Here is a 54,300-nt window from a genome sequence, read left to right as displayed (position 1 = left end):
ATCATCGCAAAATACAATGATGAAAATATTAGAATTATCTCGAAAATGGAAAAAGAAATATGAAAAATCACCAAAACCCATTATTTCTCTTGATATTTGCTTTGGATTTACCATGGTAGATCATCTAGTTATCTGTGTATTTATCCTCATCTCTATTATTATTATCACTACAATAAAGTTTGAAATTTATTTACTAAACACTTGGAAAAGGGGATAAAAATACCATAAGTGCCATAATTCTGTATATCTCGCACTTGAGTGCCAATTCGGTAAAAAGATTGATCACTTCATTGTTACAGACGGCCTGAATAGTTGAAAAATCCAAAGTGACATTTTTTTTTTATAGAATAGATTGTCAGATATGACTTAATGGCAAAGTAAAATCAGCAAAATTAAAGCTAAATAGTATTGTTTCATCCAAACAACAATTTCTCACATTTCATTGTAAGACTAATAAATATAGATTTTTTTTTTTTTGCAATATATCTCCAATCAATAATTTACATTTAATAAAAAAGTTAGGATAAATAAATCGAGCAATTTATAATGTAAACATTAAAAAATATGGAAGAAGACATAACCTCTTCGTTATTAAAATTTACTTTGTTTAACTCATTATCATTTTGTTCTAGTGTGTATATATATATAAATTGATTTTGAAGGGTATTATTTATTTAGGTAAAAAGCAGAAGTAAATTAATAATAGAATCATGTAGAGCGTGCAAATGAATAGAGAATTGCTTAGAACTGGACTGGACTGGCCTCGAATTGGCGGTTTCCATGGGAATGGGTTTGGTTCCGGTTCTAGGTGTAGAATCTCTCACCCACCCATCTGGATTGGATTAGTGCATATATATTTTCTATTTTTAAGTTTTAACTTTTCAAATTTAAACTGTAGTCTCTCACCCCATTCATATTTCAGCTTCACCTCAATGATCTCTCTCTCATTCTCGCTCTAGATCGTCTCTCTCTCTCTCTCTCTCTCTCTCTCTCTCATAGTATCGGTGGCCTTTAGCCTCATTGATCCCTCCCTCATTCTTTCTCTAGATTGCATCTGGCCTTGTCATTACCTTTGTTACTCGCGCTCCCGGTTGTCCCTAGCTCATTGGGGTCTAGAACTGCCCACCCTAAAATCGATCATCCCTAGAATGATGCGTGAGAGAGATGGTAGGACAAAAAAACTAAACATCTATCGCTCCTTTATTATTCCTACCTCCATTTCCTATTACATGCTATGCTCCTGCTTCAAATAAGTTTCTTTTTTCCTAGCTACGATGATTTCAAATATCTTAACTTTACTTTTTTAAATTATATCGATTAGCATGCCTGACTGTTTGGAATCCACTCGACTAATCTCGTTCAACGGCCCTAAATCGGTGAACATAATTTTAAAGTGTTATTTCAATTATGGAATATGTCATTAGAATGTGAAATTTATTCCGTCCTAATTAATTGCTTGATCATTTAATCAAAGTAATTGGACTTAGAGCATCGTGCCGACCCACTGAATTTCAATGTCGACCTCATCATCAACGGTTTAGATGAATTTTTTCATCTGCTCGACGACCCTGCAGAATAATTTAGATGTGTTCTTGGCACTTCTTTCTGTCACTTTATGTTGTAAGATCATGAAAAGACTCCCAACTTCCGGAGTCATACTACCAAAGGGAATGCCGATCGCAACCGAAGCCCTGTTGTGTACCTGCTGGTCGGTATCAGCCGACTGCGAGCCCGTCCACAACTCAGGCCTTGGTCGCCCGCGACCCTTGGACTGCCTTTATCCCCGTGAACCGCTACTCAGGCAAGTCACGGTGGGACGGACTCTCAGACCTCCAAAACCATGACGAAAACTGTTGCCTTAGCCCGCCTGCCCCCCCGCCCGACCTAAGTTCACGTGCCCCCCGGGCTGGTAAAGGATTGCAGTAGCTCCATTGCCGTGCGTCAAACTTCGATAAGTCCGAGGTTTGAGAACGTGGGTATCCTGCAATGGCCTGCTCATGTCCCATGTCCGTACCTGCTTCGTCCAAAGATCTGACCATTTCCAACATCACGCCACTGCCTCGTTAGTGCCGCGCCACGTCGCGCCATGCTGTAGCTACGTGAACGCAAACTCACATCTCCTCACTTCGGCAGACAAAAGCTCTCACCTCGATGGATCAAACTAGATTGGATTGAACCGAACTAAACTGGAGAAACTGTTAATTTACATCTTGAGTTTGAATTTTTACATAATTCAATTCGTAGGATAAATTTGGATAAATATCCAAAGTGTGATTGCACATATTAATTGAAGTTATGAATATCTTGTGCCGTGGTTTATGGATAATGGAGAAATCATCATTCAATCGAAGATAAAGATAAATAAACAAGATTTATTTCCTCTTTATCCAAGTTTGACGAAGAAGTGGACTTTATTTGTGAATATATAAGTCAGATAAGAAACACAAAATAAGATAGAGCTCTTCAAAAGCCGCATGTCCAGAGAGCGCCGCTTGAGAGAGAAGAGCCACCGGAGAAGTATTGGAGAGGCAGTTGTGATATACCTTTATTTAGGCTGTTTACTTAGGAAGTTTTGTGTGCATACCTTTATTTCGGCCATTTACTTAGGAAGTTTTGTGTGCATACCTTTTATTTATTTATTGTGTGATCATTATATTTTTGGTAGTTTAGCCTAATTAGGAGTTTGTTTGATAGCTGTATCTTCTTGTATATATGTTGCGTTTCTGTGGCAACGAAGGACATAATTTTCATTACAAAATTCCTTAGTTCTTTTACATGGTATCAGGGTCAAGAAGAAATATGGTTTTATTGATGGATCTATCAAGCAACCAGCAGATGATTCGCTGGAACTTGAAGATTGGTGGACGGTTAATTCCATGTTGGTTTCTTGGGTGTTTAATATCATTGAACCGACACTTCGCTCAACTATCTCTCACATGGAGAATGTGGAAGATCTGTGGGAGGATATCAAACAAAGATTCTCAATTGGGAATGGTCCACGGATGTAGCAATTGAGATCGGATTTGGTTAATTGTAGGTAGGATGGTCAACCCATTGTGTCCTATTTCGATAAACTCAAAATCTTGTGGGATGAAATAAATAACTATGATCAAATACTGGTGTGTGTTTGTACAGGTTGTAGATGCAATTTTACCATTGAATTGGAAAGAAAACATGAAGAAGAGAGAGTTCATTAGTTTTTGATGGGCTTAGATGAAGAAGGATATGGAACAGTGCGCGCTAATATTTTGAGCATTGAACCTTTGCCAAATTTGAATTGTGTCTATGCTATGGTTGTTCTGCAAGAGCGAGTGCGAACTATGACACGAACCAAGGATGAAAGAGGCAATCCCATGAGTTTTGCAATCTAGGCAGGTGGTCAAAATTCAAGGGGGGATAAAGATAAAATCCTATTTTGTTCTAATTGCAACCAAGTGGGACATGATGCTGAAAGTTGTTTTCAGCCGATAGGATATCCAGAATGGTGGGGTAATAGACCACGTGGAACCTTTGTTGGACAAGGGAGTGGTCAAAAGTGTAGTAATAGAGGTGGACGAAACAAGGGAGGAGGTGCTCGTGCCAACGTCTCACAGGCAACTGGAGTTGATGGTGGGTGAGGAGTTGTGATGGATTCAGATCGAAATGGTCTTAGTGGATTGAATGATGAGCAGTGGATGACTTTATTGGGAATGTTAAGTTCTCATCAGAATGGTGCCCATGAGAGGTTGACAGGTAAACATAGTATTTTTCCACAGGAGTTTCTCACCATACGACAGGAACGTTGGCATTTTTGAGAGAATTGTGTAACATTGTGCCATGCTCAGGAATTGTGTTGCTTGGAGGAGACTTGAAATTGCGACGAGTTCTTTTTGTGCCCAATTTGAAATGCAATTTGATTTCTATATCACAACTTCTTAATGATTCAAATTTGGTTATCCAACTCACTAACAAAATATGTGCTATACAGGACCTAAATTCAAGAAACCTGATTGGAGCAGGTGAGCAATGCGAGGGGCTTTACTTTCTCAAGGGAGTGACTTCGGTACATGCTTGCACGGTGGCTGATATGGAATCCTTTGAGCTTTAGCATAAAATAATGGGTCATCCTTCTTCTAAGGTGGTGGAGTTAATTCCGAAGCTGACAAAATGGTTAGGAAAACCAATAAAACTTGTGAGGTTTGTTTTAGAGCAAAACAAACAAAGAGATCTTCTTTTTAGTGACAATAAAGCTAAAGATTGTTTTGAATTGATGCATTGTGATTTGTGGGGACCTTATAGAGTTCCAGCTTCATGTGGAGCAATTTATTTCTTGATAATTGTTGATGATTACTCTCGTGCTATGTGGATATATTTGTTGAATGGAAAAATGAAGTGGCTTGTGTTCTTACGAAGTTTATTGCAATGGTTAGATGCCAATTTTGAGAAAAATGTGAAAATCGTTAGAAGTGATAACGGAAGTGAATTTTGTGTTTGAAAGAATATTTTGATGAACATGGGATATTGCATTAGACTTCTTATGTTGGAACACCTCAACAAAATGGCCAAGTGGAAAGAAAGCATCGCCATATCCGTAATGTTGCAAGAGCTTTGTGTTTCCAAGCAAATTTACCCATAGAGCTGAGTATTTGATTAACATGACTCCATTTATATTATTGAATAGTAAAACCCTATATGAGAATATCTTTGGCCAACCTCCTTCTTACAAACATATTCGGATTTTTGGTTGTTTGTGCTATACGCATAATCAGAATCGACATAAAGATAAATTTGCTAGTAGAAGTCATCGGTGTGTTTTTGTTGGTTATCCGTTGGGAAAGAAGGGGTGGAGATTGTATGTTTTAGAAGCTGGTGAAAACTTTGTATCAAGAGATGTGGTGTTTGCTGAAATAGAATTTCCATATGCTGATGACAATAAGTGATGGACTCATTAAAAATGGAGTTATGGAGTTGGGTGATGAAGTTGATGATTTAAAAAGTGACTTGAGAGAGGAGCACGCCAAAAGTGTAGATAGAGAAAATGAGGTGAATCACGAAATGGAGGAATTGATCCACACAAACAATGAGGACGTGAAAAGAAGTGAAGTTGTCGAAGAGCAGCTAGGCAAGGGACAAAGGGTCAAGCAACCGTTCGTTCGTTTGAAAGATTATGTGACAAACGCCATCGGAATACGCCTCGCGACATGCTCATCTGCCCGATCCAATTCCTCAGGTACACCTTATTCTATAGCACGTTATGTGAGTTATGAAAAATTTTCTACGCAATACCGGTGTTTCTTGGCAACAATTACTACAGCACATGAACCAAACTCTTATGCGGAATCAATTATAGATGAACGGTGGAGAGAGGCCATGAGTAAAGAAATTCAGGCTTTAGAAGATAATGGCACATGGATAGTTGAAGATTTGCTGCCTGGGAAGAAAGCAATTGGGAGCAAGTGGGTATATAAAATTAAGTACAATTTTGATGGAAGCGTTGAATGATACAAGGTGCGGTTGGTGATACTGGGAAATAATCAAGTTGAAGCCATAGATTATCAGGAGACTTTTGCTCCTACGGCAAAAATGTGCATTGTACGCACCTTTCTTGTCATTACGGTTGCAAAGAATTGGGAACTTCATCAGATGGACGTTCAAAATACTTTCTTACATGGCGATTTAGAGAAAGAGGTTTACATGAAGATGCCACCTAGATTTGTCTCTCAATCATCAGGGAAGGTATGTAGACTTTGAAAATCTTTATACGGTTTGCGGCAAGCACCTAAATGTTGGTTTGCGAAATTGGCTGCAACTTTGAAAACTTATGGATTTCAGCAATTATATTTAGATTACTCCTTGTTCACTTTTCGAGTCGGGACTGCTCAATTGAATGTGCTTAGTTATGTTGATGCTCTCATTATCTTTGTCAATCATAATTCCGTTGTGCAAAAGTTCAAGAACTATTTGCGTTGTTGTTTTCATATGAAAGACTTGGGATTGGGAAGCTGAAATTTTTCTTGGGGATTGAAGTGGCGAGAAACTCATATGGTATTTTCTTGCGTCAACGTAAGTATGCGTTGGATGTGATTTCTGAGGTCGGATTGCTGGGTTCCAAGCCAGCTAAAACTCCTATGGAACAAAATCACAAGTTGGCCCTTACTGAGAGCGATGATGTTGACAACCCTGCGTAGTATAGACACCTAGTGGGTCGGCTTATTTATTTAACAATAACTCAACATGAATTGTCTTACTGTGTGCATATTCTTGCATAGTGCATGCATCGGCCAAAGAAAGCTCATTGGGAGGCAGCTATGAGAGTTCTAAGTTATTTGAAAAGAAATTTAGGTCAGGGTATTATGTTGCGTGCCAATTGTGACCTCAAATTGTCTACTCACTGCGATTTTGACTGGGCTAATTGTCCTTTGACGAGACGATCATTGACTGGTTACTTTGTTCTTTTTGGAGAATCACCTATCTCATGGAAGACTAAGAAGCAATAGATAGTGTCTCACTCATCCGCTGAAGCTGAATACAGGTTTATGAGTACTACAGTTTGTGAACTTAAGTGGTTTATAGAATTATTGGATTCTCTTGGTGTGGCACATTCTTAACCTATGCACTTGTATTGTGTCAGTCAGACAACTTTACATATAGCCACCAATTCTGTTTATCATGAGTGTACCAAGCATATTGACGTGGATTGTCATTTTATTCGTAATGAGATACTTAATGGTAAAATTCAAACAGATTATGTACGTAGTTCAATGCAGCCAGTCGATATCTTCACGAAAGTGTTGGGAAATGATCAATTAACTTTCTTCTTTGCAAGTTGGGCATTCGAGATCTCCATGCTCCAACTTGAGGGGGGTATTGGAGAGGCGATTGTGATCTACCTTTATTTAGGCCTTTTATTAAAACTGTTTACTTAGGAAGTTTTGTGTGCATACTTTTTTATTTTTTTATTTTTTATTGTGTGATCCTTGTATTTTTGGTAGTCTAGGCTAATTAGGAGTTTGTTTGATAGCTGTATCTTCTTGTATATATGTTGCGTTTCTGTGGTAATGAAAGACATAATTCTCATTCTAAAATTTCTCGGTTCTTTTACAAGAAGCCACACGATCAAGAAAAGAGAACGCGAAGCCACACGTATGTGGAGAAAAAGGTGGATGCTAGAGTTATGGAGTTTTTGTTTTTGGCTTACGTAGAGCCTTTTACTTTGAGTTTGAATGCACGGTGATTTTGTACTTTACGTTTATATAAATACATTAGGTTTAGATTTAAATTTAGGTACGGGAAATATTTAAGCGTATGAGCGATTGTAAACTTTTATTTTCCAATTATAGTATATTATTTATCATTGACTCTTCTCGTGGACATAAATACCAATATTTTGATGTGTTCTTATTATTCCTTATTTATTTCTTTAGTGATTTTGCATTGACGTAAATTATAAGATCATGTCATTTTCGCGTATTATATTTCAATAGAAACAATGTGTGGTTAGAAGTTCACGCTGGTCACTATGTCCAGCGCAAATCTTCCTATAAATATCGAGTGTTAAGCGTGTCCTTGTGATTGTCCGATCGAGCATAAACTAATCGATCATTGGCTTGGGGCAGGTCGACGGACTACCAAACTCCTTAGCATGCGCGCCTACTCAGGGCGCATTTCTTTTTTGCCATGCGAAACTTCTGAGAAACTTCTGCTCGATCACTACAGCCGTTCTTCTTCTTTTTTTTTCCTCCTCTCCTCTCCATCTTCGTCTCCTTCTTCATCGTTTTCGTCCCACCTACGACGGCAGCTTCTGAACTGTCTCCCTCATTGTTTCAGTCCACCTACGATGGCAGCTTCTGAGCTGTTTCACACTTTGAAACATCTACTCCTCTCTCTCTCTCTCTCTCTCCCTACTAGCTGTTTTTCATGCCGGATGTCACGGAGTCTTCCCTCGTTCTCCGGTCTCTCTCTCTCTCCAATGTTCCTCCATGTGAACCCTCTTTCGTGTTGACGTGAACATCGTTTTTTCATCTGCTCCATGACCATGCAGAATGATTTAGATGTGTTCTGGGCACCTTTTCCCTTCATTTTATGTTGTAAGATCATGAAAAGACTTTAACTTCCGGAATCATACTGCCAAATGGAACGCCGAATCTCCGCTGTACCTGCCGGTCGGCATTGGTCGGCACAAGCCCATCGACGTCCCATGGACTGCCTTTTTCGCCGTGAACCGCCCCTCAGGCGAGTCACGGCATGACGAACTCTTGGACCTCCAAAGCAGCCGCCGCCTTAGGCCTGCTCGCCCGACCAAAGTTTTTTTTTTGGTCAGGCCCGACCTAAGTTCACGTGCCCATAGACTACTAGTCAAAGACTGCAGTAGCTCCATGCCCTGCGTCAAACTTTGATAAGTCCGAGGTTTGGTAACGTAGGTATCTGCAGTGGCCTGCTCCATGTCCCATGTCAATATCAGGAAAATATTAGATACACTTGTGTGACTACGACTCAGCAGGATAATAGTCCATTCGTTGATTGACACGTGTCTTGTGGGCCCCACATTCCAGAATTTTTCATAAATCTCCGTTGCTTGTCTTCCTCCCCCTTTTTTCTTCCTCCGTCTCTTCCCTTCGGAAACAGAGGCCGAGATCTCGTTGTTTATGAAGGTTGGTCTTCCTTCATCAAGATCTCGGCCTCGGTCGACCGGCCGGCGACGGAGTAGTCGACAGAGTCCAAGATCTTGGTGCGGGGAGGAAGGCGGCGGCCTACTGGAGGTCGAGCGTCTCGCCGCGGAGCTTGTCGGGCTCGGCGTCGATGAGGCTCAGCTCGTCGGCGAGGTCCTGGATGAGGATGATCTGGGCCATAGCCATGCCGACGTTGCCAACCCCGACGACGGCGACCGCCGCGGACGGCTGGTCACCTAGGACCCTCCCGAGGGCAAAGCACCATTCGGGAGAGAGAGAGAGCTTGCTGAGTCGGAATGGAGGGAGAGAGACCGTGAGGAGAGAGAGAGAGGAGAGAGACCTTGTCAATCAAGAAATGAATTGTTATTTTGCTGACTTGTTGTGTACCCAATATTTTCTCGTGTCTGCTAGGCTAAGTTCAAGATCTGCTATTATTTTCTCCGTCGGTGTCTGCTACGTCCGAGATCTGATCACGTCCAACGTCGCATCACTGTCTTGTTGGCACCAGGCCACGCCGTAGCCGTGCCAACGCTAATTCACCTTCCTCGCCACTTCAGCTGTCGCCGACCAACCGAACTGAACCGAACCGAAAGAAACATGTCCTTAGAAGTGTTTCGAGCGCATATCTTCCTATACGTTTCGAGCCCGCGTCTTTACGATCGTCTGATCGAGCATAAACTAATCTATTGGAAAACCGACCCGGCATCACCTAACTGCGGAATCATTGGCGCGGGCGAGCGAGCCGGTGGGCTATCAACCTCACTAGCATGCGCGCCTACTCATGGCGCAATTCTTTTTTTTCCGGGGCGAAGCTTCTGAGAAACTTCTAATTCTGTCCTCACCTCTCCGTCTTCGTCCCACCTAGAACGGCAACTTCTGAACTGTCTCTCACTATAAAAATCCATTCCTCTCCCTCTCTCTCTACCAGCTGTGTTTGAGCCGGGTGTCACGGAGTCTCACCTCGTTCTCCGGTCTCTCTCTCTCTCCCTCTCTCTAAAGTTCCTCTGTGTTGACGTGAGCGTCTTCTGCCGGGAAAGAAACCAAAGGATTCCCGCCATTCTCGCCGATACCATCAAATGCTAACGGCTTTCCCCTTCATTCTCGCGCGCTCGCGCGCTCGCGCGAAGCAATTTCGTTCCCTTCCAACCGACAAACCAACACTCCCCTCCATTTGTCGTTCTTCTCCTTCTCCTTCTTCTTCTTGTTTTTTCCATTTGTAGTAGTTTTGCCCGTTGGGAGGTGGCGCGCAGAGAGGTTAGCTCGAACAGGCTGTTTCTCGTAACGGTCGTGCCATCCCCAGCAGGGTGACGACGCCGAGTGGACGTCGTCGACGTGCACCGTATAATATAGGCCTTGCGGATCTCTTCCTCCACCTCCTCTTCTTCTCTTGTCTACTCTGTACCGTCGTCCTTTTCCTCTGCAATGGTGGGCCGCGAAAATGACGAGGACGTGGAAGCCGGTCTGAGGTTGCCCGGGCAAGAGGCGGAGGAGGACAATGTGGACATGTCGGATCCTTTCGATGTCGCGGACACGAAGAATGCGCCTCTCGAGACTCTCAGGAGATGGAGGGTATTGCCACATTCATCGATTCCCTTAATCTTCCCTCTGTTTTGTTCATTATCCCTCCTTATGCAGTTCCCTTTTCGGCAACTTATGCAAAGCCGTGCTTTTGTCCATAATGTGGATGGAATCATGCGAGAACACCTTGTGTGTTGGCTCTCTCGCATCGAAAGCGTCCACTTATGTAGGCCTCGGGTTTGAGTATCCACATCTAAGTCCAACTCCAGAAATTAATAATGAATGTGCTCGCTGCACAGTATATGTACCGAGATCCGGTGAATCCCGTATGAGGTCACTTGATCCTTAGGACTCTTCGTGTGTTGCGCCACGTGAGGCCATGTCTTAGTGACCAAATCGCTAAATGGTGCATTGTTTGTATTCGAATACAGCAATGGGGAGAAAGCAAAAGTATTGAGGTATGGGAAGCGATGATATGGTAGTTGATGTCACTGGAGAAAAGCATTCAGCATCTTGATTAGCAGGAGGTGCTTTCACATTGAAGTCATAATTTTTCAGATGCATTCTGCACACCTTCATATGTATTCTTTGAAATGTGATAAAATGAAGATGACAGAGGTAAAAGTCAAGAATTGACGAAGTTACTATCTAGCATCATACTGTGAGTAAAACTGTTATCACGAAATAAAGCTGGCATGAAGAAGAATCTGAAATTCACCAATAAACGAACCACATTAGACTGTAAGTAAGTACATGAACTAAATACAGTATTTTTTTCAATGTTTGTCACGTCATATGATGTCCTCAATGTCTGGTTTGTGCTTTTCTGAACTCGATGCTTTTCCTCAGGAAAAGATTGTCGTTCTGTTTATTGCAGTGTCCTGTCCAGTGTTTCCAGTTCTAGTCCATCCTTTTAAACTGTCAAGATTTGATGAAGTCTAACCGCTCTTTATGTGAGCTTAAAGGTGTTTTCTACTTTCACAGCAAGCAGCTCTTGTCCTCAATGCGACTCGGCGATTCCGTTATACTTTGAACTTAAAAAAGCACGAGGAAAAAATTCAAAGGCTGCGCATGATCAGGGCCCATGCACAAGTGATACGAGTAATTTTCTTCCTTAAGCATGTTTGTAGTAAAGCAATTAGGAGATTTTTTTCTCTCTAATCTTCTTATTAATTTTATTAGGCAGCTTTGCTTTTCAGAGTGGCTGGAGAGAAGCAGTTTGGTAAGTGATGTATTGGATTTGATCCATTGAAAACTAAAATTCCCATGCATGAGATTGTTGAAGTTGCACACTTGTCTCCTATTATCCACTAAAACTAGACAACAAATATGCATCATACAAAGAACAAATTGGTGGCACCGCCACTTAACCAAGTGAAGGACTCTGATCCATTTACCAAGTGAACAAATTGGTGGCATTGCATTCTGTTTATTATAGTCTGTTTGTCCTTATGTCCCTGTCTTAATCCGTGTTAGGTAAAAGAGTGGCACCTCCGAGTTTAACTGGCGATTATGCTGTTGATCTAGAGCAGCTATCTTCCATGAATAGGGACAATAATACAACCAGTCTTCATCAATTTGGCAGGGCAAGTTCATCGTTGATATATATATATTTTTTGTTTGTTTCTATGGTATGAGTAATTTTGTTAGCTAATATCATGCTCTCAGACTGTCATGTTTCCTCCCTCAGGTTAAAGGTCTATCGGATTTGCTAAAAACCAATTTGGAGAAAGGAATTGCTGGTGATGATGCTGATTTATCAGAGAGGAAAAATGCCTTTGGATCCAACACATATCCTCGAAAAAAAGGACGGACTTTTTGGGTACAACTATTTTTTTTTTGTCTTGAGTTTCTATAATAAGGCATTTTCTGGAAGGATCTTATCATGATGGTAGTATCAGACTGAGTTAACATCCCTTGCAGACATTCCTTTGGGAGGCGTGGCAGGACTTGACCCTTATTATATTGATTATAGCTGCAGCAGTGTCACTGGGCCTGGGAATAAAGACCGAGGTGAGCTTTGGCTTAGTTTCCTAATACTATGATGATTTTGTCTGACAGCCAAAATATTTATCTAGAGGAGCTTTAGTCTAAGGATAGACATCCCACCAATAGATAATTGCAACTGAGGTCAAGTTGTAAGGATCTCTTTCTTGCTTGCTGATATGTTTGATGGGAGGCTAAAAGCTGTGTCTCTCTACTCTTATTTGGTTCTTCCTTGATTAGTTCTCTCAGTAAAGTTTCATGCCTCATCATATACTGAGCAGTTCCATCTCAAATTTGTGTAGGGGTTAAAGAAGGATGGTATGACGGAGGAAGCATAGCTTTGGCTGTTCTTCTTGTCATACTGGTAACAGGTATATTATCTGATCATAAGCCTTTACTTTTCATGATGATACTAATGTCATTCCTTACCCGTCTTCATGACCTTCTGATTACTTTTAATCAGCCGTCAGCGACTACCGCCAGTCTCTGCAGTTTCAAAATTTGAATGAGGAAAAACAGAATATCCAAATCGGGGTATGATGCTTAAATGGTTCATAATTCGATTATGTTGCTAGTGAGTTTATTCCAAACGAATCACTGAGGATGAGATCTCTGCAGGTGATGAGAGATGGAAGGATGGTAAAAGTTTCGATATTTGATATTGTCGTGGGTGATATCGTACCACTCAGAATAGGTGATCAGGTGAGCCAGGTTAACTGGGTTTGTTATTTGTTAATTTGACAGGTGATGACCCTGTAAGCTAATAATAGTTCTACTGCTACCGATACCAGGTTCCTGCTGATGGAGTATTAGTCAGTGGACATTCTCTTGCACTTGATGAATCTAGCATGACAGGAGAAAGCAAGATTGTGTGTTTTCTGATACTTTGGTTGACTGAATTGAATTTGTGATCCTTTTTTTTTCAAAGCATGACATTCATGCAGGTTCACAAGGATCAAAAATCACCTTTCCTAATGTCTGGTTGCAAAGTTGCTGACGGTGTTGGCACTATGCTGGTAATATGATAATTTGCTCTTTCTTTCTTTTTTTTTTTTTTTTTTGGTACTGCAGCTGCCCAAAAAAGGTTAAATTCATTCACAATGTCAAGTAAGTAAGACAACAAATTTCAAAGGAAATGCACAATAGCAGGACAAGTGCCTTTAGTGGCTGCACCTTTCTTCTCTGACAGAAAAAATTGTGCGTATGAATTTCCAGCAGAAGTAGAGAAACCCCTTTTGTGCTTCTATTGTCCTTTCCAATGTGAGGACGAGATTTTAAATTTGTTAAAGATGAAAAAAGATAACTTTTGATCCATGTCCTTTTACTTAGTTGCTTTAAAGCAGGATAGTGATCATGTTGATCTATACTATTCCACATGAGTAGGGTGGGCAATAACACGATTATTTGAACACTTTAACTTCCTTTCTCTCTTCTCCTGTGAGAAAAGTTCCTACATTTTTTTGAGTTCTAACTTCTTACAATCATTACTTACCTTCAGGTGACTGGTGTTGGAATCAACACAGAGTGGGGATTGCTGATGGCAAGTATAGTAGACGACACTGGTGAAGAGACTCCTTTGCAGGTTTAATGTCAAGCATCCAGATTTGGCTTTTCTTGGAGTCGTCACCATATCCTCACATTTTTTTTGAATATTCCTGAACAGGTACGCTTGAATGGGCTGGCCACATTCATAGGCATTGTCGGTCTTTCTGTAGCTGCTGTTGTGCTCACTGTCCTCTTGACCAGGCAAGTTTTTCCTGTGTGTAGTCATTCGTGTACTGTCATTTGGGTTTGAGGAATCTTACATCTTTTTCTGTCCATTTTTCTAGGTACTTTACTGGACATACAAAAAATCCCGATGGAACTGTCCAGTTTGTGAAGGGCATGACCAAAGTTGATGATATCTTGGATGGGGTTGTTCATATTGTGACAATTGCAGTAAGTGCAGCTCCTCTTTGCTGTCCAGTCTCTTCAAACCAGGCACTTGACTGACTAAGAAGTGTATTTAGGTAACCATTGTGGTTGTTGCAGTACCTGAAGGGCTTCCTCTGGCTGTTACATTGACGTAAGTACTACTAGTTTTATATTGCTGTAACAGTATAATAATCACACATTCAATTTGCCTCTCACTTTTCTTTTTCCCCCCAATTGTGGCACAGCCTAGCATACTCAATGCGGAAAATGATGGCGGATAAAGCCTTGGTAAGCCTTGTTAGCTTCTTTTTATATAATTCTGAGATGTAGCAAAAACCCAAATTTTATAATAACCTTCTTGCAAAACAACCACAGGTTCGGAGGCTTTCAGCCTGTGAAACTATGGGTTCTGCCACAACAATTTGCAGTGATAAGACTGGAACATTAACTTTGAATCAGGTTATTAGCCCTCAAATCCCTGTTAGCATTTTTCAATTATCTCTTTTTGCTGACTTATGGGACAACTCATCAGAACGTTCTAGCTGTAGTATTGGTTTTTCTGATCGATAATAGTGAAATTACAGATGACTGTGGTCGAAGCTTATGTTGGGCAAAAGAAGATGGATCCACCAGATGATGCCTCCCAATTGCATCACCTAATTTCTTCTTTGCTTATTGAGGGCATTGCACATAATACCCAGGGCAACGTCTATGTGCCGAAGGTAGTACTCTCCTCCAGCCTCCTGCTAACTTTGAGAAATCAAAATGATGATCGATCCACCGTGATAATCTCTACTCAGTTTACATCCTTGGCAATGTGTATAATCAATTAGGTTAAGAGGGAAGGAATGCATTTCACAGTAAAATTGCATTTGGAAAGATGGTATTTGGTGACTTGTTTCCTGTTTATAAACTACATGTTTAGAAGAAAATTCCATAAGTCCAAACAAACCTATTCCATTACCACTCTTATTGAAAGGTGCTCAGTGGTTCTTGGTTCAGTAAGTGTAAACTTAATCACATGAACAATCATTTTGTGTGGCTCTTCACTTGTAGGATGGTGGAGATGCTGAAGTTACTGGATCTCCTACTGAGAAGGCTATTCTTTCATGGGCTGTTAAGGTACTGGTTTTGGTAATAATCTGACAAAAAATCTCAGACAGATGAATTTGGAACTTCTTCAGAACGTCTTTGTCTCTCTGGCAGCTGGGAATGAAGTTTGATGCTGTAAGAGCAGAGTCAACGGAACTCCATGTTTTTCCATTCAACTCAGAGAAAAAGCGAGGAGGAGTTGCTATACAAAAGGTAGCTATTTTTTCTATAAATCTCCGTGTCTGTTACTCTACAAATAACATGCTGGGAAGTCCTTACCATACATACTGACGCTCCATTCTTCCAATTTTTTTGGTCACAGACCAGTTCTGATGTTCATATACATTGGAAGGGTGCAGCAGAAATTGTCTTGGCCTCATGCACTAAGTTTTTTGACTCGGATGGTCACTTGAGAACAATCGATGAAGAAAAGGTTGGTGCTATTTCTTTCGTGGTAGGAGATATATCTTTTGGTCATGGCAGAAAAGTAGGGAATGAAGCCTAGAGAACTACTTGCAGAAGCTTTTGATTATTACTTTGTGAGAGCGGCTGTAAAAATAGCATGGTTACCTATCCACCAACATACGAAAAGAAAATGGGTGAACTTTGGTAATTTAAGCAGACTATCTGCATTATTTTACTTGACTATCTAATAGTCCTTGACTATTTAATAGTTTCATGCTAGTTTCACTATACTTAAGATATAGAAGGTATTCCCTGCAGATGTATTGGTGCCATTATCTGTAGGCTATTTCACGCAATGCAACTTTGCCAAAGCTATTTATTTAACTTTAAGACTTTAAACAGCAGCGGATCAAATTTATTGGATTGATATTTGCATTTGACTTCCGAGTAAGCTGATTATATATAATTTAAGATGCATATCTTACTTGGTCCTCTAATTCAGTGAGTTTGGTCACACAATAACCTAGTTAACTCTTGCAATTTACTTTCTATGGTTAATCTTGCACTTCTTCACCACTTCTTCCTGGTCTCTTCTGAGATCATTCGGAGTTGTAATAATTACCTGGCTTTGTTCCATAATGGGTCGATGTTAATTTTCCTTTGACAAAATTTCCTTAAGGGAGCTGTGAGAATAGCTTAGTGCTTGGAAATTTGGATGCCACTTAATCTTTGAGCTTTGTTGTAGGATTTCTTCAAGCTTGCTATTGATGACATGGCTGCTAGAAGTCTCCGCTGTGTTGCGATTGCGTACAGACCTTTGATTCAGATAAAGTTCGTGGCGATGATGCAGGTCTGGACAATTGGGTGCTACCTGATGATGATCTTGTTTTGCTTTCGGTCGTTGGCATCAAGGTATACACATCAGTTCTCAAGTTTCTTACGATAATGGACCGATCCATTTTATTTCATACTGTTCTGGAAAATTTATTCCACCATAAACTCTGAAAAAGACATGGAGCCATCTCGCACCACTTTTGGAGTTGTGGAAGTGTCATTTCAAAAAAATAGCAGCAATTTGTGTTCTTAATATTCCTCAAGTGAAGTTACGAAGCTGCTTCTTTGGAGCAGTAATTAGTTTACGATAAGCACAAGAGCGGCGTGCTCTTATATAGGTGTAAAAGTTTATGCAGAAGTTACTTTTAAGTTATAAATCGCATTTTTACTTGTAGGTCATAAGTTTTGTGCACATTATTCTCTTTGCTATCCTTTATCAGTTCATGAAATTTTCCTGGAAAGATCCCAGAAGTATCCCCTTACCTACCTTATTAATTGTCAGAAGCAATTTTGCTTTGCAATTTGCTTTTGGTCTGGTTTTGTTGGGAAATTTGGTATAAATTAAATGATCAATCTAACAAAGCTGACCATTTAAGAATTTTATAACCTTCGATTGAAACTTGGATTTCCCACATATTCACCTTTTTTTTCTGGATTCTATATTTTTTTAGTTGTGTTTTCTCATTACATCTTTCATTTACCAGTGGAGAAGCTAACTTAACCTTACTGTATAAGTCAATGTTTGTATGCTGTCTATTTCTATTTTTGAAATGCAACAAATGTTACATCGGCCTTGTGCTCAGGAAAAATTGAGTTCTTCATACTTCGTTATAAGTGCCTTTTATCAGCTAACATATCTATACATCTGCAGGATCCTTGTCGTCCAGGTGTTGAAGACGCTGTTAGAATATGCACAGAAGCTGGGGTTAAGGTAAGTCATAGCTCCACTGATTTGACACTTCGCAGATACTAGAAAAGATGGCACCAGGGAAGAATAGGGAAACATGGAAAGATTTCTTTTGAGCCAGAGAGTCAAAATGAAAGACATCATTGGTTATTAGTGGAACCCAGATAAAGTGTCAATTAATCTTGGTTATGCTTTTAGAATTTAAACATCTAAGGGAACTTTCCAATCTATTTGAAAAGCATTACCAAGGCAGATGAGCGGAGAATGATGCGGGGATGTCTGTATTTGTTCTGTCTAGGATGAAATAACTCATAGGAACCTGTTATGTGTGATTTGGTCTGACAGGTGCGAATGGTCACTGGAGATAATGTCCAAACAGCAAAAGCGATAGCTCTGGAATGTGGGATACTTAGCTCAAATGAAGATGCCAAAGAGCCTAATGTTATCGAAGGAAGGGTATTCCGTGCATTGTCTGAGAAAGAAAGAGAGCAGACAGCAAAGAGAATAACGGTATGATGTAGAATATCAAAGTTCACATGTACATCCAAAAGTAGACGAACAAATTAAACATGATATGCCTTACAGGTGATGGGAAGGTCTTCACCCAGCGACAAGCTACTACTTGTGCAAGCCTTACGCAAAAGTGGGGAAGTTGTTGCTGTAACTGGGGATGGAACCAATGATGCTCCTGCACTTCATGAGGTTGATACTGATTAATATGTGCATATCTATTTTTTTATTTATGTATGTCAATGCAAAACTCACATGGCCATGTGCTTTTGCTCCTATTGACATATCATTGAACCAATAGATGAAAATGCCTATCCTTATCTTCCAATTCGAACTTGTTTCACATGAAGGAGTTCTCTTCCTTTTGCAACTGGCAAAGTGAAATCTGGAAGCAGAAATAAAAAAGAGCTCATCTATGTTGAGAAAAGCACGATAGTTTGCTTTAGACCCTAATTTTTACCCTCCCTTGAGTTGAACATTAAAAAAGCAACTTTTCGTTCAATTTATATTCGTCCAGAAAGTCCTTATTCTTATATATGTTCCTTAAACAAATCACAATGAGGCGCATCCAAATGTCTTGGAATGAAGTTAGATAAAGATGATAAGTACATGGGATGCTCATCTGGCGTCCAAGATGTCAAAGGCACTTCTCAGATAAGCACAGGTTATTCACTTCAATCACAAGATGGCATATTTAAGATGGACAGCGTTGGGGAAAAGAGTAGAAGATACATGTTGAACATAATCAGCTTTATCTTAATCAACGAGATACTCTCTGTAGTGGGAAGCTTGCTTTTATGGTTATAGTTGTGTGGTATTATGCTTTAAGTTTCCATGTTCCTACCTATTCACATCAGTTTGAACATTTGACAATTTAGGCAGATATTGGTCTTGCTATGGGCATCCAAGGGACGGAAGTTGCAAAGGAAAGCTCTGACATCATTATTTTAGATGACAATTTTGCCTCTGTTGTTAAGGTTAGTAAGAAGACTTTGATGATGTATTAGTTGTCTGATCTTTGCTGTTTCCCTTTGGTTCTTGGGATCAGTTTTCGAAATGAAATGAAATTTTGTTTCTAGTAGTGTGTTTGTGGTTAATGTTATTGCACTTATTTCTGCAAATAGCAAAGAGAGCAAATAATTAAAACAAACCGAGAGCACCTGTACTTGCTTAGAAAACAGTTTTCAAAGAGCATCTTGTTAAAAGAATATTACGAGAAAAGTTATTCAACGGTTTCCTCTGGTAATCCCAGAGCAATCTTCAAACACCAGAGAAGCATCCAGTCTCTCTCTCACGGCACAACCATCTCCCCCATTGATGCTGTATGAAAACACAGAGCAGTGTCCCATGGGTTCTCTTCCTATGCATGCATGTGTAAAGTGTAGTATGAAGTGCACAGTGAGGGCACTTCATCAAATGTTAATGCATAAGGCATAAAAGACCTTCAGGCGAATCATGATCCTGTTGCTTGTATTTAATTGGGGCCTTGTCAAACTTCCTTTTGACTAATTGGGTTTCTATCATTTTGAAGTTTATTAGTCATTATCCACATGTCAAGTATGTAATGGCAACATTTATGAATGGTGTGTAGGTTGTTCGCTGGGGCCGTTCTGTGTATGCAAATATTCAGAAATTTATCCAGTTCCAACTCACAGTAAATGTTGCTGCTCTGGTAATAAATGTTATCGCAGCAATAACTTCGGGCGATGTTCCGTTGACTGCAGTACAGGTTAGTGAATCTTTGCTTGCTTGGATGACCAGGGCACTATTCTTGGGGTAGCCCTAATTATGTGACCCTAGTTCTCCTTGAGAGGATCACAAAGTGCCTTGAAGCATTGATCAAGGTTCACTTTCTTGTCTAAAATACTTCTCTTTCTGGTGCAGCTCCTGTGGGTCAACCTTATCATGGATACTCTTGGAGCACTTGCACTGGCAACGGAGCCACCCACGGACCACCTAATGGAAAGAACTCCAGTTGGCCGAAGGTTTGCAATTCAGCATGTCTTCTTAAGCTTTAGCATCAAAGTAAAGGCAGTGTCTAGATACAATAAAAACACTCTGAAACCATGACAAGCCAAAATTTCTTTAATCGCTGGAAAGCAGCAAAACAATCATAGATACGGTTTTCAGTTTGCATGTAACTGGACATTGGAAGTGGTGATAGAATAGAAGTGCATAAACTTTCCTTTTGGAGAGAGATGCATCGGTCATTGGACATCAGTCCTTTAGTCCCGGATATATTGCGTTTTCACTCTCTTAGCATATAGAGTGTTGGGGTGACAAAGATGTGACTCCGCCTAATTCTAAATGGTTCCTTTAGAGCACATAAAATGCAAGTCTCATTTAAATTTGCTGCTCCTTCTCTTTCTTTGGCCGATGATTTGGTGATTGATTATGACCTTGTCTTTGCTGTGTCAGGGAACCTCTAATAACTAATGTCATGTGGAGGAACTTGATGATACAGGTCTTTCTATTCGTTGCTTTTTTTGGAGATACCTGTTAAATTGTCTCGTGGTCAGTTTGTTGCTAATTCAAGTCAATGACTTTCTTCTGCAGGCTGCTTATCAAATATGCGTCCTTCTTGTCCTGAACTACCACGGCGAGAGTATTCTTCAGTTGAGCAATGAAACGAAGGAACATGCTGTTGACATCAAGAATACAATGGTGTTCAATGCGTTTGTCCTTGGTCAAGTAAGTAGACATACCAAATTTGCACCCCCCTGCCCACATTTCCACAAAATAAAACAAAAGGAAAGGCTAAAGCACAGGATGTTCCAAAATAAAAGTGGCCTTTCGGGGTTTTATGGGTTCTTCAGTTTACATAATCCATCTAAGCTTCAATGCTGAGCCTCGTTGTTCAATTTTTTGTTCAAATGACAGATCTTCAATGAGTTCAATGCTCGAAAGCCCGATGAAATGAATGTTTTCAGTGGAGTGACGAAAAACTACCTTTTTATTGGTATCGTTGCAGTTACCATCGTGCTTCAAGTGAGTGCTTTGGAATATTTGCACTTTCATTTTTGGATAAGTGTTTGCATATTTACGCAGCCTCTCTTGCTTGTGCCCCAGGTAATAATTGTCGAGTTCCTTGGAAAGTTTGCTAAGACGGTGCCGCTCACCTGGAATCTGTGGCTTATTGCTGTAGGGATTGGCATCGTCAGGTTCGTCCATTTTTGGTACCCTTACAGTCAATGTAGTATTTCACCCTTTTCTTTATGCAATCACATTAGTTATCTAGGAGATGTCTTCTGCTTGTAAGTCAATATACATGAAACATCTCTGCCATAGAAGAATTGAAATAACCCCTCTTAGTGAAATTTTACTCTGCTAAGTGTTGAGAGTTTAATTGTATTTTTGGGGCGTGAATCTGCTCCAAAACCTACACCAGATAAAACTCCTTTCAAATATCATCCAGAAATAATCTGATTACAGACCATAAATTATTGGCACAGCTTATTGCACCTTTGACATCATAGCAGCTTAAGCAAGCAAAATGGCTGCTTGAAACATCTTGGTACTCTTAAAATTATTTTGACTATACCTTCTGTGGCCTGATTCCAACGTGTGGAGCCCGAGTAAATACTTAATTTGCATGCGAATCTGTTTGTACCGGATGCTACGCATATAGAAGGCCTCATATAATTTCATATGGATCCAAATTTCAACTTATTGCGAACCTCCACTGGTTGTCTAGTTTCGATCTGTCAATCTTATGTACGCTTGGTTAATTTCTCACAAGATTTGTGCATGGCGTTTGATCTTTGTTGTGCAGCTGGCCCCTTGCAGTACTTGGGAAACTCATTCCAGTCCCCAAGACTCCGCTTTCCAAGTTTCTTCGGAAGCCATTCACGAGACGGCGGAATAATGCCTAGTGATGAATGAGTATATATATTCCCGCTCTGCTTCCACGATTCCTACTATTTATTCCCAGTCTGCCTGTGCATGAAGATGTGACTGTGCTCGTAACAATTGGACGATATCGAAGAGTTCCAAGCTTAGTGGTTGTACGTGCTGATTCCACCGTCCAAGTATAGTTTGATGTGATCATCTTCTAATTTACAATATTGATGCATATGTCAAGTGTAAATGGTAGAGAATAACGGGCATCCTAAGCTAAAAGCCAGGATGATTTCATTAATCTTGAATTATTAGAAGATGGCGAAGCTAGTCTTGGCTAACTAGTAATCCTATAATATAAGTCCGCACTTTGCGGCTTGTTCACTCCATTAGAATCTTTCAAGTTGCTTCATCGAAGAGACCTGAAAAAATCTCATGCAGACTCCGTGATGTGAATGGGGTCTCTTGGGTTGTTGGACTTGCTACCTGAATGAAGTGGCTAAAGGGATGAACAACAAACCCAGATAATTCGAAAACCAAAACCTAACTGTGAAGTTCTGTCGGCAGACGAATCTCCAGGGATGTTTAGTGGAGTCGCCAGCTCAGAATTGGCCAATTACCTCAGCTTCTTTGACCTCGATCCTGTGTATACGCGGGCACTAGTATAGACAGATATAATCTGTACATTTTATTCGCCAATGTTTAACCTATGTTTACTAGCAGTTCTAATTTTCCTTTCTGCTGCTTAAACCAACTGATGCGTGTAGGATTGGGTTGTAGTAAATTGAACAAATTCACCTGACCACTCCATTTAATTTGTAACCTAAGAAAAAGGTAACATGAAAAGGAACTAGAAACTTGAAGATTGCTTAGAGGATGTGCCGATGGGTAAAATTTTCTGAATAGATTAAGCAACTTCCACACCAATGTCAGAACATTTTCTGTTCCAGTCTTCCTCAATGGATCAACTTGGAATAGGTCTATCACGTGCATCATCTGGATAATTCTCAGTTTTGTTAATACATCTCCACAGATCTGGCACAATTGTATACTTCAATTTGTCAGCACCAAAGTCAAAGTGAATGATCTTTTGCTTCATTTCAACCAGCAATACAACTATCTGACCTGCACATTTGATCACGTCCGAGTTGTAGCACCCATCAATCCATCAGAAGCCAAACCCAAGACGAAAACTGGAAACAGATGGAGGAGGAGCAGAATCTGATAGAACATTGCAGCCACAAACACCCTCTAATCCTCTGTGACCTCCAAGGGTTTGACAATAAAGTCAACTGCTATGGCTGGAACAACCCCTTTCTAGCCTCGCCCTCCACCACCTACGCATGCAAAGCTTGCAACTCTTACCTCCACAAGTCTTGTTCTGAACTCCCTACTGAGCTGAAACACCCATATCGCCCTCCGCACCCTCTACCTTCAGCTTGCACGGAGGCAACACAACTTCACTTTCTGTCACTCTGCCATCCTTGGCTTCAGCTTCTGCTGTGACATCTGCAAATTCTACCTCGACGCTCAACCCGTTACTTGAACACGAAATATGAAGACGGGGGTCTTCTCTATTTCCTCAGAGAATCTGAATTCAAAGCCATTCACCACTTGTGAAATGTGGGATGACATCGGCATGGACACCCCTCTGTTTCCGTGCGTGTTCCCTTGGTGCTTCCGGTCTTTCCATTTCCACTGCTCTCCATTCCCATGGCCCGAAATGATCAGGTCCAAATGCCACTTCCACCTGTTCACTTTTGCCAAAGCCGTCCTGGAAGAGGATTTGGGTGAGTGCTACTGCGTTGCGTGCAAGACACAGAAGAATCAGGTGTACACAGTGACCATGGGCCCGTATGCTAACATTTTCGATTCCTTGATTTTTTTTTTTTTTTTTTGTTCCCCAAATAGTAAAAGAACAAAAATCCGTTTTCTAACGTTAGTTAATTTTTCTACTCCTTAGAATAGAAAGAATATAAAAGTGACCAGCGAATAGATTTGGAAACTCATCGTTCTCGGAAACAATTTCTAGAAATAAGTTTTTTTTTTCTTTTCTTCTTCTTCCTCTTCTAATCGGTCTACAGAAACTCTCCGTTTGGTAAATATCAGTTCATTTTTCTACTCACTAAAATAGAAAAGTGGCCAATGAATATATTTATAATAGAAACAAGAAGTAAAAATATTAACTTATTATTTTTGGGAACAATTTATAGAAATAAGTTCATGTTTTTTTTCTTTTCTTTTTCTTCCTCTTCTAATCAGATGGAAATTCATCGCCCGTTGCTGGTCGCCAATTGCCGGGTTGTTGGTTGCCGCTGGCGGCCGCCATCTAGAGGAAGAGTAAAAAGAAAGGAAAAAGAGAAAAAAAAAAAAAAAAGAAAATTCTAAAAAGTTATAAGAAATTTTATGGCACAAAAAAAATAAAAATTATGAGTCATACCAAACACATTCTGTACTTTTTTTTATTTCCGAAATAGAAATTTTGGGTACTTGCCAAATACATTGTTTTACTCAACAATTGTTCAAGGGAATAAAAGAGAAAAAAATTATTTCTGAAAAAAATTATTTCTCAGGACAGAAATACTACCAAACCATTGCTCCTGTTGGTTGTGCCAAATCTGAGCTATGTCCTTGCTGCAAATGACTGTTTTGGTCAATTTTGCTGTAGTCAGAGTCCGTGGCATGTTCGATGGGATGATACAACTTGTTAGGTTGATTTTGGACATTCATACAAAAATTCTTATCAGTTCCTCAAATTTCGTAAATTCATGCACGGCCATGGTTCCTTTTCTGAGGAATAATTTTTCACTTCTGATTTCCTAGGCATTTCTTTTAAAAGGGTTCTTCTGGGTTGATGCAGTATCGAGGCACGGAGACGTTTACATCGGAGTTTTCTTAATTTCAGGTGCTGCCTTCGATTTTGGCAGAGTACAAGATGGATGCCAAGCTGAGAGAGACCTTGCGAATGATGCCGGACTCTGGAGAATAGAAATGAATAAATGGGGGCTATGTGACGAGGAAACGTGCTTAGCCAAGGAATTAAAGAAAAATCACAGCAAAGTTGGAGTTTTTCAGGGCCCTTCGCGCCCAATACATCTCATCATTGAAGCCTGAGGTCGACTCACCAGTTTGCTCCACCTCCACTAAGGCTTCTGCTTAAAGGAAGGGTTGTAAAGTTGCTGGTTGTTACGGGCTAAAGAAATAAGTTTCTGGTTGTTAATGTGTCTTTGTCCAATCTGCTAATTCCTTGGAGTATGCTTGTACATCAATATTTGAATCTTGGAATAAAAAGGTAAGGCCCCAGTTAAAGGAATGGGTGCGGATTAACTGTGCAGGAAACAAAGTGGTCTTTTTATTGGGGTAGCAAAATACGGGGCTAAAGCTAATGTCTTCGAAAACACGAAGTCTGAGGAATCTGTCCTTTGGGTTGTCTTTTCCTTCACCTTCCCGTGAAAGATGGGACAGTTCCAGCGTATTAATACGAACACTCCTTGATTCTACTAACCAAAGTCAACGACGCTCAACCTGACCCGGCCAAAGATGGCAAAAACGACCAAGAAGTCAAAGTGCAACGGCTGCACTTCACCGGTTGAAGGCGTGGCCTGCGAGTGCAAGGACTGCGAGTTTCTCCTGCACTAGTCATGCTTGGAACTGCCAAGAGAGCTGAAGCATCCATACTATCCGCATCATACTCTGATCCCGGACTTCATATGGAAAAAGCCCAGCTTCATCTCCTGCACCTGCTGCTGTTTGATCACCTTCGGCTTTAACTTCCGCTGCACAGACAATCAGCTCAACCTTGACGCCAGGTGCAATGCGAGGTACTTGAACATCAAGTATGAGGACAGAGGCCACTTGTTTCTCCTGGTGGAGAATGTTCTGCTGGTGCATTACTTGTGCGACATGTGCAACAACTTCGGTCATGACACGCACCTTGTTCATTGCATGGTTCCGGGCTGCCCTCACTGCTTCCACTTCCATTGTGCCCCCTTCGCCTTTCCAGAGAAGATCAAGTCCAAGTGCCATTTTCACTCCCTCACCTTCGCCGAGACTTGGCTCTAGGATGACTTTGGCGAGTACTATTGTGACGTGTGCAAGCAGGTGCGGAATCCGAAGACTGCTTATCACTGCACTGAGTGCGACTTCATTGCTCATGTCAGGTGCACTGTCTGGTCCGATGCTCTCGTTTGATCGGCTTCTTTACAGAATTAATGATCTTTTGTAATGACATGCTCATTTGATGGATTTTGTTCTTAGGTCTCACTAACCATAAGAGCGGAGTACAAGAATGATGCAAAGATCAGGAGAGATCTTGCAAATGATGCCGCCCTCCAAAAGCTCGCTAGAAGAATTTATGACGTGCGTGCAGAGGAAGAAAAATTAGCGAACGAGTTTGACAAGATCACAGCGAAATTGAAGGCAGTGAGAGGTACTCGTGCTTGGTATGTTGCATCTAGGAACCAAACAACGTGACCAGAAGTGAGAGTTGTGCCGAACTCTAGCTGAGTTACGGAGACGCAATTAATAGCATTGTATTCCATGGCAACAGAAGCCTATCTGTGCTGTTTCCTGAAGATAATCAAATCCTAAGGGTTGGTCGTTGCACTGCAAAATCCACGTCTAAGATGATAACACAGGATCGATAGTTTTTCATATTTACATTTGTTGTTGCGCATCGCTCGGCTTTGGATGAACTTTCATGAGCTCGAAACATTGGAAATCCCACTCGTGTACAGGCGGCTGCGACCTCTGTTTGTGACTGAGATGACAAACTTCAGGTATGGAATACGAAAGCATCATTTAGAACACTAATTGCAGCAAAGATCATACCACTTCCTACATCTTTTGTGGGAAAATTGTTCGCTTCATTTTTTTGCAAAATCGAGCGGTATGAATAAGAGGCAGTAGTTTCGACTACTCAAAGGAAGATTGCAGAATTTGTCATCGAAATCTAGAGTTTTTCTTTTGGCGAAGAGCATTGATTTACAGACTGGAATAAACCAGACATATCATGTAGATGAACTTACATATTGGCTTGGCATATGCCAAACTAACATGAAGATCTGACCTTTCAATGTAGTTGTGCAAAGAGCATGGACTTTACGTAATATATTTCACGTGGGAATGTTATTAGTTAATGATACATACGTAGTTGTCTTCTTATATGGAAATTTACTAGGAAAAAGTATGAAAAGCGTTCGAACCTTACTACATTGTATCAATTTGATCATAAACATTTTAATTAGATTGATTTAGTTTTAAACATTTTCATATTGGCATCAGCTGAGTCCAATTTAGACAGGAAATTTCAGATGTGGACACCAACCGGCTTACGTGGTATAGCTAGTGTTGACATTGATTTTTTTTAAAATCTTTTTTTTTTCTTTTTCTCCTTTCTTCTTTTTGCCCTTTAGCAAGTACTCAGCCATGCTCGGCGACAGTGTTGCGGCCCTTGCTGGTCCCTCACAGCCTTTGGCAAGGCCCAAGCCTATGGCCTGGCCATGACCATATGCCAAAGTAAAACAAAAAGAAAAATTAATAATTTTTTTAAAAATATTAGTTAAAAATATCCATATCAATGTTGATCATGACGGCTAAGTCTACCTCAGCAACTTTAGGTCTAAATTGATCGAATGAACTCAATTAATTTCTATGTAAAAAAGATTAAGACTAACTTGGTTCAATTAAAGAGTTATGACCGAATAAATATCAATAAAATAAGCCTAGTATCTGAATAAGTTGTTAACCCGTACCATATCATAATTCATAACTAAATAGAGATGAAAGAAATGTACCATTGTTGAGAATTCTTACCTCCTCGATGTGGCTGGATTAACTTTCACTATTGGAAAGAGTAATTATCAAACAATAAGTAACTAAATTAGAGGAAATGAAAGTACAAATATGTGAACTTTTATTTGTTTTATAATTGAGTATCTATATTTTTTTCGCTCAGTTAATGTCCGAACTTCCCAATTTGGCTCGATATGAGGGTTCTACTAAATAAATGGTCGTATCGTGTGATTTTGCTAACATGGCTCGCTAAGTAAAAGTTAATTGCAATCAGTAATTTGACTCGCATACTAAATAAAAATCGTGTCATCTCTACATATGTGTTGGGTGGTTAGGCGAGAGTGTGTGCACAATAGACCCATCGAATTGCAGCTTGGATCATATTTGGATTACGTCGAAAAATGTTCAATTCAAATAGACCCATTTAAACTGTTTTGACTTATTTCCATGTAATACAAATTTAGTGACTCATACTCAACTAAATCCATACCTAACACATACGTGACCTGACCCTTATCCTTAAAATGTTTACATATTTAATTCAATTTACAAAAAACTTAGATTCAAATTAAGATGGGGGTGTAGAGTGAGCAAGTGTGAGATCAAATAAGAGCGAAGAAAAATGAAACAATGAGTTATAAAGGTAGGTTTAAGTAAATTGTAAATTAGTTTATAACTCATTTAACACCCATATTATATTTAAATTTATTTACTACCCATTTACTTAGTATAGTTAATCCATTTATGAAACCCATTTTGATGAGTCGACATTCATCTCAAGAGGCGATATTGGACGACGATGTGTACAGCTTTTACATATTGTTGTCTATGTTGGCGTTTCCAAGTAAGTGATTTTAATGCTAGGTATCATAATAACCAACTTTCCGAAAGTGGCAAACTAAATGTTTTAGGTACTCGATTGTAAATTGGGCAAAAATTTCGATACTTATTATGTCATCATCTCTAAATCGAAAAATTGCTCTTTGAATTTTCGATATCGGCGAAGTTTGTAGTTAGTTAATAATACGATGCTACTACACTCTCGATTGCACGTTCCTTAGATGACAAGATTGCCCGATTAACATGTCTTGGCATCTGAAAATAGAATTATCTCCCTTCAGTTTTAAAGAAAGGACAGCCGCTGGCCCCAACCGAAAAGGACCAAATTAGAAAAATGAACCCATCCCGGGTCTCGAATCGCAATAAGTCAATTCTTCAGGGGCAGAGCGACGAACATTTGACAATCTCCTACCCGACCCAAATCTCAGATCTAGCGACTCACTTCTCCCCTCTCTCGTATAGAAGAAGAGAGTGAAAACGAAGAAGACGACGGCCCTCCCCCCCCCTCTCTCTCTCTCTCCTCCATCCTCTCTTTCTCTCTCTAAATCCGATCAGATCTCGCGCCTGAGCCGCCGCCTCCATCGAATTCCGGCGACCGATTCGCGATCTCTCCGGCGAGGGCGACGACGATGCAGAAGCAGATGGAGAAATCGTGCACCCTCCTGGTCCACTTCGACAAGGGGGCGTCGTCGCTGGCGAACGAGATCAAGGAGGCGCTGGAGGGGAACGACGTGCCGCTCAAGGTGGACGCCCTCAAGAAGGCCATCATGCTCCTCCTCAACGGCGAGACCATCCCGCAGCTCTTCATCACCATCATCCGCTACGTCCTCCCCAGCGAGGACCACACCATCCAGAAGCTCCTCCTCCTGTACCTCGAGATCATCGACAAGACCGACGCCCGCGGCAAGGTCCTCCCGGAGATGATCCTCATCTGCCAGAACCTCCGCAACAACCTCCAGCACCCCAACGAGTACATCCGCGGCGTCACCCTCCGCTTCCTCTGCCGCCTCAACGAGGTCGAGATCATCGAGCCCCTGATCCCGTCGATCGTCGAGAATCTGGAGCACCGCCACCCCTTCGTCCGCCGCAATGCGATCCTCGCGGTCATGTCCCTGTATAGGCTCCCCGATGGGCAGAACCTGTTGGATCAGGCGCCCGAGATCATCGAGAAGGTGCTCTCCACCGAGCAGGACCATTCGAGTAAGCGCAATGCGTTCCTCATGCTGTTCAATTGTTCTCAGGAGAGGGCTGTGAATTATCTGTTTACGCACATCGATAGGATTAATGATTGGGGGAGCAGCTGCAGATGGTTGTTTGGAGTTGATTAGGAAAGTGTGTAGATCCAATAAGGCTGAGAAAGGAAAGTACATTAAGATTATCATATCGTTGCTTAATGCCCCATCAACTGCGGTGATATATGAGTGCGCCAGTACACTCGTGTCGCTGTCCTCTGCGCCGACGGCAATAAGGGCCGCAGCTAGCACGTATAGTCAGCTGCTGTTGTCGCAGAGTGATAACAATGTGAAGCTGATTGTGCTTGATAGGTTGAACGAGCTTAAGAGCTCACACAGGGAAATTATGGTTGAGCTGGTGATGGATGTACTTAGAGCACTCTCAAGTCCGAATCTTGATATTCGGAGAAAGACGCTAGACATCGCCCTCGAGTTGATTACTCCTAGAAATGTAGATGAGGTCGTTTTGATGTTGAAGAAGGAGGTTGTGAAGACTCAAAGCGGGGAGCTTGAGAAGAATGGAGAGTACAGGCAAATGCTCGTGCAAGCTATCCATACTTGTGCAATTAAGTTCCCTGAGGTGGCAAGCACGGTTGTGCATCTCCTAATGGATTTCTTGGGCGATTCCAATGTGGCTTCAGCTATGGATGTTGTAGTCTTTGTGCGTGAGATAATTGAGACGAATCCCAAATTACGGGTCTCTATCATTACCAGACTGTTGGACACTTTCTACCAGATCCGTGCCGCAAGAGTTTGTTCTTGTGCTCTTTGGATTATTGGGGAATATTGTCTCTCCCTCTCAGAAGTTGAGAGTGGCATCTCTACTATTAAACAGTGTCTTGGAGACCTCCCATTCTACACGGCAGCTGCTGAAGAGGGTGAGGGACAAGATGCATCAAAGAGTTCTCAGCCAGTGAACGTGGCGGCTACATCTTCTAGGAGACCTGCAATACTCGCTGATGGGACTTATGCTACCCAGAGTGCAGCTCTGGAAACTGCCATGTCTCCTCCAACCCTTGTTCAGGGCTCATTGACATCTGTAGGAAACTTAAGATCGCTGATCCTTTCAGGTGATTTTTTCCTTGGGGCGGTTGTGGCATGTACCCTGACAAAGCTTGTATTGAGGTTGGAGGAGGTCCAACCGTCAAAGGTGGAAGTTAACAAAGCAACCACTCAGGCCTTGTTGATTATGGCATCTATGCTACAGCTGGGTCAGTCGCCAGTTCTTCCACACCCAATTGACAATGACTCACATGACAGAGTCATCCTTTGCATTAGGCTGTTGTGCAACACTGGTGATGAAATAAGGAAGATATGGTTGCAATCTTGCAGAGAAAGTTTTGTGAAGATGCTTGCAGAAAAGCAGCTCCAAGAGACAGAGGAAATTAAAGCAAAAGCTCAGATATCTCATGCTCAACCAGATGATCTGATTGACTTCTACCACTTGAAGAGCAGGAAGGTAAGCAACATCGTTTTTCTTGTCTCTCTGATTTGAGTTGACTTTTGTGCTAGCAAGCTAACTAATGGTCAATATTAAATGATTGATACTCATACTTTAGAGTTCTCTTGGTTTCTAGTCAATGAAAGTTCTACTTCCTGATCTTTCTTCCTGTTCGTTTTTCACATCTGGTAATCATGAGATTTGGCTGTACTTGCGCATTTGCTTGTGTATGTTTTGCCTTCTCGTTTCGTTCTCTTTGGATACTGAGAGTAGATTATAATGACACATGCCATGAGCCTATATGTGCTTGTCAATATCTGTTAATCAAATTCGTGCAATTTCTTTCATCCCTCTCCCTTCCTCTTCTGTTTGTTTTTGGTTAATAATTATGGCATGTTTTGTTTCTGGCTTCTGCACTTTACATCGCATAACTATGCACTGTGAAGGTTTGGGCACTTAGTCTTTTCTTTGCATGCTTTTTCCAGGGTATGAGCCAGCTTGAATTGGAAGATGAGGTCCAGGATGATCTTAAACGTGCCACTGGAGAGTTCACAAAGGATGGAGATGATGCAAATAAACTCAATCGCATTCTTCAGCTCACTGGATTCAGCGATCCTGTCTATGCCGAAGCATATGTGACGGTTCATCATTATGACATTGTGCTGGATGTCACTGTCATTAATCGCACTAAGGATACCCTTCAGAATTTGTGCTTAGAGCTTGCAACCATGGGTGATCTTAAACTTGTGGAGCGCCCTCAGAATTACACACTTGCTCCAGAGTCAAGCAAGCAGATAAAGGCAAATATAAAAGTCTCTTCAACAGAAACGGGAGTAATTTTTGGTAACATAGTGTATGAGACTTCGTCAAATGTGCTTGAAAGGACAGTAGTTGTGCTGAATGACATTCATATTGACATAATGGACTACATATCTCCTGCATACTGTGCTGATGCTGCCTTCAGAACCATGTGGGCTGAGTTTGAGTGGGAAAATAAGGTATGTCTATGAATATATGTCCTTGATGTTTTGTTTTATGAGTTCCTTTATTGTTTGGCTAGAAACTTCCATTGGTTGTATTATTAAATTAGTTATTCCTGGGGAGAGGGCGGTCCTTCATTTTTTGAGGGTCTTACTGTATTCTTCTGCTCATTAGCTAAATCTTTTGCCACCTGATCCATCTCCATTTTCTTGTAACCTTTTTCATGTGTTCTGTTCTGCTAACATCTTATGCTTTGCATAGGTTGCTATTAATACTGTTATCCAGGGTGAGAAGGAGTTTTGAACCACATCATCAAGTCAACTAACATGAAGTGCCTCACTCCTCCGTAAGTTGCTATTATATACCATGCTGTTCCACAGTGTTATTTGTGCATGGATTTGTTCTTTTTTGATGTGATTTTGTATTTGCATTCTCTTGCTTCCATGTTCTTCATAGTTATGGCGGTAGCGATGATTATTCTAGACAGATAGAGATAGCAAAATATTAAAGTTCTTGGATGAATGAGTTGATAGATCAATTGGTTGAAGTATAAATCTGGGGTGTGCCAGAAGTCAATATGTAGCAGTCCATCCCTTTTCAATCCTGGAAAGTGGTGTCTTTACTGCCTTATAATTCCACCCACTGAGATGCCAGGTTTTGCGGAGCAAGGGTCTTTGGTTGTTCAACTTATTTAATAGTTTCGATTGGAGTTTGGGGTATTGAAGATCTGCAGAGGCTGAATATGAAGTTTGTGAAATTTGCTTGATTCAAATTTTGTTGCAGTGTATAGTTGATTTATTATCTTTATGTCTGTGTTTATCAATAATTTTTCTTTTCTTTTGATGTCTTTATGTATGGACCTCTGCCTTCTTTGGATAAAGATAATTTGCTTGCCTTGATTATTTTTGCTTGTTGAACAATAGGTCCGCACTAGAAGGCGAATGTGGTTTCCTTGCTGCTAATTTGTATGCAAAGAGTGTTTTTGGTGAGGACGCTCTGGTGAATGTGAGCGTTGAAAAGCAAGTCGATGGAAAGCTTAGTGGATACATCCGGATACGGAGTAAAACTCAAGGGATTGCTCTGAGTCTTGGTGATAAGATCACTCTGAAGCAGAAGGGAGCGGCTTGATGGAACTACAACTGTTTATTTGAGAGTCATAGTATTCCTTATTAAATTTCATGCATGTGCTTTTGTAGTTGGCATAGCATTCTTCTCTCCCGATTATTACTTTGTCATTTTGCTCAGAGAGACTCAGATTTTGTTTAAAATTATTTTTCTTTCGCAACCTTTCAGAGTCGATTTCTTTCTGATGTGCATCTTGAATTTGTGCAAATAGGTATAGATACGGTATTGGTGCGCTGCCAGTAATCAAATGAACAGATCATTTCTCGAGCTAATATTTTGTTTGATTGATTGCTGATCCCATCATTTCTACTTATATTATTGTCTTACATTCCTTGAGCTATTGGTATTATGACCCGTCCTCCTTAAGTTTTTCCCGATTTCTGTGTTGCAACAGAGATTATCTTTTAAATGTCATAGATGACTACTATCGGCAGGGATTTTGATAAATCGCTGAATTATCCATTACTAATGAGTTTTGAGGTGCGAGAGAATATGCAGATTGTTTTGATGCTAGAAGATTTATTGCGTCCAGTTGCCGATGTTCATGTTCTGGCTGCAGGCCAGTGATGATGGTGTAGCCTCCTAAAGAAAGTTCACTGTTGTTGATGCGATAGTGCATTTTGAGGTCGCCGAACCACTTGGCATTGCTGATTTTAACGCTGTTCCCCCTTTTTTTTTTTCTTTTTTTTTTCTCCTAAAGAGAAAACGATGTAGCTCCTGGGCCGACATGTTTGTAGGTTTGGGGGTTTGGAAGCGTTTGCCAAACTTGTTTTCCACTTGACCATGTGGATGAGGGAGGGAGGGGTGGATGTCTCTTGCGTTAAGAGTGGTTGAACCGAGTCTTGAAAGTTTCTGCCAGATGTTTTTTTTTTTTGGTAAGGGTTTCTGCCAGATGTTGCTGACTTCAGTTCTCAAAGTAAATACACTTCCACTCGAGTTGGTGTCCGTTTGGTTACTCTTTTCGGCTATGCCTTTAAAGATATCATTTCGTTGGTGGTTAAGGAATTGTTTCAGTCCGTTCAAGGCAAAGTATTCAGTACTCTTGGCTATGAATTCACATTGTTTCCACTCTTTTAACCCCTTTAGTCCGATTGTTGCGTCATCCATGTTGCTTTCAGTGAAAATAAAGTTTTTAACATGGTGTCTCGCACGGTAATTGATCCGTGCTTTTGAAGGACCTTGCAACTTTTACAACTGCAAATTGCAAGTGAAGTAGATGAGTCTTTTTCCCTTACTGATAAATTAAAGAACAAGTCCAAATGAAGAACAAGAACAAAAGTGAATGTTATTCAATGTAGGCCCGAACGTGTGTTTTAATTACTCGTGTCTTTTGACAAATTGCAGTTTGATTTACCATCAAGGGGTAATTCTCATCTCTTGGACGTGTCGACATTAGATGGTCAAGATTCGACCCGGATAATCGGACAGGACTTGTAGTCACCGGGAGGATGACTTGTGGAGTGCCGGTTAAGATCGCGTAATTGACTAGACTTGGGGATTACCTCATTTGGATTTGCAAACTTCGATTCTTTCACACAACCTTTCGCTTCCACAGTACGAGAAAATTGTGTGTCCCCAAAGGTTTTCTCCCTGATGGAGGGGAGGGGTGTGCAATTAATCCAAGCAAGAAGATGGTTGCATGTTGGTTGAAGTTACACGGATCTAATAGATATGTTTGTTTTGCAAGTGAAGTTTGGTTTGAATTCAGGGGTCTTCTTTTCACTTACATTTGGTGAGTTGGTGAGAAAGTAGATGTGCTGTGTGAAGGAAACTAGCAAGAGGGGGTCTAATTGTTTTTACATGAAATGCGCAGAGGCCATTTAGAAGGCCGAATCGAAAGTCTTATCCGCTAGGAATCCTGAGCCGGGACTTGTTCTGAGTCATGGCCGAGGGAAAGAGCATCGAGAGCCTTGTGGCGGCTAGAGACTTGTTGAAGACTAGCCTCGACAAGTCGAGGGTTCTTGGCCTTGAGTTAGATGGAATGAGTCTAAGATTGGAAACGGCGGACCAGAGATTGTTGTCTCTGGAGTCTGCATTTAGACCCGCCTCTCGGAAAAAGTGCACGTTCCTTGCAATTGGAGACCACATAGACTGCGCCATACGACCGGCGGACGCGGTCCTGAAAGTCTACGAGTCTGTTCGTGAGCTCGAGCACTCACTGTTGGCAAGCCCTTGCTCTAACCTACCGTGTTATCTTTCAACCGTGAGAAAGCTTGAGCAGGCACTGAGATTTCTGTCTGACAACTGTTTGCTAGCAATTCAGTGGTTGCAGGGTGTGATCGAGCTTTTGGAAGACAATGGGATGACCAACGAGCGCTATGTTTTAAACTTGAAGAGTTCATTGAGCATCCTCCAAGATTTGCAGTCTTCTGAAATGAAGTCACATCGTGACGGAGGAGCTCTAAGTATCGCATTCGACAAACTAGAATGTGAGTTTAAGCAGCTTCTGACAGAAAATAGTGCTCCTCCTGCATTTGAATCACTGACAGAATGTCCCGTGACGAAGGATGCTTGTGTCGCTTCATCACCTTTTCCAGCATCTGTCATGCAGAAGTTGCAAGCCATCCTCGAGAGATTGGATATGAGCAACCAGCTGGAAAGCTGTATACATGCTTATGTCGATGTCCGGACCTTGAGTGCTAGAGCAAGTTTACAAGCTCTCCACTTGGAGTATCTCGAGAGTCCAACCTTGCAATTCGATGATGAGCAGACAATAGAGAGTGACCTGGAAAGGTGGAGCCAGCATTTGCAATATGCCATGAAGCATGTCTTTGAGCACGAGCATAGGCTAAGCATGCAGGTCTTCGAGAAACTGGGGCAGGAAGTTTGGACAAGGTGCTTCACAATGATCGCTTCCCGTACTGGAATTGCAGCGTTTCTCCAATTTGGAAATAAGTTCACAGAAAGCAAGAAGAGCCCTGACAAGTTGTTGAATCTGTTGAAAGTTTTTGCAGTCCTGGACGATCTAAGATCAGATTTTTCTCAGCTCTTTGGTACGAAAGCCTGCGCTGAAATCCAAACCCTGACAAGAGATCTCATTAGAAACGTTGTTCACGGTGCTTGGGAGATATTCTGGGAGCTCTCCTTTCAAGTGGAACTACAAAGGCAGAGCCCTCCTCCATCAGATGGCAGCGTTCCGCTGCTCGTGAGCTTTGTCATGGAGTACTGCAATCAGCTGCTGGGTGACAAGTACAGGCCCACCATGATCCAAATCCTGGTGATCCACCAGAGCTGGAAGCATGAAAAGTATCAAGAGGGGCTATTCACCAATCAGATTTACAACATCGTGAAGGAAATTGGGCTGAACTTGGATTCGTGGTCAAAGGCCTACCACGACCGTGCACACTCCTTCCTCTTCATGATGAACAACCACCACTATTTCTGCAGTCTCAAAGGCACGAAGCTTGGCGACATGATGGGCGAGTCTTGGCTAAGAGCACATGAGCAATACAAGGATTACTATTCCACGCTCTACCTGAAGGAGAGCTGGGGAAAGCTTCTAGCTCCTATTACACAAGCCGCTACCGATCTAACAGCTGAAGAGGAACCAATAGATAGAGACCTTCTCAAGAAGAGGCTGAAGGCATTCAATGAAGCTTTTGATGACATGTACAAGAAGCAATATAATTGGATCATCCCTGATGAAGATTTGAGGGAAAAGATGTGCCAGCGTGTGGTGCAGGCTATCGCACCCATTTATGGGAGTTACATAAAAAAATACACAACTTCTATCACTCCAGACGACAGTGCCCACCGCTATATCAAGCATTCTGTGCAGAGCTTGGAGAACATGCTCGGCTCTCTCTTTCAGCCAAAGCACAGAAAGCTCGGAAATAGTAAAAGTGTGACGACGAATTACCCCATCGACAATATGAAAAACGCAATGACCAGTCAACTCTACCTTACTCTGACTGCTGCTTAGTTTTAGCATCGATATGCTCTTCCTATGTACAGATGGTGGAAGGAAAATATACATCATGTGTATCCTATGCCTTTCCTAACTAGGCACATAGTATTTATGGCTTTCTCAAGTGGTCATGTTTCGACCAAAAGAAAAAAAAAGTGGTCATGTAAATATAGTCAATGCAGTACTCTCTCTTAAGAATTGTGGATAGATAGTCATGCTGATCTTATTGGCTTTTTGCAACAGCATATATTGCGAGCTTATCTTATGAGTTTGGCTTTTCCGCAAAAAGGATGGATTTGCAATGACATGATAGCTAAATGTGCACGCAAATATGCATCAGATTCGCAAATTGCTATGAAACCGGGAGATGCGTTAACAGCGTCTAGTCTCATCTATTAGAAGGAAGCGGAAGGATAGTGCCAGTGTCGCGATTACTACTTTCGAGAAAAACACATCCTTGACTCTGTAATTAAGGAACAGATTATCTTGAGGTTCAAGAGAGAAGGATTCTTTGTCAGTGCCATAAAATATTAGAACTGAGAAAACTCAGAGTTCGCTCCAATGCTATGATTAGTGGCTAATCCCAAAGGCTTATAAAGAAGAGATCTGTTGCTATGGTACTCTTAATGAGTGTTACTATGATTTTACCTTACTGTAATTCCAATAAATATTCAAATCCATACGGACAGTTCATCAAATTTGACGTGGGATCTGTGCAACGTAAGTGCGTACACTACTGCCAGTGTTCTTATTTGAGCAAATTGAGTTCACTTTTAGTAAGTGACAATTGAGTTTCGCTTTTCTTTTTGGCATTATCTACTCAATCATAAGTATATCATTCTAAGGATATTCTTAAGTCTAGTTTTCTGAGATGCCGTCTAGATAAGTGAAAGGGTCACCATCATCTTAATTCATCTGAGCCATTTTTTTTTAACATCAAACCCTTCAGTCACGGCTGACTTTTCCAGTGGGGACCCTTAAATGAAAATGTAAGTAATCAATTAGAAAACATAGCTTAATTCCTTATTCAGACCTCCTGTCTAAGTTGGGACCACCTCAATTTAATAATTGAGGGTAATCTGGAAGAGCTGTTTCCACAGTAAAGTGCTACCTCAGTTGACACCTCCCCTTTCTTAGTCCGGTACTTCGTTTGTTCCTTTTACGATGCTTATTAGGAAGAACCAGAACATGTGAAAAGGCACGAGATTCGGATCAAACGAGAAAAGTAAATCATCGGTATCATCCAAAGGTCGCACGCGTCCCTCTCCTCCGCATTTTCTGGGCTCGTCCTCTGGGAGAACTTGCTAATCTTGAAGTATATTAAAGTTTGAAGGGAAAGTTTTAAATAAAGACTTGAAGTTTTTTAATTTTCTATAATAAGAAGTTGGATTGTCTTCGAATAGAAACTTGAAATGTTATTATTTTTTCAAATAAAGATCTGAAGTGGATTTTATTTTAAATGAAAATATGAAGTGATTATGTTATTTTAAATAAGGGTCTAATTTTTTAACTAGTCAATAACATTTTAGTCAATTATTTTCTTTTTCTTTTTCTTCTTTTTCTTTATTCTTCATCAATGGCCGGCCTACCACTAGCAATGCCAAAGAGAGTTGGGTGAGGGTTGCCCTCCTCGATTTGGCAAGGGCCACCCTCACTAGCCACCGGTGAGTGACATCCTCGCTTGGGCAAAGTGACCCTCTCTTTGAGGGAGGTCGACCTCGCGGCCATTAGCGAAGGACAGCCTCGCCTGGGGGAGGCGACCCTCGCCTTGGGCTTGGCCATCCTCACCGAGCCCTCGTCGGCCACAAGTGAGGCTTGGCGAGGCTAGCCTTGCCCACGGCCAACAAGGGCTTGCGAGGGCCGACAAGCCCTAGTCGGCTCTACCCAACGGCTGGTGAGGGTGGTCAAGCCCTCCCCGGCCCTTACCAGCAATTGGTGAGGGTTGCCAAGCCCTCACTGACGGCCACTAGCCCATACAAAAAGAGAAAAACATAAGAAAAAAAGAATAAAAATAATTTAAAATTAGAATAAAAATAATTTAACCGGCGAGGTCAACCCTTCATTTGAAACAATTATGGCCATTGTAGGCCTTAATTTTAAATAACGCAAGGTCCATTTCAAGCCCTTATTTGAGAAAATAAGGGTACTTCACGCCCCCGTTAGGAATTTTTTCAAATCTCGGATAAAAAAGCAGAAAATTAGAATCTTTGACGTGCTAATTGCCAAGTGACGAGACCACCTAAGTTACTTGGGCATTAAATTAATCCCCCCAGCAGAAATGCCAGCAATGATGGATATAATAACATTGATCTCCATCATAGTTCCTTCACCCTAAAACAATAATACACAGGAAAGTAGAGTCTTCTCTTTAAGCATTTTCCTTCCGACCGAGGATCGTTTCCTTCCCAGCATCATCCGCCATGGCCTCATCGCCGTCGAACGCGATTTGGGTCCTCAGAGAAGCAATCCGAATACCAGCCTGGAACCAGAAGCTCACGATCCAAGTCATGCTTCTCATCTCATGCCCCACTTTCCTCCTAGTGCTGCTCCATTTCTCCCTAGCAGGACCTTTGCTGGAGAAAGTCGAGAATGGTTATGAGCAGTCAAGGCTAGATCCCGGAGACGTGAGAGCTCTTGCGCTTATTGAATCATTCTTCTTGCTGGCCTTTTCCCTAGTTTCTTTCTCCGGGATGATGTTGGTCATCAATGGGTCAACCTTCCCTCGCGCCACGAGACCTACGAGCCTCAGGGATCTGATATCGCGGATCCGGTCCCGCTGGAAGAAGCCCTTCCTTACATGGCTGTGTGTCTCCGTTTTGACCGCGGCGTACCTGGTTATGCTCTTCTTGTTCATGCAATTTGCCAACTTCATGCGGGTGTTCGACGGTAATCTCGCGTTGGCGATTGGTGTTGTTGCGGCTGCGGCGGCAATGCTTCTGCTGTACTTCTACCTTGCTCCTAAATGGGTTCTTGAACTGGTCATCTCCGTCGTGGAGGATGATTGGCAAGGCGTGAAGGCACTGGGAGTGAGAGGTGAGGAGCTGATTCGAGGGAAGAAAATGGAAGGTTTTATCCTTGTGTTGGCATTAGCTCTGTTGAGTTACCCCATCTATGTGCTGTTCTATGTCATGATCACAGACGATGAAGATCACCTAGCCCCGATGGTCAAGGTTGGTTTCGGCTTCTGCGTAACGATCCTTTTGTGCCTGGTGAACTCCTTCGGCTATGCAGTGTTCACCGTGTTCTACTATGTCTGTAATGAGAGGCAGGAGGAAAAATTGGAGGTGGAACTAAGACATGGGCATGATTTAGTCCCTTCTAGTGTTCAGGTTGACCATTCTGGTCCTTGATAGAGTTCTGCATTTGACATGTGATTGTTCTTGAGCTTCCTAATGATCATTGAAGGGTATCATGTCCACTCTGTAGGACAGGGACTACAAGAATGTATTATCTTGCTCAGTGACCAGAGTAGAGAATCTGGAATGGGTCCAAGCGACGAGGATCTTCTAGTTAGGAGTAAAGATAATAATGATTGTTGAAACACCTTACTCGTTTGTTGCATTCAATTAAATAACCTGAGCTCATTTTTGCTGATCGCTTCATCTTGCTTGTGAAGTATTATTTGCATAGTTAACAAAACCCCATCAATGATATCTGGACTAAAGGGAAAAAGATCATAGTGGAAGTCTTGTACTGCACACCCCCTCTCCCCACACAGTCCAACGAGGCACTTACATAGCTTCTTCTTAATTACAGGTAAGTATCCAAAAACTACCTCATAATTTCACCGGACTTTACTATAAGAACACTCAGAATGAAATACCATCTTCATTGCCCTTTGCTTATGGGATAAAGCAATATGCATGAACAATTACATGATTCTGGGGTGCAAATGAATCTAAATGGAGGAGGCATTTCTGCCAAAAATTCTGTAATATTGCATAAGATGACATTTTGGCATCAACACTGCTTGCCACAATTGTCCAAATGACCAGCCTAGATTTCCAATTTTAACCAACTAAGACACAATACAATCTCCCTCAAAATTGGATACACAAAGTGGTACAATCAACCACCAAATAATCACCAAAACTTCTCTCTTTTTCTGCCAAAACCCAAAACTTCTCTGACATTGGGCAAAACTCCAGCAATGAACAGACAGAAGACCTGAATCCTAGCGTTGCCTTCAATCAGGAAGGCAGAGGATACAAATTATTTATCATCTAAGCTATCTGCTTTAATTGTTCCACCTTGTTAAAATCGGGGGCATGGAAATTCTTTTCTACCTCCCACGCTATTTGAGACATACCATTGAAAGATGATTTTGCACCCTTCTCATCTGTAACTTCTCTTGGAAAAGGAATGCGGACATCGAATATACTACTTGGAGGGGAGTGGATGCGCACATCAAAGCCTAACCGGTCAACCCATATCATTTTTGCCTCAGACACCTGCAAACATGTATGAATCCCTTGAGACGACACCATGAAGAAAGATGCGCATGTAATGCAATGACATTAAGAAGTAAGCTTGTTACAGGCTGAATGCATCAGGCACGCATTCAAAGCACACTTAATAGTTGAGATTCATTTTCTTTAAATGGCCAATCGAGCCAGATAGGACTGCCATTATTCTTCAAAATAAATCAAGCAAGTTTTCATTTGTCAAAGGCCTCTGCACAGTATGAGAACTTAAAGAGCCATTTCTCTTTTCAAAAGCCTTTAGTTTTCAATAAGACTTGAAATATTCAATGTATGCAATTCCAATTTAACAGTTTTGATGTAAAGTTCAAGATAGGAAAGTGAAAATAATGCGTACCTGGAAGTCCAAATCAACATACACATTGCAAAAGCGATAAATATCTTCCATGTTATTGGTGTTTATCTCAGTGACAATCTTTTCAGCAAAGTCTCGAAGTGGATCAGGGGATGCACTTTTATAATCAGATGAGGTGACCCATATGCCATCCTGACATGGTACCCAACATCAGACAAGTGCACTATATGTTTTAATATCAGAAAGGTTGTCATTGCTCTACTATAGATCAAAAAGACAAAGACTAGAAAGGAAACCGGGACAGAACATGCAGAAAGACAAATTGGCATACCTCCTTAAAGTCTTCGATCTGAAGTACCTTTTCCACATCTATGTAATACAATTGGTCTTCCTCAGCTTCTGATCCAAATCTCTCTGTCCACGCTGAAAGAAGCCGCTGAAAGGAAGTGTTCATTGTCACCCATATGAATGCACATAGTAAACTCAGATTATCACTCATGTGCTCCCATAGAGTGAAAAAGATTTAACTTTAACCACAACAAATGGGTCTCTATAGCCCCAATATTCAGGTGCTAGTATCAATTATAAAGCGTTAAAGCTAGACTAACCTAATAAAGATCTTCAAATCCAAAGCACTCTCCAAAAAGTTAAAACATTACAAGAGAGTGCATATCAGCTACAACAGCTACAGAAGACAATTCAAGACTCCTCAATACTGATAATTTTAACTCATCCAATCAGTGGAGGATGTCTGTTTACCAAATAACAGAAAGGCTATCCAAGGACAATGTTTTACGTTTTCATTTTTAATTCAACAAGTAAAGAAAAATTCACTATGAGGCACCAAGGGGTGCGAACCCTTCAACAGAAGGAACTAAAATCCATGAGAGCAGCCATACCAGATACATACCTTCTCAGTGCTCATGGATACTTAATTTCAATGCTACCCAGTAGTAATGAAAAGTTAGAAGACTAGAAGCACTAATCATGCCTTTCTCTGTAATTTACATGCTTGCAGATTAAATTGCCATAATACAACCATGAGTCAGTTTGAACTCAACAATCCAAGTCACAAACACAACTAGTTTGTAAACGAGATAATTCGTCTCAAATGAGGATGGCAGGAGAATCATCTAAATATTTGAATGGATTTGGATCCTACCCATAATCAAAGCTCTACAGTACCGAATATGAGAATGGAATCTGTGGATAGCCAGAACATTGGCAAATTATGCAACAACTGTGGCAAAAGAGCCTGACTACTGCTACTCTTGCTGTCATAGGTCTCTTGATTGGCTCTTCTTAGATCTCATACAAATAGAACTGGGTTTTGAGATTTATGATGCAAGAATGTTCTTAAAGTAATTTTATTGGATGACTTAAGTACTCTATAACGCCCACCAAACAGAAAAGAAGACTAAAGAGTCCATCTTGGACTTGAGAACTGTTAAAAACATCTTTTATTTGAAGGTTCTGAAAAATGAAAAAGGAAAAAAGAATCTGTCAAGAGATATGATGTTATGAAATGAGGTTTCTCATGAAGCGTGGCTCACCATGATTAGATTTGATTTCAAGACAATTAATTGCTAAATTATTTGTGATCTGCTCTGTATCAGTCATTATTTTCTCCCAAGCCATTGCTAATATTTATTGGAAAATAAACAGGCATACTTGCCCAACACTGTGATACAATATCCAGTAGGTAGAAAACATTTATGCATCTCTCTATTGATGCACATAGCTGTTTTCATCTCCATATCTTTTCCAAGATCAGCATAGATAAGCCTTGCAGATGACGAAGTGGTCTTAAGGGAGGAGTATAAACAGAATCATACTGGAACTGAGAGTTCTATAAAGCTTGATCAGTATGTTATTCCCCCCAAATGATTGCTAAGCTTCACCTAGCTTCACCTTACACACGATCTTTGCAGGTTCTTCTCAGATACTCTTTTTTATATTGAGATTTTTCTAAATGAAAATGCTAAATAAAAGATTTTTATGCTGAGTTAGGAAACAAAAACACCATCACTCGTTCTCTAGAAAGGAAAGAAGATGATAGATATGATGAAGAATAAGGTGCTAACACCAACCGCCATTGCATCTTTTAAGACAATGTATAACCAAGAAATGGAATGTGTTAGCTTTACATTTGCTAGGCAAGGGCCAACAATAGAGGCTTCATATTTTTTGAAACAGAATTTTATGGAGAAGCAAACGATTTGCAAAGCTGATCCTGAAAAAGTTTCAAAACTTCCATAAATAAGTGCCAAACCATTCATTTTTCAGGAATTGAACGCGTAACTATCTCACACTCATTGTTTGAGGAGTTCCACCGAAAAGGGGAAAAGGGACCAGGCAAAGCCCATAGATAAGCCAAAGATGAGCGATACCATTCAAGTATGGCTTCCGCAAACAACAGGGTATGGAGAGTAGCAAATTAAATCCGAGAAAATAGAAGATAATAAAATCCTGTGACCACATCATCGCAGTAATGTACATCTACCTCACTCAAAAGCACAATTTATGAACTCCATGCTAAGGTTAAGCGAGATCTCTAGGCAGCTCCTGAGATCACTACAATGCGACACTCTTCCCATTTACGAGAGCATGTAAGAAAATCAACTCCACTGACAACAAAAGGCATTACCTTTGAAAACATTCTATCTCCAGCTTTAGCAAGACTGCCCTGAATTGTGCACTGCGGAGTCCGTAACCCACACTGGTTCAACTGATTCAATAATCCCCGCAAAAAAGCAAATTTCTCCCAATCAGATAACAAAAATATACTACATTTTCTTCAAGCGCACGCAAACAAGAATAAACTTGAAGTGGGAAAGAAATTTCAAGAATAAAAAGCACCTGAACATGCAGACTGGACCTCTTGTCGGCAGGGAACTGCCTGTCAGCCTCATTCAAGCACAAGATTGGAGTGCCATCTGGCGCAACCGCGAATCGAACGCCGATGCCGAGAGGCCAACCGTCGTCGGTCAACGTCGAGAGCGTCCCCTCGGGGGTCAACTCCACGATGGTCCTCGAAACTTCGGCCGGAAACGGCTTCGTACTGGAGGACAGTCCCAACTGGGTGGCTTCGGCGACGGCGGAAAGTGAGCATTTCAGGGTCTTGAAGCAGAATAACTTGGGGAACGAGCATGGTTTTCGATGGAAAAATTGGGTCTTGAGGTTGGGTCTGAGAAGGGTCGGTGAAGGAGTGAAATGGGTCCTCAGTGATTGAGCTTGAAGCAGCATTTTGAGAGAGAGAGAGAGAGAGAGAGAGAGAGGGAGAGAGGGAGAGAGGGTTAGGTAGAACTGAGAAATTCAAGAGAAGCAATCCAGGGAACGAATCGATTGATGATTATGCAAGAAAAGAGGAACCATCGCAGAGATCGGATATATAGAGGAGGACGAGGAGGACGAGGAGGAAGAGGAGGAGGATGGGGATGGATTGTTCAGACTCTTGTCTCCAGTTTTGATAATGTGGTCAGCGCCAAGTCCCTGAGGAACTGCAGAACGACGCCGCTCAAAGAGTTTTGGTATGGAACTATGAATAGATAAACCACCTGGTCTTTTGATGAGCCACTCATCCCCTTCATTTAACAAACAAAACCATTGATTTTACTCGACAAATCGCAAAGAATTTGGTATGGAACTCTGAATAGTTAGACCGTCTGGCCTTTTTGATGATCATCCACTCATCCCCCTTCGTATTACAAACAAGACCATTGATTTAAATCAATGAATTGCACCGTGTCCCAATCATTAAGCGACAGACTTCTATGAAGCTGTTTATCTAAGTCCTCAACAATGTGTCACAGAATTACTGTTCGTTATCTATCTGTTTCTGATTTAATCCTTTTTTTTTTCTCTTTTTTGGGTCTGAAGCGAATTCACCAACAAAAGTTAGCATAATCGATGTGAGTTGTGGATATTATGTAGAATCGACAATTGCTTCTTTCTTCTTTTCTTCAAATTGATTAACTGGACATGTAGTATAGTGAATCATTGAGAAGATTCGCAGCTAAAGGAAGGTGACAAAGTATATATAGAGCACAACTGGACATCCCTAGAATGTGTGATGCTATTTAAATCTCTGAACTCAATCCATGCTAGAATCTCTCAATAGCAATGGGTTCAACACGTTTTCTTTATGTTGTGCACAGGTGCCTCACGGCTTACAAGCCACTATGCTTGCGGTCAGATCAGGCTCCTCTTAGTTTGCTTCTTCACACAGTATCTTCACATGATCAGAACAATGAAAAAAGCTCATCTGATGGTCGAACTGAACTAGAAGCATCGGTCTTAAACGGCTTTAGAAGAGCAGTGCAGAGAGCGGGGGCAGAAATTCGATGCCGATAGGTCCTCAGCAAACTGCATAATCCTTCACCATCAGAATTTCGCTGCACAACTTTTGAGGCACTTGCTGCAAATTCTTTCCTTCTTGCCATGCTTGCCCTACCAAGACTCCAGGCCCAATGTGACGAAGGTACACGACAACTTCATCATCGAAAGGATAAGGGTGCTTCCCTGCAAAAGAAGAGGATCATGAAAGGGAATAAACTTCTTGACTGAACTATAGCAAAACTAAGAGTATTTAAGTCGGTGTCAGAATCTTTGTTATCTGACAAATCATGACAAGTGCAGAAACATGACTAAAGATTTTGATCCTTAGAAAATTGAGGATTTATGGTTTTATTCCGCTCAATCGAGAATGTAAGATTTTAAAAGAACATCAATCAGGTCTCAAGTTCGCATTTAGGCATCGAAAATGACACACGACAAATGACCAAATATTACACATAGCACGTCAGATGTCCAGTGCCTAAATTCCACTCACGTGAGCTCAAGACCTAATTGGGGCTTTTTTTAAAGCTTAAATCTCCAATTGATCGAAATAAAACCTTAACTCTTCTATTGACCAATGGGCAAAACCTGAAATCCTGTTTTTGCACTTACCCTAGATATATTATATTTACAAGAACTCACATCGGCCTCTTTGCATCTAGTGGAATGGCTGAACCTACCTGGTTTAGGGAAGCTCTCTGGGTAGTCACAGAGATCCAGGAATCCATCACCAAATTCGTATGCTAGATCACAAGGTTGTTCTGTGGACATTACTTCCTTGGCTTGTGTCACCACAAAGTACAGTGGATTAAAGGAACTTGCTAATTGACCTAGCAGCGATTCACCTGAGAAAGAGGAAGTTCTTGGACCACAGTATTCAGCAAATTTACCAACCAGCCCTACATCTGAATTTGGAGTTTAACAACTCACAAGCAGCAAGCAAAAAGAAACAAGAGAAAAGGCCAAAATTCATGCTTTGGCATAAATGGTGACTAGTTCACGAAGATTGTGCTATTCTATATCAAGCAACCTCAATGGTACATGAAAGCTTCAAATTCATGAGCCTGTCACTGCATCTGCTATCAAGCAACGTCCAGAACATTATGTGATAGAAAAAGGGTTTACCAATAAAACGGCCATACTTCTTCTCATCCTTGGCACAGAATATAGCCTGTGTAAGAAACGGGGCTTAGTTACATGCACGCCTGATAACTGTTACAAGAAGAGACTCAAAAACTGGAAGCATGATAAACTCAGAATTGTCAAGGAATCCAGATTTCACCTTTTGAAGAAATTTATCCAAGCAACAGAGGGAGGACCTGTGTTACAAGGGTTTTAAAAAGAAAAATCAACCTCAAGAGGGTCTGAAACTACATAATCTCATTTTCAATATTTTCTATAATGCCAAAGGAACCGTTGTCAGTGTTACTAGCAAAGATGTCAGTGTGTTACCTCCACTGGTTCGACAATAGTAATACTCGAGCGATGTCTCTTTAGCTTCACCAGAAAGCAAACTGGACGCTTTTTTCTTTGCTAACTTAGGATCCTCATACCGTGTGCCAGCTATCTCCCAGGCTCTTGTTATAAGCCTGCACATATTTCCAGGCCTTTCAGAAACGAAGTTTAATCACAAAACCACCAGTTCATTTACCAATAAGTATGCTTCATATTACTCACTATTCATCACTAAAATCATTGCAGGCAAACTCAAATGACAAAAATCAATACTCTCAGCAGCACCAAACAAACATACTAACATGCTCAAGGGGGAGAAAACCTTGGGTTTAGCAAGTGCAGCAGTCGATGGCGCCTTTCCTCCGGAATGTCTTCAATTTTCTTCCTGAAAATTTACAAGACCCAAAACTATAGATGACTCCCTTCCCCTGTCGACTTCGACAGAAATCAAAAGTAAAAGAAGTAGCATGCTACGTAAATCATTTCGAATCAAAGAAGCCATGCAATAAAAGTTATATCTGGATCATACATTCATAATTCTTACAGAATTATTCTTTACCATAAATAAGCAGCTGGGTTATAAGAACTCGGGTCAAGAGGAATCAACTCCTTGGGAGGGTCAAGAAATGTGACCACATCTTGCTCATCCACGTAAGCTATTTTACCATTTGGCAATGTTTCATAAGGTTTATCGTCCCACGGCGATAAATATTCCATCTCGCTTCCATTCACAGCTCTCATCGTGCCTCCAGAGGATGACACCAATCCATGTCTCCACAAATTCAAACCTAAGAAACAAGGTTGAACCATGAACTCAAACGCCCAGTTATAAAAATGCACCAAGAACGAACCTTTATTGAGCCGAATTCGGGTTCTTCCAGAGTCAAGAGAGAGCAAGAGAAGCACAGAAATTGATGACTGGGTAATTACGAAAATTAAAAAGTCGGGAAATTGATGAAAGACCCACTTTAATTTTGCTGAAAGCATGACAAAGCAGGCGATTCGGAAGCGAGTATGAGCAGAAAAAATCAAGAGTGCGGGAAAGTTGGAGTCTTTGAATGGGATGAGAGAGAGTCATGAGCTCTCACCTGACGCGAGACGTGGCCACCGTCGAATGGGATAGTGAATTTGGAGTGAAGGAGGAAAGAAGAGAGATGGTGATGGGCGGTGGTGATGCGAGGAGGTTCGGCGAGTGCCCCAGGACTTGCTGCAGCTGCTGGCGACCGCCTCCATTGTTACTCAGCTTGAGGCGTTCTTTGTTTTGGAGGGCCTTCCTTTGAGGGTGCCATTTTTGGTAACCTTCCGTGACCAACTATTTTTATTCTTTTATTTTTTGAAATAAATTCCTTTAATAATTTTTTTCGGGAACAAAAATCAATTTAAAAAAAAAAAGTAACTTTTTTTTCCCGAAAACAATTCTTAGAATCAATCCCTATTTTTGTCTTTTCTACTCTTTTTTTTTTTTCTTCTTCTCTTTTCATTTCTTCTTCTTCTTTTTGGTCAATTGTCGATTTATGGTCAACGACTGAACAAATGAGGCTAGCGACCTTGCCGGAGTGTCATCGGCCCTCGACGAGGCTCGTCGGCCCCCAGCGAGGCTCGTCGGCTCGAGAGCCTCATTGGTGGCTAGGTGAGCTCAGCCTCGCCTAGCGGTAGCGAGGTTGAGCCTCCCGGTGGCTTGGCGAGGCTCCAACGAGCTCATCGGACCTTGCTTAGTCGGTCGTCGGCCATGTGCCCAGCAACTGGCTACAAAGAAGGAGGAAGAAGAGAAAAGAAAAAAAGAAAAAAAAAAATTAAGAAAAATATAATCAAAGTATTAAAATTAAAAGAAATACAAGAATTTAATAATCTTACCGAACGCATTTTTATTTTGAGAATATAAATTTTAAATAATTACTAAGCGTGTTTTTTATTAAAAAATCATTCTCGAAAATAGAATTAGAAAAAATTATTTTTAAAAGTAGAATCTTTATCAAACGCGTCCTTGATATACTAAGTTTAACTCAACAAAAGTCTTCCAAAAAATAAAAAATACCGTTGACCAAATCCGGTCACTTTCTCCCCGTTTGTTCTCTAGTCACCTAATCCAATACAAGTATTAGTAATTTTGGATATCTCGTCTCGGAAGTCAATTCTATGGATGAGATTTTCCCTTTGGATTTATAAATTGAATACCAATCCCCTTTACAACTTATGTATAATAACCCGACACATACCATCATTGAATCTGACCTCTTGCTCAGTGCATTAGAATCAATGATCAGACGATGTTCAGTCTGAGGTGGTAGCAGTGGTTCTCAGGAGCCGGTGCTCACCCTGACAGGACATTGACATGACGAACAGTGAAACATCAACCCAAGCCGACATCTTGAAGCACAGCCGCTCGTCCCTCTTCTTGACGACAGGCGTGTACTGTGCTTAGCGCGATGAATAGGGATTGATGCAATTTTTTTGAGTTTCCAGGATTATAATGTTGTCGCTAGTACCTGTACAAACTACAAACGTTTCCTGGTTCGTTCTGGATAGTTCTGCTGGAAAAGAGTCCAAAATCTTTAAGTCCTGTAGCTTCCTGATACTCCGTCCACATGAAGCAAAACAGTATCTAGAGATGGACACTCCCTGTAGTTTTTTTCAAATCGTTTACAATGTTTGAAATCAAGAAACCGCACAGAAAGATCATAGTTTCGCCCCATAAGGGCGCAAAGTAACTCTAATTAGTTGGACTGAGGAAGGTCCCCATTTTCCGCAAGAGAGATTGTTGTCAAACTGTTCTCAAAACCTCTAAGAACATGCGCCAAATCGATCTGGAAGATGGACAAAAGCGAGCTTGCAATGACATTGTGCAACGGACGCTTAGGAAAAGACATCTTTTTCAACATAGCCGGTTGGCAATTTGCTTGTGGCTCCAACAATAACATTGAATAAGCAATAAAATGACAGTTTGCACTGGCTTTACAGAAGCTAACCAAGTTCGATACCGCCCCCTATCAATGATTCTAGATAAGTCTTTTTAACCAAGAAGAGCTCATTACTCCCCAATTAGACCAAGACCGACAATGAGGAATGTGATGCCTTGGAGTAAGAGGAAACAGAAATGCAGTTTTCTGGCCAATTGGAGACTCCGAACTGCGGCAGTCAGTAGTAAGAAAGCCACTGCAAGCTCTTTTTTGTATATCTTGCTTGTTTTCTTCCGAGTTTTGGCAAGTTCCACTGGACCTTCCTTTCGTTTGTTGAGCTTGGTGAGCTCCTCATCAGATGCTCCTTTGCAGGTTTCACCGGTTTTGTTCATTTCAGCACAATCTGCCAAGCGGCCTGTTTTTTTTGTGACAATCCACTCGCGTGAACTACTCAGCTGTAGCAACCCTGAAATTGCCGCACTGAATTTGGCTAAGGACATTGTGTTCTCAAAAAGAATGTAAGGGACTACAAAAGGGGTGGATCTGGGGTCGAGGAAAATGTTCAATATCAACATTATTAGGGGCCAATAATAAATCACCCACGCCGGTAGATTGGCTTCAGGGACGAACGTGGCCATAGGAAGAATCACGCACAAGAATGTGAGGGTATAGAATGGAACTATAAGCTTCCTTAGAAGGAAGAATAGGAATATCAGGTTTGCTTTCTTCCAGAAAGTGATCTGCAATATAAAAACAAATTCATTTACTTTCTTGGTTTTTCATTTGAGATTCAGAAACAGAATAAAGTAGAGAGTGAAAGAGCAAGAGTTAATTACCTGGGAAGTTATGATCGATGGAAGGCACAAGCGAAAGAGATCGCATGGACCCGAGTGCCATCGGTGTTGCTGCTTTCTATAAGCTTCATAAGATTCAGGAAGCTCACAGAGCACCTAAATTTTGAAATTTGATTTTGTGAGAAAGACTCCAAAATTATGGAACAAAACTGTTCAGTTCCGATGTTTCTTCCATTGCATCAACCAAAAAATTCAGCAGATGGCATTATGTACATTGCGTGCAACTTCCTCCAAACTTTTTCCTGAAATCCCTTATTCTTGTCTGAGTCTTTTTTCTTCAAGGACCACTGCTGACGTCTTGAATTCCAAATGAAGTCGCGAGAAAAAGAATGAAACCAAAGAAGAAATCAAGCATCTAGATTAAATATACCTTCACATCGTTAAGGAAGATGAACTTCCAACCTTTGAGATGGGCACGGACCGCTATATCCATATCCTCTACAGTTGTCCTCTCGAGCCAATCTCCAGAGTCTTGAAGTGTTTCAATCCTCCAAACACCAGCAGTACCATTAAAACCGAAGAAATTAAGGATCGCCCCGTTAACCTCCTGCTCCACTTCAAAGTGGAAGCACCTATCAACGTTCTGCATTTGCGTCAGCAAGTTCTCATCCTTATTTATGAATATCCACCTTGCTTGAACCAACCCTAGCTTAGGATTATCCTGCGAAACAGGATGAGAATAGTCATAGAGATGAGCGCCGCTCAGGAGCTAAAAGAAGATTTAAAGTATGAGAAACCTTAAAATGAGGGACCGTCTTCATGAGAAAGTCTGGTTTTGGCATAAAATCGGCATCAAAGATCGCAACGAACTCATACTGTTTCACGTAATCACAGTCCATGGCAGATTTGAGGTTCCCAGCCTTATATCCAGTTCTAACCTCTCTATGCCTATATATAATGCTCACACCTTTTTGGCTCCACTGCGAAACCTCTCTCTTGATTAGCCTCTGTATGCTCTCATCGTCAGAGTCGTCCAGAATTTGAATAAGCAGCCGATCTTGAGGCCAATTGAGTTGGCAGGCTGCTGTGATGGAATGCTGGTATACCTAAAGGATGTTCACAGCGGAGTTTGTCATACAAGAATGAGGACAGTACACGGCACATAATGCGGCAACACCTTCTCATATCACTATCTTGTATCTTAAGATCGACATAAAGATCATCCAATATTAAGGGAAAGTACTAGGTACATAAATCCTTTTAGGGCGGTAAGGTTTTCGCAAATTGACAGCACTAAGTTCATTTCCAGATTGTGAAGTTCAGAGAAGATTAACACAAATCAATAGTCCTTTCTCTATTCCTAGCTAGTATCATTATTCACAGCCAAATCGTCTATTCATCACTAACAACTAGCAAGATGCGTACAGTACAAGGATGCAATATTAAAGAGCCTTAAGTTACTCATCCTGTTGAAACTGATCCTTCATGATTAGTCAAAAGATGGACACAAACAAGCCGTACAAAACAATCGAGTTATGCTCACATGATAAAATATAGCATACTATCTACAGCTTTATTGGTCATATGAATGATTGTTCGTCAGCCTTCATCTTTCTGTGCTGCAATGGTCGTAAATGCTTATCTGATCAAATTCCTCAGATGACAATATGCTTGCACATTGTAAAACAGAGAGACAGAAACAAATGCTAATAGAAAGCAGTAGGTATGCAATGCCTACCTCTCTCTCATTATACATAGGAATCTGAACAAGAACCATTGGGTGGTCATACTCAGGAACTTCCAAATGGTCTGACCTGAATGGATCTTCTCTGATATTTGGCTTGATCCCTTTGTACTTAATCCATAAGCAACCAAGACACAGCACCGTACGGTCCACTGACTGCATCAAGAAGAGTGCTATATAGAATCTACAGAGAGCTTGAGCTAAAGGCACAATAGATTCAGCACGCAACTCCAACCACGAAGCATAGACCCTGTGAAACCATGCTCTGATCTCCGAAGTTTGATTCACGAACAAACCAGCACTCAAGAAGTTATTCCACCCTTTGAAGTGGGCAACTGGTTCAATTGCTAGAGCAATCAAAGCCACCACCAGGAATGCTAGGATAAGTCTGAAGAGAAACTTACTTTTGTCTAATTTCACAGTCTCATCACTCTCTCTTTGACCAAATAGCAATCTCTTCTTGATACTACTCACCATCGTGCAAAGAACATTTCCAACAAAGGCCACTGAGGAGATGGCCCTATTCGCCTTCATCAGCAAAAACCATTTAAGCTGCTTGGCTGTTTTGCTCCGGTCCTTAACGACTGGTTTCAATGCAGGATCCCGACCACCTATCACGAACCTACAGTTGCTGTATTTTGCCATGATCGCTCTCCCTGGCTAACTCTAACCTTGGAGGCTGTTGACACTTTATTTAAGCGAACCAATGATTGTCACTAAGACCCCAATTCGAATACACCAGAACGTCTTTTCACTAGTGATAATTAACAAAAAAGAAAAAAAGAAAAAAAAAGACGACAACTTGCAATGAAGAATCAAGAAATATTGCAGAAAGATCACGTACCAAAATGAGACTGACCAAGAAGACGACATTACCGCACAACACTCACCTACCACAGTTCAAGCCAAAAAACAATAAAGGACAAATGATTGGGGTACAATAGTGGCAATGCAGGGTTCTGCAGTGTGAGCTACCCTACATAAGGGTCATCATTCGGAACTGTTTCTGCATCTTTAAGTATGAATATATGGCTATCCTCTGGTCAGATCCAGACCGCCATTCCTAGCCTTGGAATAAGAACAGGCTAGCACGACGTTGTGTCTTTGCGCTCTCTCTCTTCATGTTGCCAATGACCAATTGTGTAGACAAAGAATAGATGGGACGAACCTTGAATGGTTCAGAAGGAAAGTTAAAAATAAGGTGATTCATTTCACAACAGCAGAAAAAGGATCTCGGATATGCACACACGCACACACACGGAGAGAGAACTTTGCAACTTGTGCATTTTATAAGCACAAAAAATGGACTGTTCTCCTGACAAATTT

General features: G+C 41.1%; 5 protein-coding genes and 1 pseudogene across 6 annotated transcripts; 3 read left to right on the top strand and 3 right to left on the bottom strand.

The window, feature by feature from the left end:
• The first annotated feature begins 9,839 nt into the window (after window positions 1-9,839).
• On the top strand, window positions 9,840-22,040 carry LOC120294867 (annotated as a pseudogene).
• A 6,720-nt stretch (window positions 22,041-28,760) lies between these two features.
• Window positions 28,761-33,358, top strand: LOC120294770 (coatomer subunit beta-1-like). Its single transcript, XM_039315268.1, is given in 6 exon segments — window positions 28,761-29,596; window positions 29,598-30,975; window positions 31,443-31,955; window positions 32,200-32,236; window positions 32,239-32,284; window positions 32,862-33,358. Coding segments are annotated over 6 exon segments (2,862 nt in total). The 5' UTR covers window positions 28,761-28,913; the 3' UTR covers window positions 33,067-33,358.
• Window positions 33,359-34,569: 1,211 nt separating this feature from the next.
• On the top strand, window positions 34,570-37,230 carry LOC104450679 (exocyst complex component EXO70A1). The gene has a single exon (XM_010065345.3). It carries the CDS (start codon window positions 34,946-34,948, stop codon window positions 36,983-36,985), a length of 2,040 nt encoding a protein of 679 aa, XP_010063647.2. The 5' UTR covers window positions 34,570-34,945; the 3' UTR covers window positions 36,986-37,230.
• A 3,549-nt stretch (window positions 37,231-40,779) lies between these two features.
• LOC104450678 (glutamyl-tRNA reductase-binding protein, chloroplastic) lies at window positions 40,780-45,279 on the bottom strand. Its single transcript, XM_010065344.3, has 5 exons — window positions 44,606-45,279; window positions 44,394-44,474; window positions 42,078-42,182; window positions 41,789-41,938; window positions 40,780-41,421 (listed from the first exon to the last, which is right to left on the bottom strand). Exons 1-5 carry the CDS (start codon window positions 44,990-44,992, stop codon window positions 41,194-41,196), a joined length of 951 nt encoding a protein of 316 aa, XP_010063646.2. The 5' UTR covers window positions 44,993-45,279; the 3' UTR covers window positions 40,780-41,193.
• A 456-nt stretch (window positions 45,280-45,735) lies between these two features.
• On the bottom strand, window positions 45,736-48,820 carry LOC104450677. The gene is made up of 8 exons (XM_039315441.1): window positions 48,628-48,820; window positions 48,099-48,327; window positions 47,862-47,924; window positions 47,537-47,673; window positions 47,368-47,403; window positions 47,210-47,257; window positions 46,765-46,929; window positions 45,736-46,267 (listed from the first exon to the last, which is right to left on the bottom strand). Exons 1-8 carry the CDS (start codon window positions 48,770-48,772, stop codon window positions 46,104-46,106), a joined length of 987 nt encoding a protein of 328 aa, XP_039171375.1. The 5' UTR covers window positions 48,773-48,820; the 3' UTR covers window positions 45,736-46,103.
• Window positions 48,821-50,411: 1,591 nt separating this feature from the next.
• Window positions 50,412-53,688, bottom strand: LOC104450676 (probable xyloglucan glycosyltransferase 5). Of its 2 annotated transcripts, XM_010065342.3 has the most exons (5): window positions 52,969-53,687; window positions 52,028-52,336; window positions 51,661-51,951; window positions 51,273-51,386; window positions 50,412-51,176 (listed from the first exon to the last, which is right to left on the bottom strand). In XM_010065342.3, exons 1-5 carry the CDS (start codon window positions 53,617-53,619, stop codon window positions 50,568-50,570), a joined length of 1,974 nt encoding a protein of 657 aa, XP_010063644.2. In that variant the 5' UTR covers window positions 53,620-53,687; the 3' UTR covers window positions 50,412-50,567. The 2 variants fall into 2 exon arrangements, with proteins under 2 accessions (XP_010063644.2, XP_039170859.1); XM_039314925.1 differs by lacking the exon at window positions 52,028-52,336 and having other exon boundaries at window positions 52,969-53,688.
• Between the last annotated feature and the right edge of the window lie 612 nt (window positions 53,689-54,300).

Source organism: Eucalyptus grandis, chromosome 6 (genome assembly GCF_016545825.1).
Source record: "Eucalyptus grandis isolate ANBG69807.140 chromosome 6, ASM1654582v1, whole genome shotgun sequence".
Lineage (NCBI taxonomy): Eukaryota > Viridiplantae > Streptophyta > Magnoliopsida > Myrtales > Myrtaceae > Eucalyptus > Eucalyptus grandis.
Note: the sequence above shows the minus strand (reverse complement) of the source record. Positions and strands in the feature narration are given on the sequence as shown.

Bases quoted from the DNA above. Each gene is read 5' to 3' on its own strand.
- LOC104450679 (XM_010065345.3), top strand. From the start codon at position 34,946: ATGGCCGAGGGAAAGAGCATCGAGAGCCTTGTGGCGGCTAGAGACTTG.
- LOC104450678 (XM_010065344.3), bottom strand. From the start codon at position 44,992: ATGCTGCTTCAAGCTCAATCACTGAGGACCCATTTCACTCCTTCACCG. The intron at 44,475-44,605 runs GTGCTTTTTATT...TTATTGAATCAG, and splicing joins GGTCCAGTCTGCATGTTCAG to TTGAACCAGTGTGGGTTACG. The intron at 41,939-42,077 runs GTATGCCAATTT...GTACCATGTCAG, and splicing joins AGATCGAAGACTTTAAGGAG to GATGGCATATGGGTCACCTC.
- LOC104450677 (XM_039315441.1), bottom strand. From the start codon at position 48,772: ATGGAGGCGGTCGCCAGCAGCTGCAGCAAGTCCTGGGGCACTCGCCGA. The intron at 47,925-48,098 runs GTAAAGAATAAT...GTAAATTTTCAG, and splicing joins AACCCAGCTGCTTATTTATG to GAAGAAAATTGAAGACATTC. The intron at 47,404-47,536 runs GTAACACACTGA...CTTGTAACACAG, and splicing joins CTATTGTCGAACCAGTGGAG to GTCCTCCCTCTGTTGCTTGG.
- LOC104450676 (XM_010065342.3), bottom strand. From the start codon at position 53,619: ATGGCAAAATACAGCAACTGTAGGTTCGTGATAGGTGGTCGGGATCCT. The intron at 52,337-52,968 runs GTAGGCATTGCA...AACATCCTTTAG, and splicing joins CTATGTATAATGAGAGAGAG to GTATACCAGCATTCCATCAC. The intron at 51,952-52,027 runs GTTTCTCATACT...CCTGTTTCGCAG, and splicing joins AGACGGTCCCTCATTTTAAG to GATAATCCTAAGCTAGGGTT.